The 51,069-nt window shown below is 45.7% G+C and overlaps 2 protein-coding genes across 5 annotated transcripts; one reads left to right on the forward strand and one right to left on the reverse strand.

The window, feature by feature from the left end:
* The first annotated feature begins 8,908 nt into the window (after positions 1-8,908).
* NTN5 (netrin 5) lies at positions 8,909-38,018 on the forward strand. 3 transcript variants are annotated; one of them, XM_060281644.1, is made up of 7 exons: positions 8,909-9,271; positions 29,146-30,131; positions 31,542-31,730; positions 32,714-32,863; positions 36,635-36,688; positions 36,755-36,835; positions 37,680-38,018. In XM_060281644.1, the coding sequence occupies exons 2-7, from the start codon at positions 29,201-29,203 to the stop codon at positions 38,006-38,008; spliced, it is 1,734 nt and encodes a 577-aa protein (XP_060137627.1). In that variant the 5' UTR covers positions 8,909-9,271; positions 29,146-29,200; the 3' UTR covers positions 38,009-38,018. The 3 variants fall into 3 exon arrangements, with proteins under 3 accessions (XP_060137627.1, XP_060137625.1, XP_060137626.1); XM_060281642.1 differs by having other exon boundaries at positions 36,635-36,835; XM_060281643.1 differs by lacking the exon at positions 8,909-9,271 and adding an exon at positions 9,284-9,776 and having other exon boundaries at positions 36,635-36,835.
* A 2,031-nt stretch (positions 38,019-40,049) lies between these two features.
* Positions 40,050-49,882, reverse strand: LOC118095017 (sulfotransferase 2B1-like). Of its 2 annotated transcripts, XM_035135862.2 has the most exons (8): positions 49,835-49,882; positions 48,598-48,704; positions 44,712-44,859; positions 44,115-44,323; positions 42,688-42,814; positions 41,446-41,540; positions 41,122-41,302; positions 40,050-40,964 (listed from the first exon to the last, which is right to left on the reverse strand). In XM_035135862.2, exons 3-8 carry the CDS (start codon positions 44,854-44,856, stop codon positions 40,825-40,827), a joined length of 897 nt encoding a protein of 298 aa, XP_034991753.1. In that variant the 5' UTR covers positions 44,857-44,859; positions 48,598-48,704; positions 49,835-49,882; the 3' UTR covers positions 40,050-40,824. The 2 variants fall into 2 exon arrangements, with proteins under 2 accessions (XP_034991753.1, XP_060137628.1); XM_060281645.1 differs by lacking the exon at positions 49,835-49,882 and having other exon boundaries at positions 48,598-48,816.
* Positions 49,883-51,069: the final 1,187 nt, after the last annotated feature.

Genomic DNA, 51,069 nt, shown 5'->3' on the forward strand with positions numbered 1-51,069 from the left:
GAAAATGTACCGTATGTTGCAAAATAGATTTTCCCGCAAACTCTGCATATATTTAATCAAATGTAAACTTTGGGAAAGTGGGAAATCCAAAGGATATCTATTTTCTGATCCACTCATTAAATCTTGGGAGGTGCAGTACAAGAATTCCTCAGGCATCCTTGATGACAACTATCTGCTTTGGATACAAAATGGAAGGAAAACCTCTAATAATAATAATAATAATAATAATAATAATAATAATAATAATAATAATTTTATTTATAGCCCACCCATCTGGCTGGGTTTCCCCAGCCACCCTGGGTGGCTCCCAACAGAATATTAAACAGAATAAAACTTCAAACCTCATTTCTAGTGTGGTGAATAGCATTTTAAAGGTTCCAGAGATGATTTTTCTGAACCAATCCTCCGCTGTCTGTTTGTACAGCCCTTTTAGGCATAAAATCAGTCTGATGCTTCTTTTGGCTTTTTGGTGCTGTTTCAAGGATATTTAAAAACAGAATACTGGGTGCCTATGTTTATAACAAAGTCCAGATGCAGGTAACTCTTAGGTCACCTTGACCACGGCTCCTTGCCATGCCTGCCAAACCGACGAACTCTCTTCTGCTGGGACCCCCTTGTCCCATCTTTCTCCGAACACTCTTCCTTCCTCTTTTACATTGACCGAGACATCTCCGTCCTAGCAACTGACCTTCACCAGTGACCTTTGAACCCCTTCTGGTTCCTCACTGGTCCTTGAGCCATTATTTGTTGCTGTTTAACCACTGCCTTTCTCTTCATCTTCTTTCTCACAATGCCTTTCTTCTCTCGGGGGGGGGGGGAATACTGGTTGACGCCACCTTTTTTTTTTTCCTGAACTTGTTGTTGGCAGGACTTGTAAATTAAATTTCTTTTATAGCATTCTGAATTTATCTATCATGAATTCTAGGGAAATCACATTTTTCCCTCCTCTTGACCATACTCCTCCCATTTATGGCCCTGTAAAGTATCCCCTCATTCACAGCACACACTGCAAACTTTGCCACACATACCATGCATTGGACACTTTACCACACTCTACCTCCCAGTTTTTCCTTGTTTCCTAAGTATCTATTTGTCAGGGGACCTCCTCCCTACTGACTACTAACATACACATTTTCCTCCTCCCTTTTGCCTCTTACCCAAAGCGCCTGGTTTTCCCAGTTGACCTCTGATTAACTGAGTACTACCAACACGCTGGAGATGTGATCAGGATCTCCCTTCCCCTCATTAAAGGGGGCCAATTCCCTTCAAGGTACCTTTTCCCTTTCTACTTACCCCAGCCGGCTTTTCCTGTTCTTCCCTTCCAACCTCGGTCCTTTTGCCTCTTCGTCCAGGGCATGGAAACTCAAGGGCCACCTCTGATCCTCCGGAAAAAGTCTGCCGGTGTGCACCAGACCAGAGGCGCCGTTAGGAATCTGCGCCCTGTCCAGTGGGGCAAAAGGGGACTGCCTCTGGTTCAGGGAAATGCCCTCATCCGAGTCACGGCACCAGAAATGTAAGGACACCAGAAATGTAATATGGATGATTGGCTTCCCAAATTGACCAGACGAAATCTCAGGCAGTTGTACATATTATAAAACAGATTTATTAAAACATTTATTGCAATAAATGGTGGCAGTGAGAATGAGTTTCTCATTCTGCCCGACCCATGGGCATACACAGAGTGCTTTTATACCTTTTTGACAGAGTGAATTGAAGATCAGCCTTTCTGCAGTACTTCATCAACCAATCAAGAGAGAGCACCCCAAGATGCAAAGTCACCCGCCCAACTCTACTAGGTGGCGTTATGTACCTGGTACCTTCATACACGTGTCTATGTGGAATTTTACAGGCACAATTGTGGTTGTGCTCTACTTATAATTTGCGGTGGGCTACATCCTCTTGCTCTTGTGGTTTATGCTAGAATTTCTTAGAAGTGCTGTGTGTGGTTAGATCTTTGCATTAGATGTGCAAACATGCTGTGCCTGTTTGCTTTCTATCAGAGGCAGAGAGATTTAGAATTGAATATACAAAATGGAGTTCCTCTTGCTTTTATGGCCTGACCAGGATTATTCTGGCCCTGGTCATTGCCACCCTATAACGGGTGCCTTCAGATGTCTTCTAAAAGTCAGGTAAAATCTCAGGTATGAATGTAATCCTATTCACCCTAATTTGAGTAAATACCACTGAAGTCAGTGATAATTATTTTAGAGCAGCATTCATCAACCCAGGGCTCGCTGGTTCATGAGGCGGGGTGAGGCTCCACCTGCCCTGCCGCCGCCGCCGCCAGTTTCCACGAGATCTCTCCAGAAACTGCCACTGCTGCTTCAAGGGCAAGGCCACACAACACGGCAGCGGTATCAGCAGAGTGTCGGTACCTTCCGCTTTCACTTCAAGCAGCAATATGGGATGCACCAGCCTGTGCCCTCTAAGTGTTTTGGGCTACAGCTCTAATCCGCGTCAGCCAGCACAGCCATCCTGCTTGGGGCTGATGGAAGTTGTAGTCCAAAACATCAGGAGAGCAGATCAGCAAAGGCTGTTATAGAGGGACATGTATGGGATCGGGGATTCGGGTTTCTTTTTTCAGCATATTGGGCATAGGTGGGTGGAATTGGTGTGTCTCTGTATGGACTGCTGCGACAGCTATTTATGACAGTCCTGTTTATTAATCAGTGCTGGGGCAGTGGGGGATTGAAACTGTGGCTCAGACTTCAACTGCTCTGCTTGCAAGTGTGTCTTTCTCACTTGTGCTATATTTTGGGTTTGCGTCCATTGAAGCTTCATATTGGACGCTATTGCATTTTATTTATTTATTTTGATATTTCAGGCCCATGGTACCCTTGAACAGTGTGAAAAATATTTAAGAGATCGCTCTCATTTCTTAGACAGTAAATGTTCCCATTTAAAAAATGGGGTTTTTATTTGATAATTCATTAACTCCACAGGCAATTATTTGGTTGCCATCACTGTGTTCCAAATACTGATTTACCCTACTATGATTATGCAACACTGGGTACATTTAGATAATGAATTTGATTTTTTTTTAAAAAATGATTTTATATAGGTAAGTCCAGATGACCCTGGGGGCTGTTGGTAGGTACCTTTCCAGGGAAGGGAAGTGTAGGCTGGGGTGGAGTTTCAGGTTGAAGGCGGTGCCTTTTCTAACTTGAAGCTCCACCCCATTACTCTGTACACTCATCCCCTTAAAAGGCACATGATCATTTGGACTTACACACATCAAATTAATAAAACCCGGACTTCAAATAATTCCACCGCAGCGGACAGTGAGGAAATGCAGTTTTGGGTAAAAGGCAAACCGCTGTGGAAGAGAAACAGTGCTGAATGTGGTGAAAACAGGGTGGGATGGAAAATGATGCTTTCTTACATCCTTAGCAGCTATGTGACAGCACAACCCTGCGCATGTTTCCTTAAGCAGTAAGTCCCATAGTATTCAACGGGCCTCATTCCCGTTGTCCCAGGTGGGCAGGCACAGCACTGCCACCTCTCTTCCTCCCCCCCAACCCCCTATTTTATGCAGTTCCTCTTTCCTGACCTGCGGGATGGGAGAGGAAAGTCACATTCTCCAGCAAAAGTTGGATGAGTTGCTACACCATGCCCCCTTCCCATAACCATCATCTCATAGCCATCAGGCCCCTCCCAGATGACCTTTTTGATTACACATGTGTGATGTTTGCGCTCATGATCTACCGGGATGGTCGTACACGATCCTGCTTTCGATACTGTTTGTGCCTGCCAAAGGTCTGCTTCATTTCCAACCAACGCATATCCTGTCATATGTTTTTGCGTGTGAGAGAGCGAGAGCGTAACTCTCTTTGTCTCTCAACTTTTTCACATGTATCATTGCGGTGTCTCCAACCTGGGTTTATTTCACGGTTCGTGGCGTTGCATGGATCCATTTGCCTTTTGCTCCCCTCTCCGGCTCCCTCTTTCTCGCTCTCCGATGCCATCTGCCCACCTGTCCGCATGCGTTTGGGGATCTGTCTTCTCGGGGTGTTTCCTCCCCCCTCTCCTTGACACACTGTTTATCACTGTCAGAAGCCCTCTCGCTCAGTCCAGTTCCATCAGGGAATGTAGCAACCCCAGATCAAAGCCCCAGAGTTCTGGAAAGCTCTTTCACCACCAGTGGCTCATGGTTCCAGGCCTGGGTGAGAAACCTGAACATCCAGGCTTGCATAGCTCATTAATGCTTCAACAGATCATTGGAGGCTCTATTTCCCCTTCCCCATCAGTGGATCCGATCTGACTCCATGGGGCGACCGTCTGCCATTTACCCAAGGGCTTGTAAAACTCGCCAAACTTCCTCATAAACTCCCAGCAAAGAAGGTTTCATTTTTAAGAAACTCCAGCCCAGCTGATATCAGATTCCAGGAACCTCGGTGGAGAAGAGTGGTGGACGCGGTCTCCAGACACGAGCAATCGGGGGGGTGAAAAGGTTGGTTTGCTATCATCGCTGTATTGTGTCACTATGTTATTGTATCACATGGAGGGGTTTTCTCCCCCTGCATTCTTTTCCCTAATGCATGATAAATCCTAGTGCAACCAGCATGCGCAGCCAAACCCGAAAAATGCGACCAGAGAAATATTTAAGGCAGCAAAGTCTGCAGCATTCGCGTGGATATGTTATCTGCATTATATCGGCCTTACCGATGTTTTGTGGAATAATGGGAGGTAGATAATACCCCAGCTAGCAAATGCAACAGAATGCGGACACGGTTATTGGAGACCGGGATGTGTGGCACCAGAAGCCTGCAGTGTTTATATTGCAGCATTATCCAAATGAAGCCGTAATATCTCAGCTGACGCAGGCAAGGAAAATTAGTCAGAGATTAGCTAAGCGATCGAGACAGCTAATGTGCCGGAGCTTAAATTGCTAAATATATCCATAGTTACAGCAGACCTTTGGTAATAAAATGTGTAATAGATGCCAGGAGATGTGACTGGTGTTGTAGCTAGCGGCTCATTAGTTGTTTATATGCTTGGGCTCAGTGACAGTTTTGTGGAGAACCAGGAGAGCTTTTTAAGGTTTCCTGAAATGTATTTTTTTGTGGTGGTGGTGGGGGAAAGTTCCCCCAAGTGTTTGAATCTCAAAACTTGCAAATATTCCATCTCTTGTCCCTCCGTCTTCCTGAAATCCCAGGGAAATCTTGAGTTGTCCCAAGTGACATGTTGAAATTATTATGACCTTCCGTTTAATGTTTTGTTAGTTTATTACATTCACCGCAGCTCACAAAATGAACAGGAGCTGGGCTGAGTAGTCTGCTAGCGTGAGCGATTGCTCTGGCTATGGCAGCTTTATGTTGATGTTAGCTAGCCAATTTTGGTGTAATGGATTCTATATTGCTTCAATGCACGCAAAAATATCTGTCGTTACATGTTATGCAGGGGTTGCAACTTACATATGCAGTAGCTTCTGCTATACATTTTGTGCGCCTTTGGAGAGAATTTGTTTTGAAATCATTGCAGTCGTTGAGGGTGGGGAGGAGAATTTCATTTAACCTATCCGTACTCAGATTGATTACATTAACAATTTGGTGAAAATCCATCACACACCCATAACATATTCAAACTTGGAGCAGGCCAGGCCCTCATTTGAGGAGATTTAAAATCTTCTCTTACATTTCTTGTTGCTGACATTGGATCCTCACTAACATGGTGTTTGTTGAAAATGCACTGAGGAAAAAATACGTTTTAAAAATGTAAAGTTTCACCTCATTTAAATTAAAATGGGTTTAAAACACCACCACATTACTGCTTTGCTGACCAGATATTGAATTGCTGTGAAATGGTTCTTCTTCACAACTTGTACAATTCGATTGTGGGTAAAATTTCCTACTCCACTTTTGTAAGCAGCTACAGTACTTACAGTATGTAGTGTGTATGATATCAGGTGGGGTTGGGTTTTTTTAATGGTACAGAGGACAGATAGACTACCAATGCAATCCTATATATATATATATGCTTAGAGTAAGTCCTACCAAGTTCAGTGGCACTTATTCCCAAGCAAGCGTTTACAAGATTTCAGCCTAAATGCCGCAGTTAAGAAATTCTTCCAATTCTAGGAACAATTCTAGAAATGACCTTTCTGTTGCTAATAACAATATTACCATGAAGCAAGAGTTAAGGAGATGTATACACAATTCAGGGGCTTTTGGGGTGAACTTGAAGATTTACTTCAACATTCCCATCCAATATTAAATATACTTTTATTATATTAGATGGAATATCCTAGTGGAGCTGAAAATGAAAGGCAAAATGATAATATTTCCATGGTGCCTGGCAGCCAGCAGTCCCTGGTAAACTGTTTTGGAAACCTTCAGATCATGCGTTTTCCTACAGCTAAGAAATGCTCATGGCCTGCTCATGTGAGATTTGTATTCTTTTTCTTTGGATCGTAAATATAGCTTCCCTTCCCAGCACTACCGTTATCTGCAGCGTTTCAAGGTTTAGCAAATGCAGGCAAAGTTCTTAGAGAGGGTATTTGAAGGATCTACTTGAGTATTAGGTACAAATTCAGTGCATTCCCTCCAGCCACTAGACACGCTGAGAAAGCAGGCAGTTTATTTCGTTTACTGTATTTGGCAATTGTCATCTCCCCAAAGCAGCTTACATCCATGGAAAAGAAAAAGGGGAAATGAGAGCCTGGTCCTGCCATCCTGAAAAGACAAGGCAGTCACACAAGAGGAGCGAAGAGGAGGGAAAAGGTAGAAGGGAGAGAGAGAGAGACCAAGTTAACCAAGGCCAAACAAAGTGGTGCACTATGAGCATTTAAACCCAGATCTATCCATGCTCCTCTTCCCTTGCTGCTGTTCTTGCTTGAATGGTACTTGGTGGCTCTTCTTCTTTTGGCCTATGGGTGGGAGCAGCATGTTCTTGCCTGCTTAGCAATCCCAGGGTAATAATTGTGCCTCTGAAACTGGTAAAGCAGGAGAGAATAATGCTCTAAGGAGAACGGATTACAAAGGGGAATTGATTGAATAAGCCACATCCTCCTCGAGCTGCAAGGACCAAGGACAAGTATGAGAGAACAGAGACGGTCCTGGTAAATGCGGGGCAGGTGGAATTATATATGTTCTTTTGGGCGCCAAGAACTGTAAACTCCTATACAGTGCTGTATGTATTCCATTCAACGTATGTAGAAGATAAACAATGGAAAATCTGTTGCTCCATAGTACGGGAAACTTGTATCATCCATCATTGTTTGTTTGTGTTATCACACTTAAAGTTGAGGTGTGAGGATGGCAATCGATTTTCAGTGTTTATTTTTGTTTGCCTTTTAGACAGTAAGGGGTGCAGCTGATACCAGAAGCATGCTCTTAAGTGCCGAAAAAGCGATGGTGAGGGTTTGTGTTTTTCACATTAGTTTTGGGTTTCCTCCTCCCTACAAAAGTTAATAAAAAGGAAATCAAGCCTTCAGACATATTGGTTTGCTCCCTGACTTCCTTATTTACATACATATTCAGGAAGGGTTGTTATTTCCACCCCGGCTCTAAACATATTTACCTGTAAATGTCACATGAATTTCCATGAGATTTGTTTCTCAGGAGGTATATTTCAGATTGCCGTCTTCAGCTATTCCTGTCCCCTGCCAAGTTTTACCTAGCCACTCGACAATAAAAGGAACCGTGCTTTCTCGATTTCTCAGCATTGCAAAGCAGTAGGCAGTAGATTTAAGATTTATTTCGTATGTTTTTCTTTTAAAACCCTTCCCCCTAAAAGGCTTAGCAAGTGGATAATCTGTCATGGATTTAAAACCCATACATTTCAGATGGGGAAGAAGGGTTGTTGTTGTTTTAACCAAATGACTAATCTTCCAGAGTATGTTTCTGATCCTATTTTGTATATATTATAGCATGCTCAACATCATGAATCTTTCTATAAATTTGTAAGGTAGGGGGGCCACAAATGTTATCCTGCCCTAAAAAAAAAAACACGCATTATTATACTTTAAAGATTATCCAAAGCAAACCACTGATGAAAACTCACAAATTCTGGGCACAGTCCAGACAAAGTGAATTTTTTTTTAAAGACCGATGGATTTCAGAGAGAAGGGAGATTTACAGGGCAAGCCTATGCAAGATATACGTCCCACCATATTCAGCTGGGCTTGCTCCCAAGTTAATTGTGCATAGGATTTCAGCAGAGGGCTCTGCTTTTGATGGGTTCTGGCTCTCTAGTTTCAGGATAAAAGCTGCAACTCAATCCCAGGACAGAAGGAAGAGAAAACATTTGCCACTGCTGTCGCTTCGTATTTAACAATTGTTGCCAATTTTGGGTGGCATTCAACTAAGTATTACTCAGAGTAGACCCACTGAAATTAATAAACATAGCTAATTCATTTCAGCGGGTCTCCCTTCAGTAAAACCTGTTTGAATACTGGCCTATTTGAACATTATAATCACTAATAATTTGACCCATTGCTCAGTTAGTGAATTTTGAAATATTACTGCCAATAATATTTTATACAACTAGAAGTTTGGGGCAAAATTGGCATACTCTTGGGAAAGGAGGTGCTCTCCTTGAACATGGTCCAAGGCCTTGAGAGTACTTATGTACAGGCTCTTTCTCAGAATTAGTCACAGGTGCAACACTTCGCTAGAACGGGCCTACCATTATTTAGAGGAACAAATCAGCATGCAATAATAGCAGAGATTGCCAGCCAAAGGCAGAGATTGGAGAGCTACAAAACCCGAAACGTAGCCAGAGAGTCTGGGAAGAGGGGGGGAAACCCATTTGAAACATTCCGATTGTTCTATCTGCTACTGGGATCTTTCGATCATCCATCATTTCTATTACCGCGGAAATGTAACCCTGAAAATAATTGCATTATAACAACAATACAGAACTCTCTCAATCACAATATTTATTGCTCAGTGGAGAGTGAGGTGCTGTATCTCGCTGCACTTAAGTAGTCTAAGGCAGCTGCAATCCTACACAGAGAGTAAAGGTGCTTCCAGATGACCTGTTTTGTAGAGCATTTGCCCTGATGTGTTTGCAGGGAAATTAGACGACGTTGGCTATTTAATGAGCACCCGCTCTTATCTACTTGGCAGGCAGCTCGATGACCTTTGCATTAAAGCAAGTGTCATCCCACACTTTCCAGTTCATTTTTCCCACCCAAAAGTCCAGTCTTTTGGAGAAGTCTTTATTCTTTCCCCCCAACGAGCAGCATAGATCAGCTTGGATTGCGCATCCTGAATTTGCCAGTTACATGATTGAAGTCTACCCCAAAATAAAGATAGTCTGGAAGAAGAAGGTGGGTGTCCACTGGTGTGGGATTGGTGGTGCTTATGCATGCAATTCTTGTGCAGCCTCCCATCTACACAACATTGTGTGTTGCTTCCAGCAAAGTTTTACTCAGGGCAGACATGGGATGAGGGAGAAATCCAACTCAGTTCACATTTAAAGGGGAACAGTAGTGGAGCTGTCTTTTTAGGGGGGGAACAACATAGTTGGAGTACAGCATTTTTATGTTTTTTTTTAAATGGTGCGGTGTGTTCTATTACCTTTAGGGTTCATACAGACTTCCTTTTGTGCTGTGTTTCTTGGCACAGGTCTACGCTTTAAAGGGCCGCGTCCGAGTGATTTTCTTTTTGCCCTGGTGCTTTCCCCGTAAAAACCTGCCCTTTACCACTGAAAACCCAAACTGATGTTTGAACGTCAAAGAGCAGGAGTTCGCAGGCAAAACTCTGGGGCAAAAAAGGTGCTCAGACATGGCACTTTAAGGCATGGATCTCTGTCCAGAAAGTGCTGTGCAAAAGGTAAGTGTAGGTAAGCCCTTGGTGGGTTTTATAATGTGTCATTTTAGCAATGCTTCCTCCCCATTTTCAGACCTTTTGTTTGTTAGTTGGAAATTGATTAACGGAAAACTCTTACTAATGCTTTATTAGAAGTAAATTCTTTTGTGCCCCGTAAAGTTAGTTACATAGTGATGAGGGGGGAATCTATCAGTTTCAGTTTCTCTGAGCTTCTCATTTTCCTAGTCTTCAGTTCACCATACGAGACTTCATGATCACTTCCTCTCGCACTTACACGGAATCCATATTTTACAGTGCAACCCTATACAGATAGATGCATGTTCCTATGAGTTCAAGAGGACTTACTCTCAAGTAAATGGGCATAGGATTGCAGCCTAGGTTACCTTTGAAATCATTATTGTCAGGTAACATCTTCATTTCTTTGTTAGTAAAATAATAATAATTGCCCCCCGTCTCTTCAACCTGGACCCCAAACAGCAAGAAAAGGGCACAGTGATTTATTTTTGAGATGTTACACACATCAAAGGTTTTCACACTGTCCCTTTCCTGAAATACATCTGCCACAAGGGTGCCTGGCTTTCACTGACGTCTGGCAGTTGGCATTTCTAAATCTTGAACATGTTCTCAAGCCAAGCTGTGGTTTTCCACAAATCTGCTGAGTCAAAGGTTCAAAGATAAAAAGAAAAAGAACAGAATGAGAACAGACGGACCCGCCCCCCAAAAATCTCTTTTTTTTGGCTTTGGATGAATTAACCTGAAATTATAGCTGCCCTGGTGCTTCTCTGCTCATAATACAATTTCTTCTTCTTCTTCTTCTTCTTCTTCTTCTTCTTCTTCTTCTTCTTCTTCTTCTTCTTCTTCTTCTTCTTCTTCTTCTTCTTCTTCTATCACTTGTGGCCGAGTAAGATTGTCTTCCATGAACACGGTCTTAACAGTGAGTCCGTAAGTGACAGTGGAGGCCAATTGTGGATCCACACGTCGTTCCAGAATGGGGGCATAGGTTTCCGGGTGGGAGTTGATCATGGTGAGGGTTTGCCAAACGTGCCTTCCTCTTCGCACCTTTCTCCCTTTTGTCCTGAGTTCGAGCATCTTCAAAGTCCGTGACATCTTTGGTAAAGGCTGTTCTCCAGTTGGAGCATTTGCAAAGTCCATGACATCTTTGGTAAAGGCTGTTCTCCAGTTGGAGCATTTGCAGGCCAGTGTTTCCCAGTTGTCAGTGTTTATACAACATTTTTAAAGATTTGCCTTGAGAGAGTCTTTAAACCTCTTTTGTTGACCACCAGCATTACACTTTCCATTTTTAATTATGCCAATAAGGAGTCCTGTTCCAGCCCCAAACATGCACTGAATTCCCATGGTTATGACATGTTTAGTCCAAAAGGGGGTTTACACGTGTAGAAATGAATCCGAACTTGGGAGAAATGTGGAATATAAATACATCAAACAAACAAACATTCCCTCATTCCTGGCAGGAGACATCTGATTTAGAATGCTTCTATTTTCCCCAAAGTTCATAGTTTTTTGCAATGAGGAAAGTAATAGGGGCAGAGGGGGGTGGCCCTTGCTTTGACACAAGATCATCTAACTGCCCCTTTATGTCTGAAGTGTTGAGGATTATATTTCAGTGTTATCTGAGGAAGTGGATTCTGGTTCATTGGCAACTTTTGCCATAATAAATCTGTTCCCCACAAGACTCTTTGTTGTTTTTACTGCAACAGACTGAACGTGGCTACTCTTCCGGAAAACAATTTTAATGTTTTTGGGGAGGCTTACACTGGACTAGCCACAATCCTCTTTTTAATAAAACAGTTTCTCCATTTAGAGTAGCAGTTGCAATATGATCTGAATATAATGCAAATGCAAGCCTTTATTGAGAGATGCACTCTACAGGGAGACTCATGCTCTGGGAATGACTGAGAAACGTTTTATAATCGAGGAAAGTCATGTAAAGTGCAGATATTCCAATCTAAAGCATGTTGTAATTCAGAAACTCTGTCGGATAGCTGCAGTGTTTAAAGAATCAGGCGTGCTTGGAAGAGACTCTGATTAAGTTGTTGATCATTTAATCAGTGTCTAAGGAAGTTACCGGTACTTGTTCCAGTCTGAGGCTGGTGGTTCTAATTAGAACTAGGCAAATAAATTCTGTAAATGAATCAAACATCTGGCTACTCCTACTAGAAGGGCATAACTAAGGTAGGGGCACAGAATCTGTCAGTTTTCGGTTTTCCTAGTTCCTCATTTTCCCCATCTTTAATTCAGTTCTCTACATTTCCACATCAGTTTGTGATTTATTTATTTTTTACAAAGCCCTCAAGAAAATTCATCAGCACCCTAGTGCAAATTTCTCCTCACATACTCACGTTTGTATGCAGTTTTGCCTATTGTACATTTTCCAAAGCAACTTCCCCTAATACAGCCATATGTTGGTTTTCGAACAGCTTAGTTCTCGTATGTTTTGGCTCCCCAACGCCACAAACCCAGAAGTGACTGTTCTGGTTTGTGAACTATTTTTGGAAGCCGAACGTTTGATGGGGCTTCCACGGCTTTCAATTGGCTGCAGGAGCTTCCCTTAACCAATCAGAAGCCGCACTTTGGTTATTGAACGTTTTGGAAGTCGAATGGACTTCTGGAACGGATTCCGTTCAACTTCCAAGGTATATCTGTATAATGCATTTTCCCGTAAGCTATTTTCACCAATATATGCAGTTTTATACACATTTTGCCCTAGTATATGCATTTCTGTCCATGTTACTTGGCTGGAAAACCCCATTGCAACTTTCAGAAACGGGTGAATTTGAAAGAATGGCTGTGTTTCAGTTCCCAATCTGCTTTGGAAATTGAGAATTGTAGGGACATGGGTGGCGCTGTGGGTTAAACCACAGAGCCTAGGGCTTGTTGTTCAGAAGGTCAGTGGTTCGAATCCCTGTGACGGGGTGAGCTCCCATTGCTCGGTCCTAGCTCCTGCCCACCTAGCAGTTTGAAAACATGTCAAAGTGCAAGTAGATAAATAGGTACCGCTCTGGCGGGAAGGTAAACGGCATTTCCGTGAGCTGCTCTGGTTCACCAGAAGCGGCATAGTCATGCTGACCACATGACCCCGAAGCTGTACGCCAGCTCCCTTGGCCAGTAAAGCGAGATGAGCACTGCAATCCCAGAGTTGTCCGCGACTGGACCTAACAGTCAGGGGTACCTTTACCTTTACCTATAAATGCAAACTGAATCAAATTTCTCTCCCATTCCTACTGGTGCCATTTTATCACATTCCCCACCTCTCCAGGGTTGGAAGAATCAAGTACAGTGGTAACTTGCAAGACGAATGCCTCGTGGAACAAAAAACTCGCAAGACAAAAGCGTTTAGCGATGTTTTTGGTGACTCGCAAGATGAAGTTTTCTATGGCCATGCTTCGCAAGACGAAGTTTTTTGGCGTTTTGTTTGTTTGTTTTTTGCCACGGCAAACCGCGCTTCACAAGACAAAATTATTGCAAGACGAAGCGACTCATGGCACAAATTAATTTTGTCTTGCGAGGCACCACTGAAATTTACCAACCTATTGGGTTTTTTTTTATAAAAAATAAAAATCTCAGGACTGGAATTGGTTATTTTGTTAAAGAAACAAGCTATTTTGACTCAGGGTGGGGTAGATTCGGGAATGCTGCAAATGTATCCTGCATTGCAGATCTTGCACTGAGCAGTTGGGGGGGGGGTGCGGTTTCAACTTGATGGCCTCCAATAAACCTTCTAACTATGATTCTAGCAAGTGTCCACACCATACATTTAAAACACCCTCCCAAAGAATTCTGGGAGCTGTAGCTTACAGAACTGCAATTTCAAGCACCCTCAACAAACTAGTTCCCAGGATGCTTTTGAAGGAAAGGCGTATGCTTTAAATGGACTTTACATATATTTTATTTTTTACGATTTCAAAAGATTTATATGCCGCTTGATTGTAATAAAACCTCAGGGTGGTTTACGAAAAGAATAAAACAACCACGTTATCGGGGGAGGATGCAGGCCAAAAACAACTGTTTAAAGCATTCAGAAATGATTAAAATCAATGATAAGCTAAAAAACAGATGAAAACACATGTCAGCGCTATAGATGTATAGTGTATACACATACAGGCGTACCTTGGATCTCGAACACCTTGGCTCCTGAACAAATTGGCTCCCAAACGATCAAAACCCAGAAGCGAGTGTTCCGGTTTCCAAATGTTCTTTTGGAAGCCGGGTGTCTGATGGGGCTTCCGTGGCTTCCGATTGGCTGCAGGAGCTTCCTGCAGCCAATCAGAAGCCACACTTTGGTTTCCAAATGCTTTGGAAGTTGAATGGACTTCCGGAACAGATTCTGTTCGACTTCCGAGGTATGACTGTACAAACATTATACAGGCTTGCCTAAACAAGTGTCTTTTTTTAGCCGGTGCTGAAAAGAGTTCAGGGAAGCTGCCTGCCTGGTATCAGCAAGCAGGGAGATCCCAAGGGTGGGTGCCTCCACATTGGAAGACCAACTTCTTAACAAATGCTGAATGAATATTATGTTGCACCTGTAACTGAGCCAGTTCCACAGAATGAGTGGGCTTTGAAGGGTGGCTGTGACCAAGCCCAGCGCAGGGCTGCTTTAGGATGGCCTGAGTGTGCATCTCAATTTGTTTTGCATAAAGTTTTCAGGGAAGTTAGTTGACACCGACTGTTTTATTTAGCATTCTTTATGATTTATTTGCAGAGAGGTTAGCAGACATTGCAGAGGTTAGCATAATTGTGCCAAGCAATTCTTCTCTCCATCACTTATCACAACTGGTCTGTTTCCGGGGGGGGGGGGAGCAGGTTTATTGTTGCAAGAGACCAAGTCAACTGAAACCGGGCGACCTAGGTGTGTGATTCCCACCTGAAAATAGTGACAGTCTTGGAAGCACCCTAGATTCCTAAATCTGGTTGGGGGGGGGGGAAGAGTGCTGCACAGTAGTTCCTTAACTGACTAGAAGGCAATGAAAGTATTTATGCCAGCATGGTGGGGAACTGGGGAGGGGGCCGGAGAGGTGAGGCTTTTAATATGGGGGGGGGGGGGGTAGGCCCAGCCTGTGGTCAGTTAGTTCCAGGTTAGGGGCTGGATATCCAATGGCTGGAAAATTGCCATTCTCCCCGTTGAGGTATTATTTGGCCCTGTCGAGAGCGGGGGCTTGTTTCCGGCAACACTTGGCCCCTCCTGGGTTTAATTTGGCGTAGCAGCAAAAGGAGATGAAACGGAGATATGCCGGTGAGAGCCAAGAACCATATATCCTCAAACGAGGAGAGTTCACGCCAAAAATGCTGACATCATGGAAAAGGATGTCACACGAGAGCCAAAGCCTTGGGAGAAAGCAGGAGAGGGAAAGAGGCTGGCCTTTTGGCCAACAGGAAGCCCTGCTGCTTGATGTTTGTTTAAGTAAAGACACATGACAAAAATTAGGTATCCACCTAATCCTGAAAAAACCGCAAACGCTTTTATTTTGCTCTTCTGGGAGGGGGCAGGGTAAACTGGTAGCATGGAAGCCTCAGAAAGAGGAAGGGAGGGTGGCCAAAATTGGGGATTCTCCATATCTCCCCATGGAAAAACGTTCAAAGAAGGCAAGTGGCTGCGAATGGTTTCTGAGAGCTGGTGTCATTTGATGGACAGTGTGTTGGGCTTGACCTCCAGAGACTTACTGGACAGCTTTGAGCAAGTGGCTCTCAGTCTGCAGCTGCCTTGTTCTCCAAAACTGCAATTCCGTGCTGGCTTACTTTTTTCACCGAGCATCCAGGCAATTTTCAGCCCAAATGTATTCCGGAGTTTTCTGTGTTGTCCTCCCATGTTTGTTCAACGTGGCAATTGCACAACCAGCCCCGTCTTGTCTGAACAAAGCAAGTGTCACTGAATTTATTTTATTTTAAATAAACATATTTGATTGGTTTTTACAGAGGCACGCATGACAAATGAATACATCAACATCTCACCCCCCCCCACCTTCACCTTTAATTAGACAGTTACTGTTTGCAGATATAATCTGGTTGTTTATATTAGTCGTTTCCATGCAACCTGTTTATTGTGCATTCCTTCCTAATTGTTTGCACAAACTATTGGGGGTGGGATAGATGGCATCAGTTATTTATTGTGCAGTTGTTCTTATTTGTTTGTGGGAAAGTTATATTTCATAGCATCAAGTAATTGTTACCCAACAGTTCACGGTAAATTTCCTCATCACTTTATTTATTGCCAAAAACGCGGTTTGGGGGGGAAGCAGAATTGTTTGCACGGCAACTCCCAATCAACTTTAACTACGTAACTTGAATTAGTTGGTATGTGAATGAATCCTACATGAAAATATTGGTAGCGTGGAAGGAGCCATTGCTTCATCAGGAAACAATAAAATAGTCTGGACCAGGCATCCCCAAACTTCGGCGCTCCAGATGTTTTGGACTACAATTCCCATCATCCCTGACCACTGGTCCTGTTGGCTAGGGATCATGGGAGTTGTAGGCCAAAACATCTGGAGGGCCGCAGTTTGGGGGTGCCTGGTCTGGACCTACAAGGAGGAAGCTTTTAATTAACAATTCCAAGGACCTTTGCTGAATGGGAACATTATCAGAGGATCTTGGTCACGGGGAAGGCCATTTCTGGATAATATATATTATGGATGTATTATGTGTGGAACTTCTGTTCGACTTCCACTTCTAGATAATTGCAGAAAAGCAGAGCCTTCACAGCACTAGAGGACCTTAGCAGCACATGGAAGCAACCCCAGTTGCCCTGTGGAAATAGCAATCTGCTAGCTCACATAGATGCTTTCAGGCTGATTGACCCAACAGAGGTTAAAGAAAGTTCTTTAGAATGATAATAGGAATCTGAGCACAAAATCTGAAAACTGCTTCACAGGGAACCTGCAGAAGCTGTGTTTCTTTGCATTACAAATATGCAACATAGAGTGTTATTGTAAAGGTGGGTGGTGATGAATAGATTGGCTTTAATAGAGTTGCAGCAAAAAAAAGCCCGAAAAGCCCACTGTGAGGTTTTCAGTACCGCTGAATAGAAATCTACAAGGAGATTGCCCAGGAAATACATTGAAATTCTTCTCTCTGAAGGAGGGATGCCAGGCTATTTGTATATCATAGCAGCAACTTTAAAGGTTCTTTCTCCCCACTTTGGGTTTAGCGGGAGGCAAGATTTCAGGGTGGGGAGACAGGAGGTTTCACAGCAAATTGCATCAGAGTACTTGGATACGCTGAAGATTAAACTGGGAGGAGAGGAATTATGTTAAAACAACTTCCACACCATACATGTCCTCCCCCTCCCCCCCCGAAAAATCCTGAATGCTGTAGTTTGTGAAGGGTGCTGGGAATTATAGCTCTGTGAAGGGTAATCTACAGTTCCCAGGATTCTTTGAGGGCAGCCAAGTGCTTTAAAATATATGGATGTGATTATTGTGGTGACTTTTTTAAAAAAAACCACTTCCCCTGTTTCAAGTGTTCAAGGTATGAGTTGCCCTTGCTTATGTTGCTAAAGAGGGAGACATCATTCAGCAGGCTTGAAAGCTGCCTCATATGGAGTCAGGCTGCTGGTGCATTTAGCTTGGTTTGGGGCAGCCAGTGTGCAGGGGTGGACTTTGGTAATCTTTAGTAATATGGCGTCTTGGGTGAGGCCAAATTTGGCTCCCCCAAATGGATCTTCTCAGTTATGGATCTTCTCAATTTTGCACCACCCACACTGCCCTAAATTTGGTGCGCTTCAGAGATGTAGAACTACAACTCCCATCAGCCCCAGCCAAAATGGCCAATGGTCAGGAGTGCTGGAAGCTGTAGTCAAGGAACATTTGGAAGGCGCCATGATAGCAGCCAGGGAAAAATCAGACAGGGGGTCTTTCCTAGCCCCAGGTAGAGATGGAGAGGCTTTAACTTCCAGAGACCTTCTGCAGGCAAGGTATGCAGTATCCAGATTTACATATAAGCTAAACAAGCTACAGCTTAGGGCCCTACTCTCTTGGGCACCCCCCAAAAAATTAAAGGAAAAAAACCCTGGATGTACATTTTCAAAAATACAAGATTAAAAACTAAAACAAAACCCACATACAGCAACAGTGTTTTGTGTTGTGTAGGCTCCTATGATGTAAGTAATGGGCCCCGCCTGCTAGCCTGCTCCCTAAAATATCACTGCTTAGCTCATTTCTATGTATAGGGTACCTACATTCTTCATGGCCTGGTTGCATGGCAGCTAGGGTTGCCAGACTCAATAGAGGACAGGACTTCTGTGCCTTTAATTGCCCTGCTCTCTTTTGAGTCTGGAAACCTTAAAGAGAAACCAGCAGACCCTTTGCTTGGAAATTAAACAAAGGGTCTGCTGGTTTCTCTTTAAGGTTTCCAGGCTCAAAAGAGAGCAGGGCAATTAAAGACACAGAAGTCCTGTCCTCTATTGAGTCTGGCAACCCTAATGGCAACATGTGCAAATGGCTTTAGATACCTATTAGGTCCATAAATTACCATACAGCATATATTCAACACAAAAAGCAGTGAAAATTTGTTGTTGACAAAGGACAGCAGGACATATAAAGGGCCCCATTACCTTCAGTAGCTTAGGGCCTCATCAAACCTAGATCAGGCCCTGGGTATGCCCCCTTAGCCCTTCCCATGCAGTTTCAAAGGCCGGGAAAGTTTTGAGGGAGCTTCCCTTCCCACAGATTTTTCTAAATGGCACCTCTGCTACTCTGGATCTATTTGTGAGCTGAAGCCGTCAGCCATCACACCCTGCATGCTTGGAGAAGGTGATGCAACATATGTGTAACGAATTAGTACAGAGCCAGGCCTGTGTACAAGAACGGGTGGAGGAGGGAAGTGGCAGTCATGTGGATAGTTGTGGGGGGGGGAGCTGCTTTTAGCCATGATTTATGCTTCCCGTACCCCCTCCTGGGGTGGCAATGACTCCAACCACCTGGCCTCTGGGATGCGAAAGAAGTGTCAAAGTGTAAAATCTAATAAACATGTGAGGGGCGGATCAGCCCCTCTGACTCACACATTTTAGGGCTAGGAGAATTCAATTTCTTATTTCAATATCACACACACATCCCAGCTTTATCTGTTTGCTTTTAATGCTCTGCTGTTGATGTGTCAATCTCTAAAGCAGGACAGGTCCCAAAAATGCCCTAATTATTTTTTTGACTGCATATACATTACTGGCTTAAAACATAGCAAGGTCGTATTCTTTTTCTCAGTTCGAACTGGAGCTGGTTTATAAGAATAATAATAATTTTTATCATTTATACCCTGCCCATCTAGCTGGGTTTCCCCAGCTTCTCTGGGAGGCTTACAGCATATCTAAAAACACCAAGTATTAAAAACCTCCTGATTCAGGGTTACCTTTAGATGTCTTCTAAAAGTTGTGTAATTCTTTATCTCCTTGACATCTGAAGGGAGGGCATTTCACAGGGAAGGTGCCACCACCAAGAGGGCCTTCTGCCTGGTTTGGTGTGGGGAACACCTCAAAATGCAGTACTTTATAAGAAATTATTGGATAGATGTGGATTGTGGCTAAAATTGTGTGACTTAGGGAAAGGAGATAGATAATTCTCCCTCTCCCCACATACAAGAAGATATGGGGTGAGAGCAGCAGCAGCAGCAAAAGTAATTTTCATTTTGCACGGTGATAGAGTTTGAGCCATCTCTTACATCTTCCCCCAAACCCTGTGGGAGAGGCCTGTTTCTCCCAGTCTGTGGGAAAAATTGCCCCACACAGGGCCTAAGATCTCTTTCACAGCCATAACTTGAAAGGAAATTCATTCATTCCCAAGGAGGAAAAAAGAAAGCTATAGTGTAAGAGAGCATGAAATAAAGCAGCTTCAATTGCCACAGTCCCTTGAATCAACACTACTAACAGAAATGGAAATCTACTTGCTGGTGGTGGGATGGAGATGTTTTAAATGAGTTATTTTCTGAGAGAGGGAAGTTATAGGGGTTCATGTCAAACCAGGATCTGCCATGAAAATTACAAGTTGACCTTAGGTCAGTCACTCTCTCTCAGTTGCAGATGAATCCACCTCACAGGCTTGCTGTGATTATAAAATTGAGGCGTGTGCAAATAGATAGATAGATAGATAGATGATAGATAGATAGATAGATAGATAGATAGATAGATATAGATATAGATATGCCTCCTTGAAGGAAAGTTGAACTATAAAGTTGGAGCCTTTCTAAAAGTTGTGCCCTCTCCTTCACCTATTTCAGGTTTGCATGAACTTTCATGGTTACAGAGTGGTATGCAAATAGCGCTCTGTACATGCTCAGTTTCCCTTTCATCCTTATTATTGCATCATGTGTCTCCAGACTGAGCCTTTGCAAAAGAGTTTCATGTTTGGAACACTACCTTAGAAAACAGCTTCGGGGGCTAAATTCTTGGGAGCAGAATGACTGCCCTGGAGCAGCGCTCTGGCCTCTTGAGTTAAAACCAAACAAGGAAGGCTTTCAAAAATATATGCGCACAGATCAGCTTTTATCTGTGTAGCTTACCAATCACTGGGTGGTTTCCAGGAGATGCCACAAATGCTCCTTTGCTTGCTGGTTGCATTTGTATCGAGCTCAGACAGGCTGCACCCGTTTGGCTGTGTGAATTGAGTTGTGTGAATTGGGCTTCAGCAGATATCAGATACGTAGTACCTAATGCTTCCCGTTCCCTCACCCCACAGAAATTTGAGTTCCCTGGTTTGCAGAAACTTGGGGGGGTTAGTTGGCAATGGTGCATCCTCACCCCCCCTAAAACAACAGTTTTTCTTTTGTGTTTGACAAATGATTTATTGACGTTCCAGATGTTTTTGAAACCCCTTTTTTCCAATTTGTCAAAATAGCTTTCGCTCCTGGAAGGAGCGGGGTGAAGGAGAAGGAGCAGTAATAATAATAATAATAATAATAATAATAATAATAATAATAATAATAGAAATAATGACTTGGTTCCTCCCCTCTCTTTAGTGACTGTGCCAGTTTTTCAACCATAATGATACAGCCGCCAACATCCACCCACACCCCAGACTCAGCTTTTAAGTGTGTGTTTTTTCTTCCCTGCCCCTCCATGGCAGGTGTGAAGACAGAACGGTTGTCAGTGGGGATGTTTAGAGTTTCAGAGAGGGGCGTAAAATCGAATTTGGGACGTTTCACCCTTTGCAGTGGAAAGGGAGAGGGGCGGCTTTTATGCAGAGCATTTGAAGCATGCAAAAAAGAACAGAAAAGCAGTTGTACTGATCGAGACTAATGGGGAATACCTGTGATTCATTCCTTTAAAAAGAGGGGGACTCACTCCAGTAGCAGCACACAAGACAGCTTGAAAACCACACTCCCTGACACACAAACCCCAGCCAAAGAGTGTAGGAAGCAGGTTGTGTTTCCTGGCCGGCAACGGAAATGCACTCCACACATGCTCAGAGACATTTCACCTCTGGTTTTCTTTCTTTCTGCTCCTCCTGCTTGCATTCGCTTGCGAGCACTGGGAGGGGTGGGGGCAGTGATCGTTCTTTCATGTCATTTGCTGGTTGGAGTCCTGGGTTGGGACCCAGGACACCCGAATGTAAAAATCCCCATTCAGCCATGAAGCTCAAAGAGGAACTTTGGGCCAGTTGGTGTCTCTCGGCCAAACATACCTTGCAGGGTTGTTGTGAGGATGAAGTGGGTCTCTGGGGCTAGTCAGTGCCTGTCTGGGAAACACCATCTTAAGTTCCCCCATGGAAGAGGAGCAAGGCAGAAAAGGAACAAATGAGAAATTGTTCAATACAAAGTAAATGGGCTCCTGCCGGCCAGTGTTTCATGGCCATTTAAACTACCGTAGTAGAGGAAGATCATCTCTGTGTCCCTTTGAGTGGGAGACGTGCACTGTAAGGTCCTGTTGTATTCGCTCTGCGGGAAGGAGCAAGGCACACACTCCGGGTTGACGAGAAGCAAATAACTGATGGATTCAATTTACTGTATTTCTGTGCTGCTTTTCATTTACACGACTCACAAAGCAGCTTGCAAACAATAAATATCATAGACGTAATAGAAAATCACAAGTACAACACAAATCATATCGAATAATGAACAAATCATCAGTAAAACAATTAAAATTTATATAAAAAGAAACTATTAACGGAGCAACTAAAAAAATAAGCTAAACAGCACACTCTGACGAAGTGTGCATGCACACGAAAGCTCATACCAAAATAAAAACTTAGTTGGTCTTTAAGGTGCTACTGAAGGAATTTTTTATTTTGCTTCGACTCAGACCAACACGGCTACCTACCTGTAACTAGCACACTTCCACTTTGTTTGGTGTATCTTAAACAGCTCTATTATCACAAGTGCCAACTAGCGATATCAATTGGAACTGTGATTACTTTTCAACTCAGACCCCATATACCTGTGTTACATTTACTTCTTTGGGGCTTCTTGGTGGTGAATCTCTGCTTGTGAAAGTATTTTTGATGGGGATGCTTCTGTTGGTTTTTAAAACAAGTAAATACTTATCCATTAGCTCAGGCATTTGCGGAGCATCAAGAGCATTTACTGACTGAGAGTATGGTAGCTTTTGTAATCTTGTGTAATTGTGATGTGGCTTAATAGTTTTGATTGCTTTTAGCTGACTTTGTATCCTTGTGTATTGTCACCTATGTGTTGTATGCTACTGGAATCTATTAGGGACCTAGAAATCTGCCTTATACTGAATCAGGCTGCTTCCAGACAACCTGTTTATCGAGCATTTATCCTGATTTTGTTGTTGTTGCAAGGAGATTAGATGGCATTGGCTATTTAATGAGCATTCATCCTGATTTCTCTGTAAGGAAGTTAGATGAAGTTACATTGCTACTCTGTCGTGGATGCTTTAGCTGGGATTGAATTTGTGACTGCAGCCACATTGAGCCACAGCCATGATGAAAGTTGAGCTGTTGTTGTTGTTTAGTCGTTTAGTTGTGTCCGACTCTTTGTGACCCCATGCACCAGAGCACGCCAGGCTCCCCTGTCTTCCACTGCCTCCTGTAGTTTGGTCAGACTCATGTTCGTAGCTTCAAGAACACTGTCCAACCATCTTGTCCTCTGTCGTCCCCTTCTCCTTGTGCCCTCAATCTTTCCCAACATCAGGGTCTTTTCCAGGGAGTCTTCTCTTCTCATGAGGTGGCCAAAGTATTGGAGCCTCAGCTTCAGGATCTGTCCTTCCAGTGAGCACTCAGGGCTGATTTCCTTAAGAATGAATAGGTTTGATCTTCTTGCAGTCCATGGGACTCTCAAGAGTCTCCTCCAGCACCAGAATTCAAAAGCATCAATTCTTTGGTGATCAGCCTTCTTTATGGCCCAGCACTCACTTCCATTGAGTTGAGCTGTAGATATGCCAAATAAACAAATAAATAAAATTCGGTGGGATGACTGCCGAGTGCTTGCTTTTAGTCATGCTAGCCACATGACCCAGAAGCTGTATGCCGGCTCCCTCCGCTAGTAAAGCGAGATGAGCGCTGCACCCCCAGAGTCGTTTGCGACTGGATCTAATGGTCAGGGGTCCCTTTACCTTTACCTTTAAATACAGTTTGATTATATTCATATTTAATCCAATTAAATCACTGCAGATGGATTAGGTGTTATTTATGTTCTGCCTGTTCTGAATATATATATATATATATATATCTGTCTCTCACACACAGACAAACACACACACACACTTTAGGGTCCCCTTGTCACCCCATTTCTGGCTAGAGCCTGGTCATCCGATTTCAGGAAAGTTATTGCAGAGCAGTCTCCTACTCATTACTCTCTTGGTTTTTTTTTTATTTAAAAAAATCCACGTGGATGGCCAGTTCCAACACATGTCACACCCCTAGACCTCCATGGGAGAAATTACAAAAGCAATCCTTGCAGAAGAGGAAAAGATTATGGGGATGGGGGTCCAACCGTGCCTGGGAACAAGGAGCTGCCTGCCCGTCAGTGAGAAGGAGCCACACACACTGCAGGAGACGGGAGAGACCTCCCTGGTGGCTGAGGAATGCTCCACAATCAAAGCCCCCTAGGCAATTAGTGATTAGTATGTGTGAGGGGGGAGAAATCAGAGACAAGACAGAGGCATCACTTTCCTCTCTTCCAAGGATTATCCCCTATCAAGGGAGAAGAAACAGGAGATCAGGCTTCTAGGGTCGCCAGACCTCCATCAGCGCCTCAGCCCATCCCATAATTGACTGACTCACTTGAATCTCAAACCTTATTCAGGACTGTCATAAAATAAAATAAAAACACCCCCCCCCCCCCAAAGCAGTCAATCACAGATTTCACAGTTTGTGGCTTATATAGTGTCTTCTCTAATCCCCACACTGTGTGTGTTTTTACAAAAATGACACACTAAAAGTGCATTTAGTATCTCCTAAAGGTGTTTGGTTAGACGAGGATAACCATGTTCTTCCAGGGGTCCAGTTTGGGAATCTGGAAAGTTCATTAACTCTGGATTTTTGCCAGGTATTGCCCATCAAATGACCTGCTCTAGTTTAGGATTCATGATTTTGCCTTACAGTCTTGCTCTTTCCAGATTCCAGAATTCCAGATTCCATCCTAGCTCTGTTCCAGCCCTCCCTGACCTGCCAAGTTTTGCCCTGGCTCCTGCTGGCTCCACTTCCCAACCAATCAGCTTCTGCCTTTGTTCTGGGGTGGGGATGTGTCCTACTATTTCGCCTATTATTATTATTATTATTATTATTATTATTATTATTATTATTAATACCCTGCCCATCTGGCTGGGTTTCCCCGGCCACTCTTGGCGGCTTCCAACAAATATGAAAATACATTAAAATATCACAGATTAAAAACTTCCCTAAACAGGGCTGCCTTTAGGTGTTTTCTAAATGTCAGGTAGTTGTTCATCTCCCTGACCTCCGATGGAAGGGCATTCTACAGGGCGGGCGCCACTACCGAGAAGGCCCTCTGCCTTGTTCCCTGTAGCTTTGCTTCTCGCAGTGAGGGAACCGCCAGAAGGCCCTCGGCGCTGGATCTCAGTGTCCGGGCTGAACAATGGGGGTGGAGACGCTCCTTCGGGTATATAGGACCGAGGCCGTTTAGGGCTTTTTAGGGCCTTCTGTTTGTAAGGTTGAAGAACCCTCAGAAAGGCAAGCAGGAGGGGTCTTGAAGTTTCCCATTAACAGTTAGCAGCACCAGGGCAGCAAACTGAGAAGGTCACAATCTCCCTCACTATGCTGTATTTTATTTCTATTTAAATGATACCTGTTATTTCTAACTTTGCATCTGTACATATGCAAATTTTGTGCAAACGTTTCAACTCTTGGTGTGGGTCCTTTTTTCATTTTTTTGCTATGCATTCAATGGTAACCCTGCCAGCTTCCTACAAGCCCTGCCCTCTGACCAGCCAGCTGTTGCCCTGATTCTTCTTTTGACCTCTCCCACAGGTTGTATCCAGCTGGCATGGTTATATGGTCAGCATTTCTAAATTAAAAAGTTGGCAGCTTTACTTCTTCTTGCATGTATGAATGGCTGCAAAATGTGATATGGACACATGTAAAGAAGAAATCTCCTTTACAAATCATATGAGCACAACCTTGGTTCGTTTTCCCATAGGAGCAGATATGCTCTGCCTGGAAAGCATTCTTAGTCTTCCCTCTGCCTGGATTCCCTCTGCCTGAATGGGGAACTTGTGGCCCTCCAAGATGTTGTTTGGACTCCAACACGCAACACCCATAATCAGGCCCAGCCAGCATGGTTAATGGTCAAGGTTGGTGGAAGATGTAGTCCAACAACATCTGGAGGGCTGTACTTAGCAAGTTAGGAAGCACTAGATAAAATAACAATGATATCATCTGTGAGTTAGGTGTGGGTGTATCTGGAACCCCTACATAGCTGTCAAGTTCTCCCTTTTTTTTTTAAGGGAAATTCCCTTATGCTGAATAGGCTTCCTCACAAGAAAGGGGAAAACTTGACAGCTATGAACCCCTAAGATATATCTTCACTGGGTCTTTGGGTACAAGTTATAATGTCACAGCTAGAGATTAAAGTATTGGCAGTGATATGTGGATGGTATATGTCAAAACTTGTCGAATGAATGTGTTTTGTGTGTTGCTTGGCTTTATTTTTATTTTTATTTTAAAAAAACCCACACACATAATGACAAATAATGAACAATGACAGCCAGGCACAATCTGGTTCACATTAATCAACAATAGGGTTGCCATCTTTTCAACCAGTGGCCATAACTTTGCCTTTTAACACCTGAAGGATTCACAGGCATTACAGGGCATAATATTTCTCCATGTTGATTTCTTGAGATGAAGCTGGTGTTAGGCATAAGAATAAGCCATCAAAAATCCCCTGCGTTGCGAACAGAAAAATCTGGTGTTGCACCTATCTGAGCGTCGCTACCCTGCTACTTCCTCTGGAGCACCGACTTCTTTCAGCATGTTCACTGTGCTAAATATATGAATAAGTCGTGAATATAACCAGGAGCATCTGTGCTGTGGTTGGGACTTTATACTTATTTTGGAAGGCATGTTGCCTCAAGCTTGAATCATTCTCTGTTTGATACACCCTTGAAAAATCCCCTACTTTGGGGAATTCTCTGAAGTCACATTAGTTGGTGTTACCTTGTATATATTGTATGCCACTTGAATCTAAACAAAGATACAATTTAGTAGCTGTATAAACTGTTGTAATCAAATTATTAGCCTGTCATGCTGCTTTTAGGTTGCCATAAGAATAAGCCGGCGACTCAGGTGGCGCTGTGGGTTAAACCACAGAGTCTAGGGTTTGCTGATCAGATAGTCGGCGGTTCGAATCCCTGCAACAGGGTGAGCTCCCATTGCTCGGTCCCAGTTCCTGCCCACCTAGCAGTTCGAAAGCACGTTCAAAGTGCAAGTAGATAAATAGGGACCGCTCCGGCGGGAAGGTAAACGGCGTTTCCGTGTGCTGCTCTGGTTCGCCAGAAGCAGCTTTGTCATGCTGGCCACATGACCCAGAAGCTGTCTGCAGACAAACACTGGCTCCCTCGGCCTATAGAGCGAGATTAGCGCCGCAACCCCAGAGTCGGACACGACTGGACCTGATGGTCAGGGGCCCCTTTACCTTTACCTTTAAAAATAAGCCATGCAGCATTTCCTTCTGGTTATTTTGCAACCCTAAGGATCAATAAGGAACACAGAGAAAATTGAAAATCTGACCTATCCTAATCCACAGATGAGGACTCCTCAATCCCTAGGTTTGGTCATTGCTAAGAGAAGCCTGCCGCTGCCCCATAGAGAGGGGACAAACTTTTCTCCATTTCCTCTCACCCTCCATACAGTACTTTTTTTCTGCCCTGAAGTGCAATAGTTGTGGCCTCCTTGGGGAACTAACATGTTTACTCAACCCCCAGCTGTCCTGGCACGCAGGGAAAATTGAGAATTTTGGCTTAGCATAATCTCACAAATTAGCACTCCTTGAGCAGTCATTTATTTTTAGACGTGCACCGCTCTAAAGTTATACCCTCCTCTCTCTCTCTCCACCCCCACCCACACACTAATAACCAGATGCAACCCCTCATTGCTTATTACCTCCTCCCTTTATTTCTCTCCCCCACCCCCAGCCTTTGGGACTGGGTTAATTCCCATTCGTGCCTCTACTGTGAAAAGGGGGTTTAAAGCTAGTTTCTCATGCTCATTAAATTCTCATCTATTTGGCTCTTTGGGCCTAGTTTCTAGATTGAAGCGGGTCGTTGAGATATATGTGTGTGTGAATTATTGTTCCATGAACGATCACAGAGCAAAGAACAGGTGCAGCGACAACTTGCAGGGTGTGTGCGCACACACAAATTCACCTCCCTACTAGTGATTACCAAGGAGTGGCCACCCGCAGGGGCATCCTATTTTGGGGCTTCTACAGATACCCTGTTTATTTAGCAGTATCATACCGCTTTAAGCAGTTCTGACTTTCCCCCAAATAATTGTAGGAAGTTTGTTAAGGGTGCTGAAGGAGGCCACAGATCCCCACACAGAGCTACAATTGACAGAGTAGCTTAACAGTCCTCTTCGCAGGGAATTCTGGGAACTGTAGCTCTGTGGGTCGCATTTTCCCAGTGGCAAAATATTGTACTTTGAACACTAGGAAAATGTGGCATCTTGCAAGACAAGTGAGATCTTGAGGGGGAAACCTTTTGATTGCATGCAGCAGAATAACAGCCTCACATTTATTGCGTTTTGCATATAGTAGTCCTTAAGAGGACGAGAGAGAAAGTGGGGAAAGGATAGAATTGGGGCCCCTGTGGGCATCCTCTTCATGGTGAACTTGCGCTCATGATGGTATCGGGTGGTCATACACAATCCCACTTTCAAAACTGTTTGCACCTGCGTAGGTTTTGGGGCAGACATACTGCTCTGTTTCCAATCCATGCATGTCTCATGGCTTCCTGCTGAAATCCTGCAGCTACCGTAATTGTACCAGAAATGTTCCAGTCATTCCTGCCTCTGGCTTTTGTTGTGCTATTGTGCATGGGTGTAGCCGGGGGGGACAGCTACCCCCCTCAATAAAAATCAATAAAATACATAGCAAACTGAGGTTCTGCCCCCTCCAACAAAAGGCCTGCCCCCCCCAAATATCCTGGCTACGCCCATGCTATAGAGTGCCCCTCCAGCTGGCAATGGTGTGATTACTTTGGGGGAGCATCACTGAACAACTAATAAAGCAGAAAAATGTGTGGATGGTCCAGTATGAATCCACCACTATTACTGCATCAGGGACATGTTGTAGAATATACTGTACCCTCAAAAAAGCACCCGTCTAGGAAAGCTCTACGTTGTTGGAGAAATAGCGGGGTAAACTAGACAGGAGTGAATGGGGAAAGGTGGTTGTTTGCAGAACTTCCTTCAAAACAGAACAAAAACATTAAAGATACATCCAAATAATTCAATACAATATATTGTGCATGTCCAGCACAGGCTCAGCATCTTATAAGAAACAAAAGATAATTCCAAACAGACCTAGAAACAAAGTTCTCTCTCCTTTTAGCCTCCCTTTTGCCTGGAGCGGCATTCACTTTCTGGAGAGGCTCATTTTCGCATCCTTACTCCCACAGAGCCTGAGAACAAAGACAACAGCCACCACCCTTCCAAGATGGCGAAATTGCAGTTCAATAGCCTCCCATGTGATCTAAAGTTAAACACCTCGTCAGAGCTAGCAGAGAACAATAACAGTTAATTATCAACCCATCTAGGAGCTCAGAAAGCTTAATATAACTCCTGGAAAATCCCCATGTTAAAGCCTTCAGCAATACACATTCAGGTATTCTCCATTTCTGTGTGAATTAAGCAATTATACATAACAGTTTTGACCTTTTCTTCTTCCCCGATTGTTGATTGTCGGCAGCAGTCCAACTACAACCATGATCTCCCTCCTTCTTTTCCAGGTGATGTATAGTTAGCTTTCGGCTCCTGGTTCATTCCCCTCCTGCCCCCCTAGAGATGCTTCACTTCCCATGGGGCTTTGCAGTTTTCCTCCCATTCCTCCTGGGCCTGGCGTCGGACCCTCGCGATCCCTGCTACGATGCCAACCATCACCCGCACTACTGCCTCCCTGAACTCTCTGAAGTGGCCTCGGGGCGCCTGGTGGAAGTATCCAGCACGTGCGGGAACCCTCCCGGACGACTGTGCGCCTTCCGGGACTCCGCTGACCCAGCCTCGAAATTCTGCCAGCGCTGCAAAGAAAATGCCCACTTGCCAGAGTTCCTCACCGACGCCGAGGGCAGCGCCACTTGCTGGTGGTCCCAGCCGGCAGCTAACGCCACACTGACTTTGGCTCTAGGACGCCGGGTGGAAGTTCTCTATGTGGCTCTGCGGTTCTGCTCCCCGCGGCCAGAATCCCTCGCAATTTACAAGTCAATGGACTACGGGCGCACCTGGGTGCCCTTCCAGTTCTTCTCCACGCACTGCCGGCGGCGTTACCATTTGCCGCCAACCACCGCCATCCTAAAACACATGGAGCACGAGGCAGCTTGCGTCGAAGCCCAAACAGCCCCCAAGCCCCTGACTGGGGGGCTGGTGGCCTTTATGCCCCTGGCAGGTCGTCCCTCCGCCAGGATGTTTGAGTACAGCCCCGTGCTCCAGGACTGGGTCACAGCTACTGACCTCCGTGTGTCGTTCGACCGCATGCACCCGACACGGGTGCTGGGGTTGCGGAGGAAGGAGGCGTCCTACGGAGTGGCGGAGCTGCAGGTTGGGGCCCGGTGCAAATGCAACGGACACGCCTCACGGTGCGCAGCCGGCCGGGACGGAGGGGCACCCCAGTGCGAGTGCCGCCACAACACAGCCGGGCTGGAGTGTGACACCTGCAAAGCCTTCTACTGGGACAGGCCCTGGCAGCGGGCAACCCCCAAAGATGCGCATGAGTGTGTGGGTGAGGCAGAGGGAGAGGCTGAGTGTGCAAGGCCGAGAGTTACTGCGTGTCCACAGCTGGGCTGAGCTGCTCATTTAGAGCTCATCCACATTCCCTTTCGTGCCACATTTCTAGGCACAAGTCCGGGTTTTCCTGGTCCGTGTCTGAGTGCGTTTCTTCTCCAGAGCTGCGGTTCTCAGAGCAGCTTAACAATCAATCCCTCTTCACAGGGAACTCTGGGGATTGTAGTCCTGTGAGGGCAATAGGGGTCTCTGAACAGCCCTTAAGCAGCTACAGCTCCCATAATTCTTTGGGGGTAGCCATGGCTGTGGCATCACAGCATTTTAAATTTACAGTGTGATTGTGGCCCTTGTTTCCTTGGGCCCCCTCTTCCAAGATTTAGCTTTGTGTATTAGATCATAGCCCTACTCACATTCTTACAACCATGTATAACAGCCTTGATGGCTTTTACAGCACAATTCCACATAGAGTTGGAAGGAACCGCAAGGATCATTCCACAGAGGGACAATTTAATTTTTAAAAGGGGCAATTTGAGAATGAGTTATTAATAGTTAATGGTCTTTTAGGCTTCCTCTATGTGAATAGGAGTTCACTTTTTGAATAATAAGAATTATATGTCACAGGGGGAGGATCAGGATTTTAGAGATGCTTAGGTGGGGCATGGCCAAAAAAAAGGTTGGGAACCACAGATTTCTAGTCCAATCCCCAGCAATGAAGGGATCCTTTTGCCCAATGTGGGGCTGCAAGCCATGACCCAGAGTCTCATGCTCTACCAACTCTGCAGAGGCTGGGAATCTCAGGCCAGGGGAGCCAAATGTGGCCCTCCAGGCCTCTCTACCTGGCCCTTGGGGCTTTCTCCAGGCCACACCCACTCCCCAAGCACACATCCCAATTGCCCTCCTTTCCGCCCCTCCTTGGGTGTTTTTGCCTGGCTAGAATGTGTCCTTGCTTCTTGCTTGCCTGGATGAAAGGAAGGCAGAGGTATGCGAGCGTGTGAAGAAACAAGCCACTGTACAAAGGAAAACTTAACATTCGTTTCTCCACCCACTTTTGCTTCTGGCCCCGCCCACTGCTGATTTGTGGCCCCTGGGTGGTTGCCTAGAAGGGAATGTGGCCCTTGGGGTGAACAAGTTTCTCCACCCATGGTTTAGAGTATTGGACCATTATCAGTGGTGCAGACAAACACAAACATAATTATTAATCCAGGCTCTTGGACAAAGGTGTACCCTGACTCCTGGCAGGGCTGGCCTTTGTTCAAGGAGAAATTGGGAACTGGGATATGCATCTACAGAGGTGAGAGGCTCCAGGGGTGCAGGGTGTGATGGGGGTTCTTGGGTGGGGAAGAGATTTCCACAGGGCTGGGGGGGGGGCAGCTGGCAGAGCTGATAGACCCCCTTCCTGCGTCCTCAGCTTGCGACTGCCACCTCCATTCCCACCGTTGCCGGTTCAGCATGGAGCTCTTCGAACTCTCGGGGCGCAGAAGCGGAGGGATCTGCTTGAACTGTCGCCACCACACGGCGGGGCGCCACTGCCAGTACTGCCTGCCAGGCTTCAAGCGGGACCTCAGCAGGCCCATGGTGAGCAGCAAGGCCTGTAAAGGTGAGTGGGGTTTGTAGGGGCAACACTCCCGTGGAACCCAACAACAGCAGAGAAATGAAGGGGACGTACGTACCTGGGCGGGCTTAGCCCTGTCAATGTCCAATAAGACACAAAGGAAATAAGAGAAAGTGAGGGTACAGCCTCCTGACAACCGGGATTTATTTGTCCCTCTCACGCTGCCCAGAATCCTGTGGGCATCTGTGTAAGGTTTCAGGGAATTTTGATCTCCTGCTCCCCTAAAATGGCCACACTTAGAATTAGGGAGAAGCAATGGGAGTTAGGCTGCTACTAGATGGGTGTTTATGGTGGAATAAATGCTGTGCACGCACACACTAATTTATTTTTTTTAATGTTGGCATCATCAAAGCACCAGCCCACATAATTTTTCATATTTAATCTGGATTTCACCATTAAGTAAGAGCAACCCACTGTACTTCTGCAGTCACTACTGGTGTGGAAGCTTGTTAGTGCATTTTGGGGGGGGAGCCAGTTCAGTGAGTAGTCCCTAGGGCCACACACCCTTTCTTCCATTTGCTCCTCACCTGAGCACAGCTTCACCCCTTTGTGTCCTTCATGGCTTCTTCCACCGGGGCATCTTGGGAAATGTAGTTTTATGAGAGTCCTCAGAATTCTGAGAGATCCTTGCAGCTTTCTCATTAGAGTTCCTTGGGTGAGGAATGACGTGATATTTACAGTGGTAGCACAGGCGTGTCTGGATCCTTTCAGTCTTGGAGTCTAGAACTGGAGATATATAACCTTTACCTAAGTTGTGTGTGGCAGGAGGGGTGGTGGAGAGGAGAGAGAGTCTTGACAGGCCCTCCGCGTGGGGCACAGCAGTGAGAAAGTCTACACAGCAATGGAGTAACTAACAATGGCACCTTCTCGGAAGACCGTCCTGGGAGAGGGAGGGGCAGACCGGTTCCAGAGAAGCTCGCAGCATTCTAAGCCACTAACACCATCTCCCCATTTTGTTTCCTCTCCAGCCTGCCAGTGTCATCCCATTGGTGCGGTTGGCACCATTTGCAACCAGACCACAGGGCAGTGCCAGTGCAAGAATGGAGTCGCCGGCCTGACCTGCAACCGCTGCGCTCCAGGTTTCCAGCAAAGCCGAAGCGCCCATGCCCCCTGCATGCGTGAGTGCGGCCACTTTTCCTGAACCCTGCTTAGAACCAGCCTCTCATGACGGTTCAATCAAAAAGGCTATGGCACCCACCTGAGCCACTGCTTAATTTCTGGAGGTCAGAAACCTTCGTTTCCGATGTTCAGAACTGAGTACTGGTGCTTGCGTGTCCAAAATGGTATAATCCGGGCAAAACAGAGTGGTTTCAGCAGCCTTTGCAGAGCCACATTGTTGGCAGAAGTGCAATATGAAGGGGGGGGAGGCTAACAGAGACACACACCCCCACAAAACATCCCAATGGGGACTGAGAACGCTCAGTAGCCACAGAATGCTGACTGAGGCTGTGTATGTATTACAGTTTACTCCAGCTCCAGTGCACACCCACAGCTAGTGTCTGACGCCAAGTATACATAACATTAGCCACAATCCATATGTGCCCCGTAGCTTCTTGAGAAACATCGCTGTTGATGCATTCTCCTTAAACCAGCTGCCATCTGGTTTGAAAACGTAAGCCACAGTTGAGCTGAGGTGTGTACGTCAAAGATAGTTATTGTACGTCAAAGATAGCTATTGCACATGTGCAGATGACAGCTTCGTTGGAGTTGCGGTGGAAGGGGGCTGTTGCAGGCCCATGGGGAAACAAATCAGGTAACAAGCATCAGGTGAAGACATCCTCTCCCCCTCTCCGGTGTGTACAGCAAAAAAAAATATTTAAAGTCTTGAAACGCAGTGGGAGGGGCTTGGTCTCGGTGCATTTCAAGCTGCTAATGTGGACATAGCCTGATGGTTGGGGGGGGGGGGTGACAATAAATCCTGTTGGGAGGAAAAAACAGAATGGAGTATCCTATGGGGGGCATGACAGACTGGCTGGAAAACTGAATAGGAGCACTTGACACTTCTCTAAGATAGACTACATATTGGAGCCCTTTATTTTCTACCCAGTGTCTGGTTGTGGGCACCTGCATATGGTTTTCAGTACAATAAAAACAGAAAGCCTTTTAAAAAAACAACCCTCAAAAACAGAAAAAAAGTTCCACCCTCGGTAACAAAATACAACTTCCAAAGTGTTGAGTTAAAGTAAAGCACTCAGTTGTACATTATATACTCAATTTGTAGGTTGTACAAACATAAAGGTAAACTTTATATATTCCATAAAATAAAATATACACTACAGGCAAATATTAAGAATGCAGTCCTATAATCTGCTTATAGGCCAAATACCTGTTAAATGTAAGAGCTCCTTAGAGGAATCTGCCAGACACATTCAACATAAAGTCCTCTTCAGTGGCCAGACATTTGTAATCTAACACAATAATATCTATAAAGAAAAGTGGTTAGTGCTGTACCTCGGCTGCGGTGGGGGCGGGGGGAGGCTTAAACACATGAACACATCCCAAGACATTATCTTATCATAAAGACTTCAGAACTGGAGTATATATGAAACTTCTCCAGTGCAAGGTATTTAAATCCTGCACAGGAAATGAAAAATACAAATTCTTGGAATTAAAATAACGTAGGCACGCTATAAGGGCTGCATCCTTAATATTTGTCCACTGTATATATTTCACCTTATGGAATATTAAGAGTTTGTTTTTATGTTAGCATAACCTACAACTGAGAATGTTTTACCTTAACTGCGTCTCTGAAGTTTTGAAAACTCAATAAAGTTGCTGCCGCCACCTCACTGCTGTATTCTCTTCAATATGGTACCAAGGCAATATCCTTTTCTATATTAAAAGTTTCATAAGCTAGCCCTATCTTTCCCCTGATCCCAGTGTAGTAATATATCAGCGACTATATTTTTCAGGGGTTGCCCATTTGTGGGATGCTGTCTCCAGGGAACCACGACTCGCACTGTCATTGTCAATTTTTAGGAGCCAGACTAAGACATTTTTATTTACCCAAGCTTTGTGTGGTTAAATTAGCCTCTACTGCACAGCTCATCTTTTAGTGGGGTGAGGTAGGACTTGTCTTCCTTATGGCATTGCTGGGCGAGTATTTTAGGAATTTTGTGCCATATGTTATTTTCTTCAATTTGGCTTTCCATTGATTTTCTCTGTATTTTATGTTGCTGTAATGTTGCTTTGATATATTTTGTTGTTGAATAAAGAACCTAATGCAATAAGGCTTCATCAGCACTATCTATCTATCTATCTATCTATCTATCTATCTATCTATCTATCATCTATCTATCTATCTCTATATCTCTATATCTCTATATCTCAGTATCATACCATTTTAAACAGTCATGGCTTCCCCCAAACAATCTTGGGAATGTTAAGGACGCTGAGTTTTTAAAAGGCCTCTATTCCTCTCACAAAGCAACAAGACCCAGGCTGGTTTAACAGTCAAGCCTTCTTCCCTGTGAACTCTGGGAACTGTAGCTCTCTGAGGGGAATAGCATACCCTCCAACATTTCTCCAATGAAAATAGGGACGTCCCATTCCATAATAATAATTTTACTATTCATACCCCACCCATCTGACTGGGTAGAGTATAAAACATTATAAACATTTTTTTAAAAAAAAACCCAGCTTCCATATGCAGGGCTGCCTTCAAATGGCTCTGGGGTCGGAAAACTCTGTACTAGGTTGCCATACATCCGGAATTTCCCAGACATAGCCGGCAAACGGGCGTCGGAAACAGTGTCCGGGTGGAAACCGCTGAAATGTCTGGGGAAATGCGAGCGTATGGCAACAGCCATGTCGGCAAAAAAGGCTCAACAACTTTTCTGTCCGGACTTTCACTTTTTGAAATATGGCAACCCTACTCTGTATCCTCAACATTTCTCCAATGAAAATAGGGACGTCCTAAGGAAAAGTGGGACATTCCGGGATCAGATTAAACCAGGACGGCTTCTCTAAATCAGGGACTGTCCTTGGAAAATAGAGACACTTGGAGGGTCTGGAATAGAGGTTCCTTAACAACCCTCAGCATCCTTAGCAAACTACAGTTCCCAGGATTCTTTGGGGCAAGCCCTGACTGTTTAAAGGGGTATGGTGCAGCTTTAAATGTATAATGCAGAATAAGAATAATATCCTGCCAATGGTGGTGAACAGAAAGCCCCTCCAATAACCTTTCCGTCACTGTTCTGGAATGAGAAGGCGCTTTGAGAGGCTCTGCCTCCAAGTAGTTGCTAAAACAGGAAATGAGGTCATAGCTGTGGAAGCACATGTGTTCCAGAAAACCTTTGATCTTTTATCTTTCTGCAGGCGATGCTATATCAGGAAATAACTTCATAGGTAGCGTAAAGATCCCATCTGTAATGGAACTGATGCTGACGCATGCGAGATAGCCAGGCTCTGGCCTTCCAGCAGTGCCATTCAATTTGTGTGTGTGTGTGATTCATTACAAATAATAATAAAAATAAAAATAATATTCTCTTGAGGGCTCATTGTAATACTAAGGACAGTCAGCATCAGTTCAGGAGGGGAGGGTATGGGTGACACCCAGTCAAATCATGGAATCCAGCGTCGAGCTGAGGAATACTGTGAGTGACAGGTTCTTCATCATTCTGTAATCAAAAGCAGAATAACTGATCTAAAAACAAGTTGGTACAGCTAGACTTAGCGGCACACATGCATTTAAAGCACACAGCTACCCCCAAATAATCCCGAGAACTGTAGTTTACCTCTCTCAGAGCTGCGATTCACAGAACACTTAATGAACTACAGTTCCCAGAATTCCTGTCACACCAGGTTTTCCTCTCTTCTGGGCGAAGAATGTTCTTTACTTTAAAAAAAATCAAAATCAAATGGTTTCCTCTATATCTTCCCTCCCACAGGGATACAGGAAGAGATGACGACGACCATCGCCCCGCCGCAGGAGTGGAATGCAGGTGAGAAAGAAGGAGGGTTGATTTGGGAGGTGGTTTTACACCAGCCTAACCTGATGCATTCAATAGGTACTGAATGTCAGACCCACTGTAAGCCACCGCGAGGACGTGTCCAGATGAACCTGAGGAACTACTGCAAAAAGGATTACGGTAATTCACACTTGTGTCTGAAACCCCAGCTCCCTGCACCCTTTCAGCTCTCTGCCACCAACCTCGCTGTGTGAAGTTGTTCTTTGCAAATGAGTGAAAAGGCGGCTGAACCCAGAAGTGATGCCAGAGACCTCTGACATAGCTCAGTCAGTAGAGCATCATACTCTCAATCTCAGGTTCGTGGGTTCAAACCCCATGTTGGGCAAAAGATTCCTACATGGCGGGGGTGGTGGTCCCTTCCAACTCTACAATTCTGTAATTCACCTTTTCTCCTCCCCCTCCCCCCCCAAAAAAACCTGCCAGGAAGCCCTTGGGCTATGAACTATCCTAACTGTAGGAAAGATTATGGTTTTGAAATGAGAAAGCCTGGAAAATCCCACCTTTAAAGGAAAATGTACGGTGAGATGTGCAGGCTTGTTCATGACATAGTTCCCACTATCTGCACATCGTTGCTGGAAGCACAAGCCTTCTGGAAAGTATTGGGTTTTGTTTTTGCAAGGGATGACATGCCCAGCAATGACATCACAGGCTTGAAAATGAGGGCCAGGAGATGCTCCAGCTTCTGGGGAGGGAAGAACAGAACAACTTACAAAGGGGGCGAAAGGTCCCAGGTTCAATCCCAGGCATCTCCAGGTAGGGCTAGGAATGGTCCTCTGCCTGAATCCCTGGAGACCGACAGCCAATCAGTGTAGACAATACTGATGGAGGTGAACCAACCATCTCACTCAGTATAAGCAGCTCCCAATGTCCTTGTGTGTGTGACGCCATAGCTGCAGAGCAACATCATGCAACCGTTTGTTGCGACTTCCCAAGGGTCATTTCTTCCTTTTTCTGCCACTGCCAGTTCTCCGCGCGCAGCTGTTGGCCATGGAGAAGTCGGGCACGTGGTGGCAGTTCACGGCCTCGGTCCTCACCGTCTACCGCCAGCGCCGGGTGCCCATTCGGCGGGGCGAGCAGCCGCTCTGGGTGCCTGAGCAGGACCTGGCGTGCCGCTGCCTCCACCTCCAAGTCGGCAAATCTTACCTGGTGATCGGCAACGACGAGGAGTCGCCCGACCCTGCCCGGTTAATCCTCGACAAAAACAGCCTGGCCCTGCCCTGGAGGGATGCCTGGGCACACAAACTGCGCAGTTTCCAGCAGCAAAGCAGGCGTGGGAAATGTAGACTCAGCTGAGTCAGCACAGTGGGGGGGTGGGGGAGCAGGGAGGTGGGCAGAAGGAAAACAGAGGGAGGGAATGGGGAGGCAAATGGGTACATTTGGTGATAACCCTCCACTTCCCTTGCTATTACAGAGCATAAGGGAAACACTTGGATTTTTAAGTGTTAGTTTTGAGGACGTCTAGGCCTCTCTTACCTCCTCCATCCTCTCCTGTGTGGCAAGTAAGGAACGCTTGAAAAGAAGTCAACGCCTGTGAATCCCAAGGCAAACTGACCTGATCTGCACCTGCCGAACTGAAAATGTGCAGACTGGAGCATAACTATCCCTCCGCATGTGTCTGAAATTTACGACGCATTTCCCCACAAATAAATAAATGCCAACATGCATATTTCAAGATAAAAGATGCTTTTAGAAATAATGTACGTTGGGATAAATGGTGTATTTAAATACGTATTTTGTGTGGGGTTGGTTCATTCATTTCAGTGGCAGGTTAATGTGGGAATGAGGATGGAACAGATTTGCAAATGGACACGTGAATTGGGCGTGCGTGTCTGTCCATCAGCAGAGGTGAAAGTACCACCCCTTTGAGGGCGGAGGGGCTGAGGAACTTCATTTTCACAAATGAATCAGCATCCCTATCTTACAGTCATGTCTACCAGGTGGTTTGCTCTGAGTCGGTGGCTGCTCCAAAGGAGGAGGGAGATACGTTTTGGGTTGGGTGTTGTTGAGATGCGCTGAAGCAGTGGGTCTACTTATTGCTTTCTGGCGGCAAAGCTCTTGCCAGCTTGCGAAACTTGCTCTCAGGCAGGGGAAAGGCATGTCATGTGTTTGTGGCAAGGCAGGAGCGTGCATCTGTTTCTCCCTCGCAACAGCCCCCCTCGGTGATGCGCAAGCTACTAGTAATATTGAGAGAGCTACTAGTAATATTGCAAATGAATAAAGGAAAATGCAGCCTACGTTCCTCACGGACTTAACTAACAACTCAAGTCTCGGGCGCTCCTCCTCAGTCAGAAGCAAGTCCCAAGGAGGGCAAAGGGACTTCCTCCCAGGTAAATCTGCTCCTACCTGCCTGCGCCTCTCCCTTGCTTCCACCTTGTCTCTTGCATGCAGGCACCCAGGACGTTGGGGAAGGCACAGGCCGCCCCACCCACACTGCAGCAACGGCGGCACACGGGCTCAGGCTCTCTTAGCTAGCAAAGCAGCTCGAGTGCCTGCTCCGAGCTGCTGCGTGAGAAGCAACAGGAGCAAAAAGAATAAGCAGAGCTTTCTGCGAGTTGAAGGAGTGCGGAAAGAGGATGGCGCTTGGCTTACTGACCAACACAGATAACAACTCACTCTCAAGAAGCAGGCCCCAGTGAGTGGGAAAGGACTTCCTCCCAGGTCAGGCCTGCCAGAAAGGAGAGAGATAGTCGCCTATAAATTTGAAGCAGCAGCAATCAAAGATATACGAGGCAAGGAGTGTTGAGGTTTGGTGGCAGAGGAAGAGTTAAGAGGAGAGAATGGGATAACCTAAAAACCATGATAGGGCGAACACAGCACAGCAGCATGTACTTGATTTAGGAAGCCTTTTTGCATTGCTATTGGTTACTGGAAAAGTAGTTTCTTGCTTCAGCATTGCTTCACCTGGGCAGTAAAAACAGCCCTGCGCTTCCGGTCAAAAAATGAAGGAGGGAGCAATCTATGGTACAAGGCGAACTTTGAGGCAGTGCAGGATGAGCTCATCGGGCCACATTCTCCTTGGTATGTCTAAAACAACTGCACCATCTAGTGGACAGTCGGGAGAGCTATTGCTGCTTTATTAGTTTGGGGAGGCAAATTTTTATAACCCATCGCGACTGCAAATAAAACAAAAGGAGGAGTTTGCAAGAGGAAAGGCAGACGAACCTGGCAAAAGCAAATGTTCTTTTGCAGTAAAGAGAGGCACAGGATTATTGTGGCACAGCAGGAAGAGAACTCCTTGCCTGGGGAACAAAATCTAGCATGTACGGGGGGAAAGGAAAGGGCAGACCCTTTGTCCCTGAAAAGCTAGCTTTCTAAATGCAGGGAGCATTTTATTTTGTGGGGGATGACTCAGACACACAACATCACCACCACCACCACTGCAGCTTGATATGATACTGTCAGAGGTTATTACGGCTACTCTTGAGTAACGACTTTCCACATACTTGTCTTTAAAAGAGTCTTTATTGGTGCACGTTATTTACAGTGTGGTGAGCTGTCGGTTTCATGTCCGCTTATTCCGTGTCAGAATCTGGCACTGCCCCCTTTCGGGACCTGGACCAACATAAGAGTCGCGGGACAGCGAATCTCCTCCCCTTTCTCCTCTTTAATTCCGGTGCCGGGTGAAAGGGTCTGCGCTCCGTCTTTTCCCTCTCCCCCCTTTCCATCTCTCTCTCTTCCCACCTGTGGAACAGGGGCTCTCCCATGCTGCCGGAGACCTGGCTCTCTCTCTCCGCCTCCTGACTAGCCCCTTCAGACCCTGCACTTTCCTGGCTGCTTGGGGACGAACTGCTCCTGATGAGAGGGGGAGGTTCTCTGTAATCTCCCCCCCTTACAGATACAATCCAAGAAAACTTTAATTCTTCCAGTTGTATACGCTAGCCCTCTGCTTTCTATCAGAGTGAAAAACTCCTACTGTTCATTGCTCAAAGCATAACCCTGCACTGGAATCCTCAGTAGTGCTGATAGCTAAGCTGGGACTCCTATATTATGTGAGAAGAGCAATTGTAGCTTTTGTGTTAAAAAGAGTAAGCTGGTCCTCATAACAAAGGATGGTGTAAAAGGACATTAGAACGGGAAATTCTGCACCTAACGTTTTCCTCTCCGAAACATTAAGGTTCCTGGTGGATTTCAGTTTGGAGTTCATCCCAAGGAAATCTGATCCCTGCGTCTTTCATCTTCTCCTGGTAGAGATGATGGAATGCAGCACTCTGCTCTGAAGTGAAATGATTTTTCCAATCTCCAGAAATCCCTGCAAAAAAAGAAAAAGAAAAAGGTGGGTGGGGGAATATGAGAGAGCTGGAGGGATCTTTTACTCTAGAAGACGTACCACCTCCTCAAATATTGAATTGCAAGTGGTTATGCCAAAGAATTCCCCCTCCCCAGGCTTTCAGGGTTGTTGTTTTTACCTTTCCTGAGGAAGGGGCTGATCTTTTGGTTCATAATATCCTCAGAGATGAGGCTATAGTTCACCATCTTGTTGCCCTTCATGGCTTCAAAAGAGGCATTCTCCACCACGGAGTCAACAGCAGGCACATCTAAGTCCTTGCCCAGGAACTGGCAGATGCGGAGGACACTGCCCCGCAAGTCCTGAGAAGGGGAGATGGCAAGGGTTGGAAGGAGCTAGACTGCCAGGGCCTCACAGTAGCCTAGAATGGCTTATGGGTCTGACTTGAGGGAGGACCAGGGGCTGAAGACCAAAGAAACCTGTTTTTTTCTTCTTAATAATTCACCTTCAGCAATTCATCATAGGTCAGAAGGAGAAAGTTTGCCTGGTCTTTGTAGGCCAGCCAGCTCTTGACATGATCAAACCAGGAGCCAAAGAGAACTAAAGAGAAACAGAGGGGTTTTTTTGTGTGTATGTGGTTTTAAAGAGAAGCAGCAGCAGCATGAAAAAAAAAGATTAAATTTTAAAAGATGCAATCCTACACACAGTCACTTGGAAGCAAGCACTATCAATTTCGGTGAGACTTATGAGGAAACTTGCATAGATTGTTCTTTTGCTGTCTACAATATTGTCCACCAGGATATATGGACAATATATATGGAAATAAGTGAATGAGAGAGAGGGGGAGAGAGAGAGAGAGAGAGAGAGAGAGAGAGAGAGAGAGAGAGAGAGAGAGAGAGAGAGAGAGAGAGAGAGAGAGAGAGAGATTGACAGCTGCTAAATCACCCTTCTCCATCCTGGTGCCCTCTGGTTGTTTTGAACTACAACACCCATCATCCCTGAGCATTGGCCATGCTGGCTGAGAGTTGTAGTCCAAAACATCTGGAAGACACCAGGTTGGGCAAAGGTGATCTAAGTGAATCTTTTTTTAACCGACAGCAGATTTTTAAGAACCTGCACGGCTCAGTTGCAGAGGGGAGCTATGTGCTTTTGGGGGGGGAGGGCTCTGTCTGTGTGTGTGTGGTCACACCACACCCACTTGTGGCCACACCCACCATTGTTTAATTGGTTCCAGGTTAAGCGGGTTTGACAGGTTGGAACTGACAACAGACCAATCGGATGTACGGATTGCATCTTTCACTTCCTTTGTAGGTGAACACTGCGACTTACTAGGAAATCAAGACTATTGGCAGGATTGCCATGTGAGATAGAACAGAGCCAAAGGCCACAGCATAGGGACAATGTGTGGGTCCAGCCTGCCCTCAACCAGCCCCCTTCCGCCTGCCTCCTTATTAACAACCAGTCCAGGAGGTGACACTGGCTGACAACCTCTTCCTTGGTCTCAGTGCTGCCTCTGTTGATTTCAACAGAGAGGAGGGTGGGGACAAAACCAGAATTAACGTGATCTAGCTATTGGTGGCTCTGGCTCTGCCTGCTATTGCTGCTAGCGCCACCTGCTGTCAGCCTCCTGGCCTTTCGTACGAGAAGCCCCGGCGGGGACCCAGACTACGCCGCTTGTGACCCCTGACACCTCCTGCCAAATGTCAGATCCCACTGCCATTCCCAGAAAACCCACAAGCTCATGTACCTTCCCCTGAAACAAACTTCCTGATGAATTCCCCAAAATCCTCCTCGTGCTCCAGAAACGAAGCCATCTTGGTGTAATAAAAGAGTGAGACACAGACATCCTTGGGGTCGCGGACGGTGTAAATGGCCTGGAAAAGAAAGTTTTGTCAGGCGTTGGAATAACTCTGCCAATGACTCTTCCTCATGCCGCGAGGCAGGCTCTCTCCTAGGGCACTCAATTAGGACAATTCAATAGTCTCTGTGATGATGATGATCATCATCATCATCATCATCATCATCATTATTATTAGATTTATATACTGCCCTTCATCAAAAGATCTCTGTTCCACCCCATGCAATGATTGGTTCCCTAGCATTGACAGTGGTACCATGCCCCTTCCCCCACTAATCATCATCATCATCCATTCTTTACCCTAATGTTCCAGGGCAGGTTACAACAATTAAAACACCATATTAAAAACAGTTTGAAACAACTTACAATAATGGAAATAAGGTGAGTACTAAAGCATACATCTCAGGTGTCAAAGGGCAAGGTAAAGCATAACTTAGGAGCTGCTGCCAAGAATGCCGTCTCCCTGGCCGCCACCCTCTGAGCTTCTTCTTTTAAAAATATATATATTTATTAAAGATTTCTTAGCTTACTAAAAAAAAAAATATGTGCATTGTCTCTTTTTTCAAGTTGTGTTTTCTACAGATCAGTTTTATTTGTCGTGAGACATTAGTGTTACATGCAGTGTTGTGTTAGGAAGAAAAGGGGGAAAGAAGGGGAGGGAGGAATGATAACAGCCTTATTAGAAAAACTAACCAATAAACTGAAACTTTATAGAAGTAAACTTTATAGAAACTTTATAGAAGTAAACTTTTATACTGAAACTTTATAGAAACGAATAGAAGAAGACGGCTTCACCCCGGTATGGCCTCCCTTTAGTACATACACAGCCCAACAAGACGACAAGAATCTGCCGACAGCATACGAATCAATCTGGCTAAGCTGATCCAAACACACACATACCCCACTCTCACACAAAAACAAATCTCACTACAGCCAACCAAAGACAACCAACCACACCTTAAGCCAGGCATCTCCAAACGTGACCCTCCAGATGTTTTCGGACTACAATTCCCATCATCCCTGACCACTGGTCCTGTTAGCTAGGGATGATGGGAGTTGTAGTCCCAAAACATCTGGAGGGCCAAGTTTGGGGGTGCCTGCCTTAGGCCACCCCAACCTCTCTCACCACCAAGTAAATACAACAAGCGAATAGTAAGAGAACCCCACACAAGTGACGCTGACACAAAACCCCACATATACACTAAGTGGAAGAACAGAAGCATTGCCACCCGACCCTCTGAGCTTCTGAGGAAACTGGGATGACCAAGAGAGCCCCCTCCACTGTACCTTAGCACCCAAGAAGGTCCTAGACTCACCTTAGCCTGTGAGGTGAAGAATGATTCTGGAAAGATTGCTGCGGGTAAGTGAGAGGTTATGAGGCGGGGGCACGTTTGGTTCTCCAGGTATTTCACCGCTGTGACCTGTTCGATCCAGGGCACCCGTTCCCAGCAGGGTAATGACCGTGAGAGGGTGGGATCCCCATTGTTGTGGATCAGGGTGAGGATTTCCTTCATCCAAGTTGTTCCTGGGAAAGGATGAAAGATGAACACCCTCTTGGCCTCTCCCCAAGGGAGTCACAGAGGGCATCTGCAGATGGGATTTTGAAATAAAAAGGAGCTATCCTGGTTAGCATCACCTCTCCTGTCCCCGTAACAGCTTCTCATGTGGGGAAATTCAACAGGTGCTGCTTTTTGAAAAGCTGTGCCTGTTGAATTTCTGCCTGTCCCGCAGCTGTTAAGAGTAAGGGGTGGGGGTGTTTTCCTGTGGAAGAGCATCAGTTGGGATCTGAGTATCTTCTAGATTCAAATAGAAAGAGTGGGGTAGACAAAAATGAGTGGATAGAGTTTGTCCAGAAACTCCGGGGAGGTGAGAGGCCAGGGGTGGGGTGTTGTGTGTGCTTTCAAATGGCTCACCAGATTTTGGATACGTGATGTTGAAGACGTCACTGTCTTGCACCTGGAAGCTCCGATGGGCATACCGAACGCTGTCTTCACTGTGCACTAGAGCAGGGAGGGTTATTCCACCGTACTCTATGGAGTGTGCAACCTGCCTGGCCATGGTCTTGGGATCGTGGGGAAGAAGTTGAAAAGAAGAAGACGCAAGCGTACACTTGTTTAATATTTGCATTTATTTAATTGTTGCATTTATTTATTTAATGATTGCATGCTTTAATCTGAATTCAGTTTCTCACTCATTTTAATATTGTTAATATTTCCCCTACTGTTTTTTTTACTGATGATTTTACTGCTGCGTTCTTTTTGCAAACCGCTTTGAGGTTTTGTTTTCTTCTGGTCTTCCTGTGCTCAGGGAAACAGTGGGTTGGAAAAACAAAGCAATTCATCCGGGCAGTCAAACCTTGGTTCCATGCCCCCACATTTACCCCTCTGGATAGCTCAGTTGGTGGAGCATGAGGCTCTTAACCTCAAGGTCATGGGTTCAAGCCTCTCGTTGGGCAGAAGATCCCTGCATTGCAGGGGGTTGGACTAGATGGCCCTTGTGGTCCCTTCCAACTCTACTACTCTATGCTTCTATATCCCGCCTTTTTCTCCAAGCTGATGGCTTACGTGGTCCACCCCCTCTCCATTTTATCCTCACAACAATCCTACCGGCCAAGAAGCTGCGAGGCAGCGACTGTCCCAAGTGAGCTTCATGGCCAAGTGAAGATTTGAGTCCTGGTCTCCCAGGTCCTAGTTTCACACTCTTAATCATTACACCATACTGGCTTTCTGTATGAATCTCAGAGTGTGTAAGCCCCTACAGCCCTTTATTGTTTATATTGAGTTGTTTTACTTGGGAAACTTGTGATTCATAAAGTCAACAAAGTGGGTATTGTGACCCACAACTTGGGTACCATGTACAGCAGAGGATTCTGATGGTGGGTGAGGATCAGATTATTCCAGGGGGCAGGAGAGGGGACTGTCAGTATCCCCTGTCAGCATCCCCTGGCTTAGGGAGGGAGTTCTCTGCAGCACCTCTACTCTCCATCTTCAAAGAAACCACAGAAATGAGAGGAGGGCCCTTTAACCAGCCAGGGAGGTGGAGCCTACCATCGCCCAGGTCTGGTCAGCCTACAGGGCGCTTCAGTTGCCTCCAGCTACCTGCAGGGGCAACATCTCTGTTGGCTCCCTTTATAGGGAGCTGGCCAAGGTCCTGCAGGCAAAAAACACATCTTGAGCCTCAGGTGCCCACAGAACTGGACAGTGCTAGTTAGGAACACATGGAGCAGCCTTGCACCAAACCAGACCATGGGTCCATCTAGCTTAGTACTGTCTACACTGGCTGGCAGTGGTTTCAGGCAGGAGTCCTTCCCACCCACCACATGGAGATGCTGGGGATTGAACATGGGACCTCCTGCATGAAAAGCAGGTGCTCTAACACTGAGCTACAGCCCTTCTCGCCTTGCAGCTTCATCAGCTGGGGTTCCCACTTGTGTACTGGCAGAGGGGGGGGCTCCTGGCTGGCGCAGATTTGCCACATTTGCTGAGGGGGAGGAAAGCAGTGGCAAAAAGGAGCATGCAGGCCTTGGCGTCCGCTGCCCTGTGCCAGAGGCCTAACAATCCTGCAAAAGTTGAAGCTCTAACCTCCCCACTGCAGCTCTTCTTTGATTCCCCCCCCCATCAATGCACTTGCAAATCAGCTGTCGTGCAAAACCATTGTTTTTCTATGTCTCTATGTCAGCAGAGGATGCAATGTGAAACTCGTAGATGTAGCGTGCTGTGCAAAAAGAATGTCGACTCCAGGATTCCCAGTAAAAGGGGGTTTCTGTGCCATACCCTTCCCAAAGCCTCCATCGAAGCTCAGTTGGTGGAGCATGAGGCTCTTAACCTCAAGGTCATGGGTTCAAGCCTCATGTTGGGCAGAAGATTCTTGCATTGCAGGGGGGTTGGACTAGATGACCCTTGTGGTCCCTTCCAACTCTACTACTCTATGAAACATAGGCTGCAACATCCTTCTCCGTGGGCAGTTCACAAAAATGGCGTCCTCCTTGTGGAACACCCTCCCTTCGTATGTCAAGGAGATAAAGAACTACACAACTTTTAGGAGACATCTGAAGGCAGCCCTGCCTGTTTCAGGAAGTTTTTAATGTTTCATGTTTTATTGGGTTTTTACATATGCTGCAAGCCGCCCAGAGTGGCTGGGGAAACCCAGCCAGATGGGCGGGGTAGAACTAATAAAATCATCATCATCATAAATTTATAGCCATGGCTCTCTTCCCCCAACTAGTGCTGCAGCCAATGAACTTAGGAGGACCCTGATTGACAACCACGAGGCTCCGGTACCAGGCCCTCCCAGATTCCAGGGAATAGAAATTTAAATATGGGGTGGGTGTATATGTAATTTTAGGCCCTCTGGGAATGGGAATAACTGTCGGAGAAGTAGACAATGGCAGGCAATTTGGGATCCCTCTGGGAATGCAAAGGCCTAGGATTGTTTACATGCCATACTTTTAAAGTGTATTTCCAACCAACCCACAAGAATCCTGGGAACTGTAGTTTGTTAAGGGTCCTAAGGAGTGTAGCTCTGTGAGGGGCAAGCAAGTTTTACTCACAGGGAGTCAGGCTGCGTGGACACCATACATTTAGAACACATGACTTCCCCTTGTTACCAGAGAACTGGTCATTGCGTGTACCCCCAACCTTAAGTCTAAGGCAGGCATAGGCAAACTCGGCCCTCCAGATGTTTTGGGACTACAATTCCCATCATCGCTGATCACTGGTCCTGTTAGCTAGGGATCATGGGAGTTGTAGTCCCAAAACATCTGGAGGGCCGAGTTTGCCTATGCCTGGTTTAAGGTATCAAAAATAAATGTTCACAAATACACAGGGGGAGGTCATTTGTTCCAGAAACAGAGAAGAACAGAGGAAAAGTTTCAAGAAGCAGCAGAAGGCTGAGATTATTTTGTCTATGCAAGGACATTTTCTGTGCGAACTGTTCTTTGGACATGCGCAGTGTGCCAAGCAAATGTTCTCCCACATTTCCCCATCACTTTCCTTACTGCAAAATTACTGGGTTGGGAGAGGGTTGTTGCCCAAGAGCTCCAAAGCAACTCTGGTGGTGAATGGCAAACTGAATTTGCCAGGATGCCACTGAATCCTGCCGAAAAAGCAGCATTAGTCTGACAGTACCCCCACTGAACTAACTGAGCTAAAAGCTGAACTTTTTAAACTTGGACTGATGCTTGGGCTTAACATTCCCATTTATATGTTGCATTCAGTAACCTCAACTGAGCTCGACCCAAAAGCTAATCCCATTTTAAACTGACTCAGGAGCAGGGAGTGGGAGCAGCAAGGAAGACTGAGCTTTCAACAGTTAGGATCACATACCCTCCAATATTTCTCCGATGAAAATAGGGACATCCTATTCCATAATGATGCTGATGCTGATTATGATATAGTATTTATACCTTGCCCATCTGACTCGGTTGCCCCAGCCACTCTGGGTGGCTTCCAACATATATAAAAACATAACAAAACATTAAACATTTTAAAACTTCCTACAGGGCTACTTTCAGGTGTCTTCTAAATGTTGTATAGTTACTTATCTCCTTGGCTCAGGGGCTGCATAACCATACCTGCTAACATTTCTCTGATAAAAATATGGACATCCTAAGGAAAAGCTTAGGACATTCCAATATCAAATCAGAAACTGGGATGGCTTTGTAAATTCGGGAGTGTCCCTGAAAAATAGGGACACTTGGAGGGTCTGGGGACAAAGGAGGGGAAGGGGAGATAGCTGTTTGCGAAGGCTTCTCTACTTGATCAACCCTTTTTATTTTCAATAGGAGGAGGAAACACTCACCTGTTGCCTCTCCTTTCACAGGCCCAGATCCCCAGCAGCAGAACCTGCTTTTACTGGCTCCTGGTAGCACGATCTCTGCAGGGGGTGGGGAAAATCCAGGCCACTCACTGAAAGACACACAAAAGGAGACTTTGTTCTTTGTGGAGGGAGGGATAGAGGGAGGCAGCAGAGCAAAACCAAGGCGACATATTTTGATAGGCAGCTCTCCTTTGCCTCATAGGAATAAAAGAAAAACCCAGGCATATGTGACCATATGTCTCCATCACAGCCAGCTCCTATCCGCACACCACTTCCTTCTTAATCATTGAAAAATAATTTTGTGTACGTGTGTGTGTGTGTGTGTTCTCAGTTGTTCTTGGCTTTGAAAGGCAATGCATGTACAATGCCTCTGTCGGGTAAGGAAGGCTTGGCGCCCTGACCCCCACTTGCAGCCTAGCCCCCAAACCTCCAAACCTGCATGACAACCCTTCCAAAGAACTACCGGTAAGAAGTTCTGAATTTCCACTCCTTATCTGGAAAACGTTACTGGTGAAATCAGGAATCCTGACTTCACCTAAGTCCGGGTGAGTGAGAATCCTTTTTACTGCCTAAGGGCTCGCTCCCATCTGGGTCATGTTTTAATTTGTTTATCGTTCATTCATTCATTCATTCATTCACCCATGCCACACATAATTTTATACACTTCTGTCATGTTGCCTCTTACCGGTCTTTTCTCTAAACTAAAAAACAACAACCCTACTTTCATCTGAAATCCACTTCCCTACAAATTCTCCTCACTGGATTTAGTTCTGCTCTCCAGTGCAACAAAAAACAAGTCTGCTGTATCCTCTGCATGACAACCCTTAGTTGAAGACAGCGATCGTGTTTCCCCTGAGCCATAGTTTACAGTTCAAATGGCACACTGCACTATGGTTACACTAAAGCGGAAGGGGGAAGCTTCTGATCTCCACACCGGAGGAACAGGGGAATGTGCACAAAGTGGGGCAAGGAGGCTGGGCTCATGTCCCTAATGCTAAACCATGGAGAGCGTTCACACATTCAGCAGAGAGTCCTCATGTGCTAAGTAAGCAAGCAAAGACTAAATCAAGGGTAAATCCCCCCCAATGTGAACTAGACATGGCTGGTTCACATCTAGTTGTGTGTCTGCTCCTCTGACGCTACTTCCTACATCCATTCCCCTAAAAGAAAACTTACTCCCTGCAACCATTCCCAGTTCCTTTTGACTGGACTCCCTTACCTTTAATAGCTGCAGAATATGGAGCAATTCAACAGGTGCTGCTGCTGCTACTGCTCCCCCTCCCTCCCCCTGCTTTTTTGTGGCTATGCGAACTGCCTGAATTTCCGCTTGTTGTGCAGCAGCTAAAACCACAGGCACTCTGCCAGGAATAAACGGTTGGCAACCCTTGCCCAGTTTTCATTTAACGGTCTATTAGAGCATTCAACCTGCCTGGCTCCCAGAAAACCCAGACGTTCTCCTAGCTTTCATCTTTATTGTAAACTGCCCCCCTCTCTCTGAGGGTCTCCCCCCCCCGCCCCATTTTGGCCCACTGGACATAATGATTTCCTCCAGAAAAAGCCACCTAGGCAGCGCTTTCTCTCCTCTCTCTGTAACGAACTCCAGCTCCCTTCCCAGAGCTTCTCAAACTCCGTGAGTTCTCTCTGCCCTCCCCTTCCCATAACCTACTAAATTTCACTTCATCCCCAGTGGACCCAGGAGTCCTGATTTTGCGATAACCAATCCAAGGAGGGCAGCGCTGGGCGGGACTTCCCTTTGAATAAACTTGCAAGCGTTGCCTCCTTTGCCAGGGGAGCCTTCGCCGTTAAGGTGGCACTGCGGAGATGCCCCTCGGATCTCGTATTTTCCCAGCCAGAGGAGGTGCCCACGCTTGGCCGGAGTTCTGCACATTTGGCCGGTTGCCAGAATGAGAGGATGCGAAGCCAGGGAATGAATGAGTGGAGGGAAGTCTCCCTCCCAGCCATCCAAAGTCACATCTCACCCTGAAGATGCCCAGGGGGCTCCTTTTCGGGAAATTTATGCAGGGCGTAAATCTAATCCATGAGGGTGGTTGGTGCGCCAGGCTTTGCCGCTGGGTGCGCTCCAGCTGTTTTTGGACTACAACTCCCATCATCCCCTACCAGGAGGTGCTGGCAGGGGGATCATGGAAGTTGTAGCTGGAGGGCACGCAGTGGGCAAAGGCTGCCCTAAAAGAATCATTAAAGGCTTGCAGCAAAAACAAGCATGAGCTGTTCTGGTTTAAAGCAGTAGTACAGTATGTGAAATTCAGACCCCAACACTTTTGAAACTTTCCACTTTTCAGAGTTTGATAGCTCAGTCAGAGCAGGAGACTCTTAATCTCAGAGTCGTGGGTCTGAGCCCCGTGTTGGGTGAAAGATTCCTGCCTTGCAGGGGGTTGGACTAGATATGGCCCTCACGGTCCCTTCCAGCTCCACAAGTCTGTGAATCAGAGGTGA

This window comes from Zootoca vivipara, chromosome 13 (genome assembly GCF_963506605.1).
Source record: "Zootoca vivipara chromosome 13, rZooViv1.1, whole genome shotgun sequence".
NCBI classification, from domain to species: Eukaryota; Metazoa; Chordata; class Lepidosauria; order Squamata; family Lacertidae; genus Zootoca; species Zootoca vivipara.

Excerpts from the sequence above, each read along its gene's own strand:
- NTN5 (XM_060281642.1), top strand. The coding sequence starts at position 29,201 with ATGCTTCACTTCCCATGGGGCTTTGCAGTTTTCCTCCCATTCCTCCTG. Across the intron at positions 30,132-31,541 it reads AGATGCGCATGAGTGTGTGG|CTTGCGACTGCCACCTCCAT; the intron begins GTGAGGCAGAGG and ends CTGCGTCCTCAG. Across the intron at positions 36,836-37,679 it reads CTACTGCAAAAAGGATTACG|TTCTCCGCGCGCAGCTGTTG; the intron begins GTAATTCACACT and ends TGCCACTGCCAG.
- LOC118095017 (XM_035135862.2), bottom strand. The coding sequence starts at position 44,856 with ATGGCCAGGCAGGTTGCACACTCCATAGAGTACGGTGGAATAACCCTC. Across the intron at positions 41,303-41,445 it reads CCTATGATGAATTGCTGAAG|GACTTGCGGGGCAGTGTCCT; the intron begins GTGAATTATTAA and ends TCCCCTTCTCAG. Across the intron at positions 40,965-41,121 it reads CAGCCCCTTCCTCAGGAAAG|GGATTTCTGGAGATTGGAAA; the intron begins GTAAAAACAACA and ends CTTTTTTTGCAG.